Raw genomic sequence first — 72,089 nt, forward strand, 5'->3', positions numbered from 1 at the left:
GGCTAGCTGAAGCTTAGCTACACAGCGTGGCTATTGTCTTGAAAAGGACAATAAAGGATCATAGCAGCCCACCCCAAACATCAGGCAGCACTCATGTTGAGGTGAAAACAGGACTCACTTTATTTGGAAACACAGGGGTATTTAAATAGCACAAGGGGTTGAATTACATCCAATAGACAGTACAAGGGGCTGAATTACATCCAATAGACAGTACAAGGGGTTGATTTACATCCAATAGACACACACGGTTCTTCATACTGCCCTCCTTTGCACAAGACTCAGTATTCACACTCAGCCCACTTCAGTCCAGTAGGGGGTCTCTATAGTAGTCTGTGGGGGAGAGGATGATAATACGGGCAACTCTAGGAAACCTGCTGGATATCAGATCCAGGTGTAAATACTGGTCATAGAGGTCTTGTATGATTGAGATAATGTGGCACACCTTACCAGGGTCCATAGTTTGTAGGGAGAAGGCTGGCACTCGGGCCCCTCCAGCTGCCCATGGCACAGAGGCTTCCGTGACAGTCTGTTTATTTAACTCTTTTGTAACATGCTATCTGTGTATATTAGACAGAGATTTTCAACCTTTCTCCAACTGTGTAACTTCCGGTCGATACCGTGAGGACTGCTCCTCCGACATGTCGTCAGGGGAGACCTCTATCTGGTGTCCCTCATCATCTAGTGGTTCCTCCTGCAACTGCCTCCTACGATTCTCATTCCTCTTCTGCTCCTGAACCAGCTCCCTCCAACTACAGTGGCGGTCGTGGCTTCGCACACAGCTGTGTTACACACAAAAGGGCCGTAGTCTGTCACTCCTTTTGAATTTTTGGGGCCAAATATGAATTTGGTGCCACTTTTACTCACTACTCCCTGCCCTCTGATACTTGTCATAGTGTATCATGTCCTAGTGTGTTCTTTATCATTGCTCCTGTGTTTGAGCTGGCTTGACCCTGACTAATCTGTTCTCGTCATTTTCGGCCTAGGCTCTGTTACACTTCTACCCTGAATTCCGACTTCCTGACTACGTCTTGTTTCGACTTTCGTGTGTACCTTTGGTCTTGCGGATTATCAGAAGCTGCTCAAACTTAAAAGGCTCAACCTGAGAGAGAACTGGTTGGAGGGAGAATAACTCTTCTGAGACCTATGGGATTTCTCTTGTGGGGACAAAGTGTCCTATTCTGCACCAGCATTTTCTCTGATATGCTGAGTGTGACATTACCCCAATGTTTTACTTATTTTTAGAATGTTCTCTTTCTGTTCCTTATAAAACACCAGTAACCTTTAGAATGAAAAACATTTTGATGCTACCCCCTGAAAGTACAATGTATGTATCTTCTGCATTCATTGTGCTTTTGTTATGTACACAGATCTCAGTAGAATGTTAATCCATTCCTGTTATGTACATTGATTTCAGTGCATACATCTTAGCAAACCCACTGAATTTACTTGTTATGCACATCGATCTATGTATATGTAAGCCTGTTAAAGACATCTAATATTCATGTCCCCTGAGAGTGCCTTTTACTCCAAAACAGCTGGAGGGACAGAAATGAATTGATCTATGGGGACCTTGGAGCTGTGTCAACAGCAGCCTGGTGTGTGAGTAAGCTTCTGTGAGGTTTGTGTGACTGGCACAGAATGTCCTTGCAACAGAGCTGGGAGCTGTGTGTTCATGTGAATAGGGGGTGTGCAGATAATGGCACAAAATCTGCCCCTTCCTGATGCTGCATTACCCCCCATGGAGAAGTCCTCAAAAGATTTCACTGAGGTGAGTGACTCACAAAATACAAATTCATATAGAAGAAAAACATACACACACGATAAGTGACATACCGTAATTTAGTGTGACCCCTCAGTTGATTCCACAATAGCTAGCGATTACATTGTCATAGTTTCTTCAATGGCTTTTCCTTCATCACAAAAATAGTCTCCTTGTATATAGGTTGTCTGTTCTAAATACACCAAAATGCTAAAAAAAATATTATGATTCATATAATACATTATTAGTCACATAAATTAGATAATGATTTATAAGCAGAAAAAAACAGTGTGTTAAGTTAATGTTCATTTTCAGCAGTCTCCCTGTGATATACAACATTGGTGAACAAACATGTCTAGTGGTTGCTCAATATTTGTGCTGATCAATACCTCCCTGGTTAATATTTCTCTTAGACAAAGTAACAGCAGCTATTTAGTAACGCAACAATAACTTTCACATGAGCCATATATATATATATATATATATATATATATATATATATATATATAGTTTGCTATAAAATATATACATACAGTGTCTCTGTGCATAGTATATTAAAACAAAAACTTGTGTTTAAGTTTATTCCCCACTGTGGCTAAACACACAAGAGTAAAGGCTGTCTAACAAAATATAATATTTCCTCTAGTCATCTAGACGTGCGTATATATATTAATGATTCATCAACAAAACCAGTGTTTTTAATCAAGTCATTTTGCAATATCTTAACACAGAAGTATTTATAACAAAAATCTTCTTTTTGGCTATGAAATGCCATATGACAATAAAACACAGGGTTCAGATGTTAAAAATCTAGTAAAAATTATAGTCTGGTGAAAAAAGGAACATTCATTTTATTTATCCTACATATTGAAGACATCCTTCTGATTGATATATTCCTTCCTTTGGCTATGGCCTAGCATTTAGCCTTTGGAACCAGAAGGAAAAAAAAGCATGAAACCTTTAATTACATGTTTTTTGTAAAAAAATGTTCTAAAATATAGTTTTGAAGCATTGTCCCAGGCACCTCTGGTTGTCCAAATTTGAAGCAAATTTGTTTTACATTATGACAGCGGTTGATCTAGTCACATTTTGTCTAGCCTGTAAACGTGTGGCAGATACCAAGGGCAATGATAGACTGCAAGGGTTTGATTCCATGGCAGCAGAAAAATCTGCTTTAACATTTCATTCAGGTTGATTTGCATATATATATGGCATTTGTTATAGTGCATGCAATACTATGTCAGTTCCATAACCTAAACTGTATCTGTTATGGTCACCACTATTGTTTCAATGTGAAGTTAACTCGATATACTGACAGCATCTAACTACCTTAACATGGTGAAACTAAAAAAAAGGTCATCAGGTAGCACAATATTCTTGCCAACCTTTGTCTATCCTGTATATAAAGCCTGCTTAAATTTACATAATTTAGTATCTGAATATTCTGTCATCAGATGTGTCTATTTAATTTATGCAAGATTATTAATTTCAAGAAAAATAATAATTTAGGAACATACAACCGATTTTGATCTTGAAACAAGCCAACTTTTGCAAAGTGTCTCTTATCTACAGCTCTGACTGCAACTGATCAACAAACACAACTAAACAGGTAGCATATGTGGGTATTGGCAACTGTTGAAGAGGATTCTTCCTGCATTAACCCAAATGAGCATCTACTAAAAATTACATTTATAAAATTACAAGTATATAACACAACATTGAATTTATCAATTCAAAATGGTGCTCTGTTATTTGCAGAGTACATGTAAAAAAAAACCACAGAACCTGCCATTTTGAAAATACATGTTGATTTTATGTAATTGTTTCTTAACTCCCATAGCATCCATTATAAGTTCAGCTACTGATTATTACAAAAGAAATCCCAGGGTATATCTGTGTAAGGCTGTATATGAACAACTCCCTCCTGCCCAACACTTGGTAAATGTGACAACGCACACTGCTAGCAGCTGGTATAGTCCATGGAGAACAAAGATAAGTCAAGAAACAGATTCTGCCTAAGCAGTCATCGTGTCTATTGTGTTAGGAGGAGTGTTTGTCATTACTTACCATAGGTTTCAGGCACTGCTTCTTTATATGTTTGTTTACTAATGATTGGGGACATTGCTAAGAAATCCGATTTTCTTAGACTGGAAAGCTGACATGTCTAGTCAGAACTCTGAATGTAATTGTACTAAACATAAATATTTAAAGTCATGCACAAAATAACTCAATAATTAAAAAACAGTTCAACTCAATGTCACGGGTTCCAACAATGCATTACACCGCATGTCATTTGTCACATCAGCCTACTGGGGACCTTATTTACCTGTTCAAATCAGATTATTGCCATTGGTGTTCTATTGCACCGTGCCTAATGCTATCATTCATTACCTGTAATATGATTACACTTGAATCGATATTGTTACTCTGTGACCCAGTGAATGTGCAAAACATGACAAGTGTTTGGAAATATAGATAATGGATAAACAAAAACAAAAAAAATGATAGCAATCAGTGCAGGGACACAATATGTTTCTAGTTACTATGAATGTAATATTCACGAGAATTTGAATAATCAGAGATTCATTTTAGGTTAATTAAAATTTTTGCATGTAAAATATTTTGTATATATACGGTATATATATATATATATATATATATATATATAGTACTGTGCAATTGTTTTAGGCAGGTGTGAAAAATGCTGTAAAGTAATAATGTTTTCAAAAATAGACATGATCATAAGTTGTTTTTCTCATTTAACAGCATACAAAGTGACTGAACAAAAATAAAAATTTTAATGAAATTAATATTTAGTGTGACCACCCATTGCCTTTAAAATAGAATAAATTCTTCTGGGTAAACTTGTACACAGTTTTAAGTAGCATGGCAAGTAGGTTGTTCCAAGCATCTTAGTTTCCTCTGTGGATTTAGGCAGCCTCAGTTGCATCTCTCTCTTCGTGTAATTTCAGACAGACTCAATGATGCTGAAATCAGGGCTCTGTGTGAACCACGCCATCACTTCAATCACTCCTTGTTCTTTATGCTAAAGATAGTTATTACTTTAGTTGTATGTTTTGGGTTGTTGTCATGCTCCAGAATAAATTGGGGGAAAATCAGATGCCTCCCTTTTGATATTGCATAATGCAGTACATGCATTGATAAGTGGAAACAGGTAGCCCTTCACTACAAGCACGTTTACGTTTTATATACATGGTGTGAACCTATTGTGTGCGTTAAGGTGGGGTATGTCTGTATGTGTATATACATATATATTGTGGCAAAGTGAGGAAGGCTGTCTATATCAGTTGCAGATTGGAGCGCTCTCTATTCCCAGCATGAAAGGGTTAATGTTGGAATATACATATTTAATATTCCTAAGTAGTAATATTTTTTGCTGCTAAATTGTTTTTTTACGATTATCATGAATTCTGATTATTATGATTTATCTCATAGCAATGAGCTGAATTAATCTGACAGGATACAATGACAGGCTTGAGTAAGAAAACAAATAATGCAGGGGTCTCCAACCTTCCTCTTACCGGTAACCAGTTACACCAGTTTATAATTAACAAAAAATGAGCTACTTTGTAAAAATTTGCAAAATAGCAAGTTTAGGAAATATGAATTTTATTTGAAAATGTTATTTCTTTTTGACACATGACCATACCCAAATCACTTCCAGACTTCTAAGACTATATTCCTTTACGTGTTTTAAAAAGCATCACTGTTTTTTATCTCGTTTTTGTTATTACAGCCTAAGAAAGAAATGTAATTCTATTACCAGGGATACATTTTGCTGACAATAAAATTCAACCCCCTAGTGAACTGGTCTCTCTGATGCAGTGGCTGCTCAGCGGGAGCTACCTGTAGCTTGCAAACTAGCTGTCCAAGGCGCTACAGGATACAAGCGTTTTCCATGCTTTCACAAAATATCCTGTAGTTTTGTAATTTGCATAACACAGCTATAACCTAAAGAATATTTGAGTATAAGAACCTTGCATTCAAGGATTGAAGCTTTGTTTTTGTACAAAGGGCCTCATTTACACACAGAACAATTTATATAATTCCTGACACAAAACCTGGGTGGTAACCTGGGCCCTGCATCAGCAATGACATACATATCTTTACACATCATTAATACATCTTCTGGACATAAAGTTTAGTTTGTTAGTGACATAAGCCATTGATTAAGTAATGCTATTACAAAGATATGTATCTCCTAATTTATCACATTTCCTTAGCTCTTTTTTAAGGCAGGCAAAAACAATATGTTTTTGCTGTACAGCAGTGAATGGGGAGTATTGAAACTGTGCCATCGTTCTTACGATTGTCAAGGAAAATTCTGCGTACAGAGTTTGAGCTGGGTTAAATGTTGCTTAGTTGCCCATTGAAAGTCCTCGGATGAACTGGGTCAAGTTGCCATGAAGTTGTCAGGAGGTGCGTCTGTCATATTAAACTGGTGGCAGGTCAGACTGGCCGTCAGGTTGAGCAGCACTATTGAGTCCCATGGAGTTCTCGTCAACTCCTGTTTTTTTTTTTTTTAGTTGAAGCCCTTTTTCAAAATTGACTCAGACTCTGAGAATAAAAAAGTAAATATGGTTTTAAAGCAAATTGATGAGAGCAGTTGATAACTACACTTAAATGGACAGTTAAGCTGACTAGTGAATGCTGGCAATGCCACTCAAGTCGTACCTTTATGAACAGGCCTCTAAATATTACTGGTATAAATAGTTCAAATATTATGGTTAATCACATCCTGAAAACAAAGTAAAAAGAAAACTATGATCTTACAAATCGTTTTATTATACTACTGGTATTATGCATGAATGTAATGTTAGTATTTTTTTATCCTAAATCATCATATCAACACTTTCCTGAAAATACTGAAAATACTAACTGATGCAGTGTTTTAAAGACCTTAGCTGTGAATGTTACAATGAACATCAATTTGCAAAGCCATACCTAATCACTGGACAAGGTTATTATTATTGATTAAATAGGAAAAATTGAAAAAAGCTGTTTTTATTTGAAAAATATTTTAATCATCTAAAAAGGTAATGAAAAAAAATGCTAAATAGATTCTACTATTTGTCCTGAGTTTAGAAATACTCAATGTTATTTTTTTTTTGTTGCAAGTGATAGGGCAATACCTACAAGTAGCATTTTACTATTTCAATACAATTTTTTTCCAAATCTGGTCTAAACCGGCCATGTGCTATTTCGAACATCTTTGAAGCCGGCCAATACAATTTAACCCTTCAAACCACATACTTTTGAAAACTAGACACCCAAGGCATTTCAAATGTTGGTATTATAACCCTTTCTATGCAGTAATTCTATTACCACTCTTTATCAAACTTTGTGGTAGTAAATAATTTTGTGGGTCTTTTTTCACATAAATTGTACTTCAGGTATAAATTTATAACTTGGAACTTTAACATCTGGTCCTTCTGCCACCATGTCCTATTTGGGACATCTTTGAAGCCGGTCAGTTCAATTTAACTCACCAAACCATATATTTAAATAAAATAAAAAAATAGACACCCCAGGGTATTTCAAATGCTGGTATTTTAACCCTTCCCATGCACTAATTTTACCACCATCCATTGTCAAAATGTGTGGTGGTATTTTTTGTGTGGTTTTTTTTCACACACATTGTATTTCAGGTATGATTTTACAGCTCACTGTAAAACAACACCCCAATATGTGTTCAGCAATCTCTTGAGTACAGTGATACCACCCATGCACATGGGTTTGTCTGGTTGCTTGGGGCTAAAAGGCTACATTTGGGAAGTGTGCGTTATTTCCATTTTGGTCAGCCTTATGCTTGTGCCCTATTTGGGACATCTTTGAATGCGACCACTCCAATTTACCCCATCAAACCATTATTTTTTTTTATAACCATTGGGTGTTTGAAATGCTAGTATTTCAACTCTTTCCATGTCAGGATTTTTGGGAAGATGAGCACTTGCTCATAAAAAAATAAATAAAAAAATATTTTTGGACATTTTTTTTATATTTTGTTGGAACTGAATGGTTGCCCTGATGGTGACATCACTGCATAATTATTTTTAAATGTTACCATTTTTATTTCTGTTTTTTAGCTATTTTTATTTTTTAAATATTTTACTAATCACCCTTTTGGAAACTTGTTTATTTTTATTTATTTAGGACACCGCCATCTTGCGAGAGGCAAAATCACTCACAGTGGCGCTTCTGACCAATATCTGGTCAATTGATCAGCCAGCGTTGGCCGCCTCCTAAGCTCTTATAAAAACGGGCGTCCGCCGCTATACAGTGTATGATGGATGTTGACACCCAACGGAGGGGACACACAGGGCCCCTTATGCGGATCTCAATGTTGCTGAACACCTTGATATTGAGGCATTACAGCAACACCGTTTAAGTGAAGAAAGCACTTTTAAGAATTAGTTTTTATACCCCTTTACATTAATAGGTAGGGTTTAGGTTTTACTCTATGGTCAATATGTGAATTTTAGGAGTCCTATTGGACCATTCATATGATACACTGGCATTCCGAAGAAAACCCTCTAACATGTACGTCACATGATTAAAAACATATGTTCATAGCACTAAGGTTGCATTCAGGCCTAATGTGTGTATATGTATAGGAAAAAATAAAAGCATGGAAATTATTTCTTACACAAGGCAAGTCCTATGACTCTTCTGAAACTAAAGAAGCATTAAAAAGCAGGAGGAAATTAGCAGTTTCTGCCAACTGATATCACAATGCATGTTTCATTTTCTGTCAAGACAATACTGTGTACAAAAGGCAAAAAGGCCCAAGATATATTACAATACGTAATTAGAGTAGGACTCTATATATTGTGTACTGAGGTGCCCATCTTATATATTTAAACCTTAACTTTTAATAGATTTAAGGAATTCTCAGAAACAAAAAATACAGCAAAAGTTAATAATCAATATTATATAGCTTGCCTCAAATTAATAGCACTGCCATTACCTGTATAAAGGTATAAAAATTTAAATAGACAATAGCTACTAGCACAGAGAAGTGGTGTGGAGGCAGGAAGAAATCCCCCAGTGTAATTCATGAGTGATATGTGTATATGTTTTTGCCTCTAAGATGACAGATAACCTGGAGATAAACCAGGACATGCAACAAGTTCACTCAATTTTTGTTGCACAGCCAGCTTCCAGGGCCAACTAGGATTATACATTACAAGGCTGAGGGAAGCTGAGGTTATGAAAAGTTTCATTGAAAAGAACATACTGCTTGACTCAAACTGTCTTTTTTACATCAAATATGCATGTAAATATCTTGTTGTTTTTTTTATTTTTTCATGACAGGATGCTGAGTCTGTGGTGGTGGCTGAGAAGAGTATTTGGAGATCCAGGGATTGGCTTAGATTTGCTCCTCTTTGGATAATTCTGGTTCTGGTGGCTGCTGTGGGAATTACGTGGTACCTTCTTGGTGGGTTAGCTACATTAATAGGATTAAGAGGATTTAAATATAGAGAAGAAAAAAGAAAGAGAAGAAAGACGTTAAAGGGTCAAATGGAATAGAACGGCTTATGTGAATGCAGGGATATAGCACATTACCAATGGTACCAAGTGAACATACAGTATGTAACTTGTAAATGAGATGGAAATTGTTTAAATCTCTCTTATGTTTTTATAGTGGTTTAATACTTGTTCACTTTGGTGCAATCCACAACAGAATTTTCTCTAAAATTAAATGCTATGTTCTCTCCTGTGTGTCACCATATCCTTTCCTATGTGTTGCTGGGTGCCATGTGCAACAGAGGTGGGATCGCCGTCGGTGCTACAGACCAGCAAACTCTATGCCTGCAATTTACGAGTTGTTAGCCATGAACTCACATATGACCTTACTCGTCCTGAGAGCAGCACATTCAGAAGCGAAGCCGCTCACCTACAGAAACTGGTAAAGTGTTTATCACTTTGTCTTTTATTGCATGCAAAATTAACCTACTTTCTATTGGCCTTCAAGCAGAAGATATGCAGTGTTATATTCCTTAAGCTCAGCTCTTAAGGTTGGAGATTTGTCTATGCCAAAAAATCGACCTTACTGGTAGAAAGTGATGAAGCACTGTTTGTGAGTTATATTTAAAAAGGGAAAAGCCTCAAGATTAACTTTTTCATCTCAGGCTACTCGGCTGGCCTTTCTTTCAAACCTTTTGTTATTAATAAGATGTTGCTTAGCTTCAAATCTTGAGCTACAGCTGGGACCCAATTAGGACATGTTAAATATTTTCACGTGTCTGGCAGTTCAATATTGTCTGTCTTACAGCAATCACAAAGATTGACCTTAGCTGCCTCCTCTTGATTGGATGCTCTTCCACCTGGGGCTCTTTGATGTCCACCTTCACCATCTTCTTCTTGATGACTCTAGCCTGGGTACCCTATTAGTGTCTTCCTGTTCATCAACCTCCGCTCCTAGTAATCTCCACCTGCCACCCCAATCTGAATCTTTAACTATACAACCACCTGCCCCCACTGTCTCTCACCCCAGAAAATAACTCTGAACCTCACTCAGCCTCATCAGCATTCATTCTATCAATCTACACTACTTATATACTACTATATACACTACTTTATAAAACAAAATACATGTGGTGTAGATGTTATGCGTGTATAATGGTGTGTGTGGTAAAACATTTTGAAGTGTAAGGTTAATTGCCCAACTTACAAAAAATGCTTTACATGCACTCTTTTTTGTCTTTTCTCTCTCTCTCTTACTCTGTCTAACACTGTCATTCATTTCTGAAGCTTGTATTGCTGCTGGGAAATGTCCAGTCACATGCAAAAAATCCGTGGTGCAGGTTTTTATATAATTAAAAGAGATACTTTTGATAATTGTATGGCTCAAGATTTGTTGGGATGTGCTTTTCCCATGGAAACAAATTGCATGAGATCTAATTAGAGGAGCCATTTTTGAACCATTTTTTTGTCAGGACCAAGGTGCTCTGTTGGTTATGGTGGAGCCCATGAGCAGTTAAGTGCTTACCTGCTCAAGTGCACCACTGACTGAGAAGGCATTGTAGAGACCAGCCCACAGCACATGAACTGCTGGTGCAGGGTACAAAGGGTTAAGGCAAAAGAATGGTCATTCGGTCCATGTAGTGTGGCCGGCAGAGTAGAATCAGAATACAGGGTGGTAGCCATGAATTAGAAAGGGGTCAGATGGGTTAGATGGGAGACAAAGTAGGGGTCTGCAGCAGGAATAAAACGGTACAAAATAATCAGAACAATTAAGCACGGATCTGAGGAGGAGGCAGGTTTGCATAGCCAATTAACAGGCAGCAGGTGAAGGTGTTCCAGGCTTCCAGGTACAGCAGTATAGCAGGTAGAAATGTGCCTGCTGTACAGGTCTTTCTGGTGGCAGACAGACAGCAAATCTGCATGAACTGCACATAGTGGCCACTCTAGGAACAATATATAGGGGGCACATAAGATACCACAGTCAAAACTAGGGGGGCACTAATACATTCCACCACTAAATCATGCCACTAAAAAACTAAATAAATGTATTTATCAATATGATGCCAGAATATTGCAGTATGCAATGATACCTTTTTTATTGGCTTTTAATACTTAAAAGACAAGAAGTTTTTCTCTCTTCCTCAGGTATTGCTTCAGACCTGAGAAGAGAGGAAAACTATCAAACGCTTTTCCTTATAGTTTACAAAGCGACAGGCTCTCTCGCTGCCTGGTTGTTATGAGCAAAGCCGTAGCTGGCTCCTTTTGTGCCCGAGGCAAGAATGTAAAATTGTACCCTTTTAGCTATTTCTATACAGAGGTTATTTTATTTACACTGCCCTTAGACACTGTCTTTACGCACACCTGCCCATAAACACACATATATTGCCCTTACACATCACTGCCCATACATGCTGCCTTTACGCACACCTGCCCATCAACACACATAAACACATATACTGCCCTTACACATGACTGCCCATACACTCTGCCTTTAAACATACCTCCCAATAAACATGCATATCCACATACACTGCCCTTACACGATTGCCCACACACACACTGCCTTTACACACACCTATTCATAAATACACATATACATATACACTGCCCTTATACACATCTGTCCATACACACACACACATACACACCAGCTTACAAACACACAAATTACTACACTGCCCTTACACACACCATCTTACAAAAACACACACCTATATACACATACACTGCCCTTACACTCCTTTCTTCCCATATCTTATCTTTCTCATCTTCCATCCTGTCGGGGGAGCGCGAGGTCTGTCATTTCAGAACGCTTTAGTGCTCGCTAATCACTATGAATTGGCTATTGATGCAGAGTGCCGGGATAAAACGTCATCCTGGCGCTCGGCATCAGTTGTCAGTGCATAGTGATTAGGGAGCACAGAAGCACTCTCTAATGTTGGGCTGGTTAGAGGGGGATTGTGATCTTTATCCAAACTATGAAATTAAATAATGCCTTTCAAATGTGCACGTCTTTGTATTTAACATTTATTGTGTTACAACCTATGTGCGCATTCAATGCCATATTATTATTGTGCGCCATTACAAAGCGATGCTATTGTGAGCTCAGCAATTGCATTACAGCATTAAAAAAAAACCTTGGTAACTATGCTTATAGTATGTAAGGCCACAGAGTCCTTTTATTTACCTTTATATTATAAAGTTAGATCAAAATGATTTGGAGCTTAATTCTCCTTTAATGGATTCCTGGTTTGGGGGGTTATTAGAAGAATTTTTTGCTGAAAATATTATTACTCTAAAAGACAATTACATTGCAACACAAGAGGTTATGATTCTGATAAGACAAATAATTTTGATATACAGGTTTCATAATTGCCTTTTGTGATAATGTTTCTTACTTTATTGTAAACAGACTCTAGGTTAAAGTCACAATTACAAGAAAAAAAATGGCCTATTGATTAGTCATTTTTATGAACTTGCAACCGTTTTTTTGGCTCTGTTCTGGGATTTGCATAAAATAGTGTCTGGAAATTTCCATCATGCATGACTACTATTTTAGTTTAACCACTGGCAAATTTATCAGTTATATGAGGTCTCGAGGCATAGTTTAATCAACCGCTTCTTAAGTGTTTCTGCTATATTTGAGTAAGCTTGTTAAAGGTCGCATATTCTGTTAGCAATACCATATACCAGGTTTTATAGCTGCTGCTTTATGGAAAATTCTGGATAGCCATTTTAAGACACTACTTTTCTTTGAGATTTATAGCAACCAATCAAATGGTCCTCGGTGGTTACTATGGTTTCATTTTATTTTCCAAAAATACACCCAGACTCACTCTTTAAAAATAATCCCCTATGTATATTAATTTTGATTGTGCTAAACCGTGTAGCTAAAATGTACATATATTATGCAGGACCTGGTGACTGCCGATCTCTATTGCTCTAATTGCATTTTTTTGTCTAGTTATGTAACCTAATAGTTTCCAACTTTCCATATTTTAAGGTATCCAACTTTTTTTTTCATCACACACAAATGGATTAAATGTGAAACAGAACAATTTTTGTAAAATGTCATTTATATATTTTCTGTATTTTGGAAGATATGCTTTCTTTTGATTCTGTTCCACAAAGCACCACCATAAACACTATGCATTAAAATAATCTCTGGCCTTGCCTATGGTTGTCAATTTAGAGTTTCAAAAATGGGAATACTTCAGATTAGCCCATTAATCATAACTAGATAGATAGATGGATACATAGATAACCAAATGTTTGCATAACCATTATAGATTTTTAAGGTACATGAGTCCAACATGTGACCCACCAGACATCTAGGTGCAGCCCACATTATATCTACAGCCATAACCACACCTCCAACCAGACACACCCCCAGGTGGGTGCACAGCATCCGGGCACCGCTGCCCTTCACTGGTTGATGTCAGAGGAGGCCCCTGCCTGCAACCAATAGAGTCGCTCTTATGAACCTTGTAATGGGTTCACCAAGAGAGCTGTAGTAACTCCCAGAGATCACCCACATGTATACTCCTGTTGTCCCCGGAATCACTTCCAGCACCAGCCAGCATGCGCACCTTGGAACCCTGCTATGTGTACCCAATAAGTAGACACAACTACCTTGAACTGAGTACAGCAGGAATGAACCGTTTATTGTTGTAAAACATAGACTGATATAGCCAAAGAACTTAATTAACATAAATTAACAGATACATGTATTCAACCCAACCTTTAATCCCCAGGCAGCAATCCTATTGATGGGATTAATTAAACAATGGCGTTCCTGCCTGTGCTATCTTTGTTTGACAGCCAGGCTGGAGCCAGCTCTGACTTGGGGCCCTGTATGACAGGACATTCTGTCACAAACCCTTAACCTTTTCAGTCCCCTATAGACGTACCGGTACGTCCATAAAATGCATCTAAAGAAACACATATGGACGCACCGGTACATCCTGCCCTTCTTGCAGCGGCAGGGACACATACTTGCTACTACACAGGAGATCAGGCTTCGTTTGACAGCCTGGACTCCCCCTTGTCAGCAGAAGCCAGTATCGCTGGCTTTCTGCTGCCCGATCTCATGTAACAGCTTCAATTTTTTAATGCCCAATCACGCTGACGTCACCCGGAATCACTACTGACGTCACCCGGAAGGTCATCAGAGGACAGGATATCCCCTGCTGGGGATAGCAGAGAGATTGCAGGGGGATTGCAGAGAGGAGAGTGAGAAACCATGTTTCTCACTCTTCTCCCATGCTGAAACACGTATCAGTAAGAAAAAAAAGTGTTAGTGATTTTTTTTAACAATAAAAAAAATTGCTAAAATAATACAATAAATAATAATAATAAAAAAAAACAAAGTGAGCTAAGTAATATCATTGTGACATCACTGGCATTAATAGCATGTTTAAGAGGCCCCTAACCATACTGCACTGACATTTAAGTGCAAAATGTGAAAATTATAAAAAAAAAAGATAATAACATTCACAACCCCCAAACCAGTTAAGGATGTGGGGTATTTCTGTAATCAGGAGATGCAGCTAAACCATTTTGGCTGGGTTTCTCTCTGCCGTAACTCTACGGCTTTGTGAAGAATAATGTACACCTTATAGTATGTTCCCTATAAGTGCTGGGAAAGTATGGAAATTCTATGTGAATTAGGTATTTCTGAAATCAGGACACCTGAATTGATGAACTTGGAGGGGATTTTCCATCACTTTACCTAATTTTGTGAGGATTCAGAGGGAAAAATATATATAAAAAATAGGGTTTTTTTCAAAAATAAGCCCTCTCTCTCCTTGAAAAAGTAATATATAGTTTACATGGGTACACTATTCGCAGGAAAGGAGAATAATCGCTGAACCGACATACAGCAAAAATGGCAAAATTGCTCCGGGCTTTGAGGTACCAAAAACCCCTGGGAATGAAGGGGTTAAAATTTTCATTTAGTTTAAATCCTGGTACAGAAGCCATTGGTCTTCCCAGGCCAAGTTGCTCCGAGGTGTACCTTGCCCTGCCCTTTCCCAGTGACACTCAAATCCCCGTTCCTCCCAAGCCAAGTTTCTCAGAGCAGTTGTCAGAGTCTGAAACAACCACTCTGAGCAACCTGGCCTTGGAGGAACATGGATTTGAGTCAGGGTTGCTTGGTACTCTGAAGTCAACAATTTATAGCCGAAATGTTGCTTTCAAAAATGTTTTTACATGTAAGAATTATCATCTCATCTACTGTGTCTGCAGTAGAGCTGGCTTTATTATCTAATTTTCAATATGCATTATAGGTCAGAAATGTCTGATCCAAAAATTGCAACAAGTACTTCAACTTTGAACAAATTCATTCCAAAACTTAGTTTGCAATTTAAGGGTAAAAATTTGCAGTAGCCCTTTATAAAGTCTTCTTTCCTGGCATTATTTTTCTTCAAAGCCTTTGTTAAAAGTCCAAAGCTGTATATAGGGGCCCTTTATACTATCTTTTGTTTGTCGTGACTTCACTACCCCACCATGTAACTTAGTGTCTTCTTCCGCAGGTAAATGGACTTGTTTTGGCATCCGAATTGGCCGTTTATTATAACTCCAGCACAGTCTATGCCTTTGGGTGAGATCCTCTGTAAAATACAGATAGTTTACAGTGTTGTGCACATTATCTGGAATGTCTCAAAAATATGCCTAGCATTTAAAAAAATATATAGTGAATCCAGCACACCTTCTTTCAACTTCAATATACCATTTTATTAAGGTAATATAAATACATAAAATAGTCATGCAACATTATTCACCAACCACAGATACCCTCTTAACATGTTACCGCAGCAGACAAAAGAATGTCAACTCAGAAGTGGCATTACCTGGGATTATGTGGCCTTTATAAATAACAATATGTATTATATCATGTTACATTTTTATATATTAAACGTGTAAACTGAATTTAATTACATTGTTATGCCCTTGTGTAGTTTTGTATGACAAACACACAATGTTCTGCAAGATGGAATATAAATATCATGACACATCACAATGGTAGAGGTAGGAAAAATGTTATACCTTAAAGAATGCGTAAACTATGTAATTTGGGCTTTTCTGTGCAGAATCCCATATTATAATGCAGGGTATTATTGTATTTGTTGGATGTTGTACATAAATCAGAGTGTTTATCAGTGGCACCACAATGTTCCTATTTTAAAACATATAGTATTACCCATACTAGATAATGGATTATACATATAAGAATGGTATAAAAAATATTGTGGGTAAACTAAAAATAAAATAGGGAATGACCACTCATTCATTATCTCTCATTTTTTCATTCATTCATTCATTTTCTTTTTTTTCTCTCTCTCAATATGCTGTAAAAAAAAACTGTTATCTACTGTGGCATCCATTGTTCTTTTCTCTAGGGAAGGCAGTCTGATGGTTTACTTTTGGGTGAGCTTGGAGGTACCGGACACTCACAGCCCATATGTCACCGTGTCATCCGTTAAAACAGCACTTACCAGAGTCCTGAAATCCAAGATTAGCAAAAAAGGAACCTACATATTTGATCAGTACCATGTGGACCCTGACTCACTGGATATACAGGGTTAGTTTCTGTGAAAGACAAAATGGGGACAATGTAAGATACATTTCTCAAACATTTGTATTAAATTTAAAAAAGTTGATTTAAGAAACTATGAGGAAGCAGGGAGTATAGGACTAGGATAGAGACTTAATAATGAGATCTAGAAAAAAGACAAAAATAAGTAGAAAAGAGAGAACAAGAGGTAGGAAGAAGGAAGATTAAATAATATTTGCACACTTGTATACTGCACTTTTATTTATGTTTGTTTTGCCCATATTTTCACACGGCCAAAGACATTCAACAGTTATTCTTCCGATTGTGGAAGTTGTAGGTTCCACATTGGTTTGAGAGTTACACTATATTGCCAAAACTTTGTGGACACCTTGCGAATAGGTGTTTCAGTCACACCCATTGCTAGCAGGTGTATAAAATAGGCAGCCAACTCCATAGACAAACATTGTGACACATTGTGACACATAATATGTCAGTTCATTTAGATCTGGCCTGGTCCACTGTAAATGTTATTGTTGTCAAGTGGAAAGGTCTAGGAGTAATTACAGCTCAACCATGGTGCGGTAGACCATGTAAACTCACAGAGCGGGGCTGCTTAGTGCTGAAGCATGTTCTCTGTTGCATCTTTCACTACATACTTCCAAACTGCCTCTAGAAACAACACTGTGCATCAGGAGCTTTACAAAATGGGGGTTACATGGCTGCAACGGCAGGATTCTGGAGCAGTGGAAACATGTTCTTTGGAATGATGAATCTAGCTTCACTACCTAAAAGTCTGATTGATGAATCTAGGTTTGGCAGATGTCAGGAGCATGCTAGTTACTGGAATGCATAGTGCCTCCCATAAAGTTTGGTTGAAGAGGAATATAAGTATTCAGGGTTTGGGTCAGGCCCCTTAGTTGCAGTTAAGGGTAATGTTAATAGCATAGAAATACATTTTCAACAATTGTATGCTTCCAGCTTTGTGGTTCCATCAAAGCAAAATCCATAAAGACATGGTTTGGAGGACCTTGAGTGGTCCCCACAGAGCCCTGATCTAAATTCAATTGAACACCTATGGGATGAACAGGAATGCAGATTGTTCATCCAACATCAACCCCTGACCTCACAAATGTTCTTTTCTTTGAATGGGTTATCACTTTTTATACCCCATCTTTTCTGAGATGTACACTGGTACATATTAATTACTTATGTTTATTAAAAATCCACACATAGTTATCCTACAAAGATGAATGGTGTTTGTTCAAAACCAACTCACAGGACCAAAAGCAAGACTTCTAGAGTTGTAGATGTCCCCTGCATGCATTTTATTGCTAACATTCTAGTCTATAATAATCCTCATATACACCTGAGGCTGTTCAGACATCCAATATAATTTCTAGTGTGCTGCCACCTGTTGGATACATGTGGCCAAATGCCATAGTTGTTGATCCAGGCTGCACCTGGGATCTATGATGCTGGCCTGAAAGTGCCAGTAATAATGTTATGATCTAGTCTGTTATTAATGTTTGTATTCTGTGTAATCATGTCATATAGAAGGTATCCTTTTATTTTCAATCCATTGTGCTCCTTTTTATTTCATTTTAATTTATATTGAATTATATTTTCAGAGGCAAGTTGGCAGGACAAGCAGCTGCACTTTTCGGGTGTTGGTAGGGCAGTTTTTATTTCTGTTTCTTTTCAATTCAGTTACCTTTTTCATTTCCTTTCAGCTTTTCATTTTAAGAGATTTTATTAATGAGAATAAATAAATGTATACATGAGAAAAAAATACTGGATTCATCATAAAATAAAGGATGTATTCTATGTCAGTTATGTCAGCTGAATCTTTTGTTCAATATTAACTATATTTATCATGGTATCTGTGGTATATTGTACTGCGAAATCGAATGACCTTTAAAGTTTTATTATTATTATCATTACAGGGGAACTGTCAAATATGAAATAAAACATTAATTGAAATCTAAACTGGATTTTACAGTATGCCCCAAGCAAAAAGCTGGTTTCTTTACTGGTCTCTAGGGTTAAAGCTCTTGATGTTTTACATTATTGGATTCCAAACATCTTTCACTAAAAGATTGTTTCAGTTATATCTTTTTGATTTTAAATTAAAATCAAATGTATTCTGAAAAAAAAGGAGAAACTATTATAAAAAATATACTTTCTAGAAGACAACTAATATTTATGAGTCAGACAGACCTTGCTATTATACATCCTTATTTCTTAGGAGCCAGATAAGATACATGTCTGTAGCGCTTTCTATGAAAACATTAGTATTTTAGGAGTATTTTGTGAAGCCCATAAAGCTGTGTATGTTATGCTAACATTTCATTTTAGACTGTTTAGCATGTTTTTGAAATACATTATAAGTAGTCTGTCCTGAGCTTCACAATGCAATGAACATCCATATCTTATAAACTACTTAAACATCTACTATTTTTAAAACTATTGAAGCAAAATCTGGTATGTTTAGTTATCTTGACTTTTTCATACCTATGTTTTAGCTTTACTTCTCCCTTTCTCATTCCCTCTTTCCTGGATCTCAGATTAACCGCTATATTTGTGTTATACTATGTTTAACTCCCCCTTATATATTTTCCCTCTGACTCTCAGGTTGCTATAGGTACACCTATGTGAGGGCTGGCCAGGAAATTCGTTTGAAGGGCCCAGATTACCTCTCTCCAATATGCGTGTGGCATCTACAAGGTCCTCCTTCAAGTCTTCTGAAGCTTTGGCTCAAATGGACTCGTCCTGACTGCAGAGACAGACTGGCAATGTATGATTCTGCTGCCCCCTTGGAGACTCATCTCATCACTTCGTAAGTTTGGGCACCTTGTGTATTTTCTGGAACCACAAACCAAGAAATGGCTAAAGCAGTGCAGGTATTGTGACCTAGGAAAAAAAACCTTGACATTAAAAATAAAATATAATTGTCTTCCTTTACGAGGATACAGAATCATTCTTATTAACCAAAGAATTATGAAGACGCGAATAAAAAAGATGTGATAGAATGGAGCAATACATATTTGAACGTTTCATAATATATTAATATATGTCAGCTGGACATAAATGAACTTAAGCTTGTGTAACATTGAGGCCAGCTTTCTTAAATGCTGCCCCAAGACAAAAAAATAGTCTTATTGGTAATAGGTCCAGCCGGTAGTCAGTTCATTTCAAGTACATTAATTAGATATTCAATGGATTGTAGAGTATGTCCCCATTAGGTTTAAAAGACATCTGCCGCATTTTATTGTGGTGCACAGGACGAAAATGGTATGTCCTACCATTAGGCTTAAGAGGTCAATTCATGAAAGAATCATTTTGACATTCAGTTTCTCGGCATGTCACTGTGACATTCATATCTATTTTTGACACAATTCATTATGTTACAAACAGTCACACGGGAGTGATTTTTCCCGGATTACCCAATCTAAAATGTTATAATACTGAATGTCTGTGTTCACCAGAAAGGCATCCAACATTTTTTTTTAATTATGAACTGAATTTGCTAAAAAACCCTCACTTGCATTCCACATCTTACCAGCTCTGACTACAAAAATATATATTTCCTTTGCTTAAGATAAAATCTCTTTTGCACTAACCTTAGTGGATGCCCCATGTTTCCTGTAAGATACTATAAGTTATTTTAGGAACCTATTTTGTGAAGATTTGTGTGTTGTCCTTGAATATACTTGCATATGATAATCACAATCTCCATAAAAATAAGCCCTAACTCTGTCGTCTTAGCTGATATCCTTCATTCCATTAATTCATCCTAGGGAGAACTGGCACCTTCTGGCCCGGGAAGCAGGTAACGCCAAGTGACCCCATATGTACTTGCATACATACACACACTTTCAAATTAACAAACATACATACACAATCATACTAACACACATTTACACATACACATGCATGCTAATATATATATATATATACACACACACACACAAAATGGAATACAAGTACCCTTATTAGGAAAATGCTGCCACAATACCAGCTTTTTCAGCAGCAAAATGATATTATAAACAATAAAGTTACCCGAAACAAGCGAGTAACTTAAAGCCAGGAGCCATGAATAAGTGAATATTTCACAAAATAGCAGTGTGAAAAAAATATTTTAGAAGACGCTGAAATAAAGGACTGTCACCTCCATTAAATGTTAGTAACCATGTATCCATACAGTTGTCACAACTGGAGTCCAATGTTATAAACACCGTATCAACCGGCAGTATATGCAATATAATATAAACTCGCTGGGCGCAATGAGTAGTCTCTAATGATTCATGTGTACATGTTGGGACCAAAAGTGGATAGTGAAGTCCTGCATGCTACCACAGTAAAGCGCTCAAAGAACACATGTGAGTTGCAGGGAGGCAAAATAATTGCTTGTAGTGTGTCTCTTAAAAAATTGTTTATTAGGAAAATAGTAAAAGCGGTACTAGGTCAAAAAATCCCGACCATTCCCCGCGAAACTAGTGACATTCATAAAGTGCAATCATTGCGCGGATTAACGATAGCATGAGGAAGTTAAACTACTGGCAGCTAAGTACTTTATATTATATTGCATATACTGCCGGCTGATGCAGTGTTTATAACATTTTACAACATTGTGAGAACTGTATGGATACATGGTCACTAAAATTTAATGAAAGTAACAGTCCTTTGAAATTTCATGTAAATTTTAGCACACTGCTATTTTGTGAAATATTCAGTTATTCATGGCTACTGGCTTTTAGTTACTCGCATGTTTCGGGTAACTTAATTGTTTATAACAAACACATTCTCACGCATACATATTCATGCTAACACACATACACTTACACATACACACTCATACTGATACGGACTCCATCTAACACACTTACCCATACACATTGTTTGAGGGATTTGGCCTCCATGGTCCATAGCACAAGGACTGTAATCCACCCTGTAGTCATCTCTGAACCATTTCCAAGTAATGATGTATTTTATAATGATGTGGCTCAAAATATTTTGTCACATATTCAAAATTTGGTGTTACTGGTGATATATATCCTGTAGAGAGGCAATATTATATTATTATTCTGTAAATTAACCCCCCTTTCAATTCAGGAAGCTACTTGCTTGCCTTTTGTACCACTGCAGGAAAGCCTATTACTAACAAGCACTCCCAGATTCATCTCCTTAGAGGATTTCACTAATAAGCAGCCATTCTGTATATAAATAGGATGCTTACTTTTCTTCTCCAAATGTATAATATTAAATTTTCCTATGTAGAAACACGCCTGCCATTTAACTGACTTGTCTCCTCTGCTGCTTAATCACTTTTCAGGGACATACCATCCCGTTCTGATTTAATTACCTTACCTCATTTTGTGCTATCTGTGAATCTTGAGTTGATGGTTTCAGTGCTCTACTCAAGATCATTGATAAATCACATAATATATCGTTTGGTGCAATATCAAAAGCCTTTGCGATATTTACATAGTTCACATCCATCCTAGCCCACATTGTAACATACAATTTCATAAACGCAAGCAAGAAAGGACTAATGCTCATAAAACTTATGTTGACTTATAGTTATGATAATGTTGCACTGAGCGGTTTCTTGCTCTCTTAGCAATCTTTTAATACCTTTCACATTATGGATGTTAGGCTTATTGAGCTATAATTTTCATTTTTGCTGAACACAACCCCTGCAAGCCTAGGAGCTGGGGACAGTGAGGCAACGTTCATAGTGGGATTCTACAGAAACCATATATATGGTTTCCCAAGGTGCAGAAAATTATAATTTGCTATTATGTATTAAAGTCTGTATGATGGCTAGCATGCTCCTTAATTAATGAAAATCATTTTAAAGATCAGAATCCTCGGGCAATGAGAAATACCCGTATTTGCTCGATTATAAGACGAGGTTTTTTCCAGAGCAAATGCTCTGAAAAATACCCCTCGTCTTATAATCGGGGTCGTCTTCTAATCAGACCCCAAAAAAATGCTGGCGCCATGCTGCTTACCGGTCGCGAGCAGCGTCTCTTCTGTTAGAAGCAGGGCAGGAAGCTTGCAGCGTCCTCACAGAACTCTATCTCCCCCCTCCCTCCTCTGAGGGCGGGGCCAGAGAAGTTGCTACAGCCGGTCCCCTGCAGAAGTCTGCGAGTGGGAGATCTGCAGTTCAGGTGAGGGGGTGGGGGAGGGTTTTTGAGTATGTGTGAAGTGTGTGTGATTAAGGGAATGAATGAGTATTTAAATGTTTGTGACTGAGTGTGAGTGTGTGTGTGATAGCATGGATGTGTAAGGGGGGTGGGGGTTGTAGCATGGCATATGGAGGCTGTAATCCCACTGCTATCATCCCCAGGTTCCAGCATGTACTGGCTGCCTTGGCTTGATAGGAGTGTGATTGCTGTTAGCAGTTTGATATATATATATATATCAAACTGCTAACAGCAATCACACTCCTATCAAGCCAAGGCAGCCAGTACATGCTGGGTTAAAAGGCATATCATGGGGCTGAGTGGCATATAGGGGGTTAAAATGCATTTCTGGACCTCCAGAAATGCATTTTAACCCCCTATATGCCACTCAGCCCCATGATATGCCTATATACCTCCAGAAATGCTTTATACCCCCCTATATGCCACTCAGCCCCATGATATGCCTTTTAACCCCCTATATGCCAGAGTGGCATACAGGGGTATAAGGCATATCATGGGGCAGAGTGGCAAATAGGGGGGTATAAAGCATTTCTGGGGGCAGAGTGGCATAACTGGGGGGGCAGGTTGGCAAATAAAAGGAAATTTAAAAAATATATTTTTCTCAATCATAGCTTTTATTAAACATGAAAATAATTTACATTAATTAATATTTACTGGTAAAACTTTTTCCCTATAGGGTAGTCTTATATTCAGGCTTTTTGTTTTTTCCCTAAATTAATATTTTGATTTTGGGGGGTCGTCTTATAATCGGGGTCGTCTTATAATCGAGCAAATACGGTATGAACAATTCATATTGACTACAACACTCATTGACATAAGGTAGAACTATCATGAGTGCAACACTGATTGTCTTAAGGACTGTCCTTAAGAGGAAGAGTTTAAAAATGACTCTGGGTGTGGACCTTCTTGCTTGTGCTTAGATAGACACCTCATTGAGGAGTACCATGTAGGTCAAAACCTACATATAGGGATGTTCCCTTGCACAGAGGCAATCTGCTTTGTAATTTGGAACTTGACTGTCCATGTGGATGTAACTTGTTATTCTTCTACCTTATATGTAAAGAGTCAATATTTTTATAGTTAGGTGGTTATACATTAATGTGTCGTGTCTTACTTAACACTTTATGGATCCGCCATTGCTCCAAGATTACACATAAAAATCACATGTTTTCTATGAAAAGATAAATATCTCATATTGCAGACTTCAGCTTATGTAAAGTAAGTGGTATGTTCAAAGGAGGACCCAAGAAAAATCACAATTCACAAATAATGAATCGGCCAGCTACATAAGATGAGATTTATTAGTCTTATACACAGTATGTTTTAAAAAAAAAAAAAAAAAAAAATATGTTTACCTACCTTTTCACATCCGTATTTATATTTACAGAATATGTTATATAAGGGATAACAATCAAACGTATTTGGAAATATATAAAGAACAGCATATTTGAATTATTATTTTTCTTGAAAAGAGATAAGGGGATGAAATGCTTTACTTGCAGAATACCAATAGAACCAAAAATATTGTATACAACTAGCATTAGTTAATTTCATCTTAATAAAATTCTGATTCAGGGTTGCATGCCTGACTTTTAACATTTCTTGTGTGTATTGTGGGTGTACACAGATGCATGTATCGTCTAATCTTCAGCCATTCATTGTACCTAATATAGGTTTGCCAATGGTAGAAAGTTCGAAATATATAAAAAGTAAGCATTGCTGGCAAATGAACTAGTAATTTATAGGTAAAGTTTACTTCACCCTTTGTCATATTTTTAGCTTTCATAAGAATGAAGATATTCAAACACCAAGGCCGACCAATTCATTTATCCCATTACGAACATTTCATTGGCTTTGAAGGAATGATGCAGTTTGACAGATACTGAGAATATTTTTTTAGTGTTTGGATTTTCTTTATTCTTACTTTTTCAGACACTATGGATGCAGTCGTCAGGAACCAGTGGCTGAGGTGTTGTCTTCGGGTAGTGTGATGCTGGTTGTATGGAAGCAAGGAATGTACAGTTACTATGACCCATTCATACTCACAGTGCAACCATTGCCTGTTCAAAGTAAGCAAGACATAATTTAAGGAGGGGACATTGGTAGGTAGGGGCAGGCAAAGCAGGTAATGTAGACGCCAAAATGATAGACAGCGGATATTGGTGTACAGTAGATGGTGTAAATTGAGATGGGAAAGAAATATGATTGTGTAACTAGTAACCCTGCAATTATTGTTACCAGCCTGTGAACACAGCATCATGCTAAAAGAAGGACTGGAAATCCAAGGACAACTCCAGACCCCATACTACCCAAGCTACTACCCCCCAAAACCTCAGTGTACCTGGAACATGACTGTGAGTATTGCTCATGTTGAATAAATAGTAACGCCACTTGCGTAGCAGAATGCATATATCCCACTCTGGATATTTGTAGTGACAGAACAGTAGTAGCAGTGTCACATTCTCTGCAATGCTCATAATTGTATTAGAACAGATGGATCAGTACTGTCATCTGATTAGCTGCAGTCTCTACAGCTCACTTAAATAACAGCAAACAAAATCAAGCAAATATATCTATATATAAGACATGTATCAAAAAACTGAACAATATTTTTCAGGGCTTGATTTATACTAAAAGTCTCATGGTCTTTAACTGTAAAAAGCAGGGCATAGGCAGAAAGTTTAAGAGAAAACAGATCTTCATACTAAGACACATCCTTGCCCAGTCTCCTTAGACTCCTTAGACCCGGAACTGATGATCAGTGCAAAACACACTCTGTAACTGCCCCAGATATTATGGGAAGGTCTTGAAGTTATCTGGACTGCCAAATCTTAGACGTGTTCTTTTCTTAAAACAATCTACAGAATGTGTTAGTGTGATCATACCTTAGTTTTAATTATAGTTTGGTGTTTTTTTCAATGCAAATGAAGTCAAATATTAAAAGTAAAAGGCATACATATTGTTCCTGCCATCAGCTAAAAATATTAACATAGCATATCAGGCTATATAAAATAGAAAGATTCAATAACAGCAGTACACATATTATTACAGCTACAGCAAACAAAGAAAAGGAAGAATATAAAACACTTGTTAGCCTTGATTCTGAAAAGACCTTTGCGACACCATCAGAATAGTGATGATTCATATACGTTAGGGAACATTTTGTAGCTATTGTATAGTGCACATGAATCACGAATACATGTTGAACTTTAGATGGATAATTCACAAAGGGAGCCCCTTCTACTCTTATATATAGCACTTGGTACAACCTTGAGTAGATAATTTCAACTGACTTGAATATGTTGCAGCAGACCCTGAACTTGAACCCAAAACCCACTTGTGGCTGTCTTGGACCTAGTCCACAAAAGCCATGGGTTACATCACATTGCATCATAATTTTATGATATGATAGATAGTATTTATTTGGGACCCAAATCCCCGCTTCCTTCCCTGGTGTTCCTTTTACTTAGGATGAAAGCATGTTTCATATGAGTGTATCAGTTACATTACACTTATTTATAAAGCGCCGGCAGATTCCGCACAGCTGTTACAATCAGTAGAACAATCTAGAAACACATACAATAACAAACTGGTGCAAAGGAGAAGGGGCCCTGCTTTTGCAAGCTTTCAATCTAGTTGGTGGTTGAGGGGGAAGTTAGACAATAGTAGAGCACTGCTTGGATGGGGATGAGTTGATCTGGTTCCGATGATGTGTTGAAAATGTTGATTGTTCAGATGGCTTGATTATGATGATGGTTGGGAGTACTGGGAAGGAATGTTGTACGTTTTCAGAGAGGTTTTGAAAGTTGCGTATGTGGCAGAAAGTCTGATGGAATTGGGAAGGGAATTCCTCAGGAGGAGTGCGGCACGGATGAAATCCTGAATACAGGAGTGGGAAGAGGTAACAACAGTAGAAGATAGCATATCAATGTGTTCTACTCCTTTAACGAACAATAACATGTACATAAACAGCTTAAATGTATGTATTTTATTTACTGTCTCCTCTTAGAAGTGCTGTGCTATATAACAACATGTAAGCTGATATTCTAATATTTGTTCCTGAAATTGAGCCCTAAAAAGAAATGTTGAATTACACTCTATGCTCTGTTTTCAAATCCCCAAAAATCAACATTTTCTTAGAAAGATATTTTGTCAATGTCTCTGAATAACCAATAACCAGCTCAGATTCATTATGTTATAAGACGTACAGAACTTTTTTTTTTGCAATTATTGAACTAAACATTTAAGGTTGAAAATAACATGAAAGCATGTATAACGTAAATGTATATTAATAACTTTATTTCATTTTAAAGTTTAACAAAATCTTTCCACAGAGCTAATACTGTTTTCCTAATTGCTAAACTATATATAATATATGGTGAAACTACATCTCCCATGATCGATTAATGACTTATATCATGTGAGCTGTAGTTCAGCAACAGCTACACCATATGGACAAATGTATTGCGACACCTGACTATTACACCAACAGGGACCTTGATGACTGTGACAGAATGTCCTGTCATACAGGGCCCTAAGGTACTCAGAGATGGCTCCAGCCTGGCTTTCAAACAAAGATAGCACAAGTAGGAACTCCATTGTTTAATTAATCCCATCAATAGGATTGCTGCCAGGGGATTAATTTATGTTAATGAAGCTCTGTGGATATATTAGTCTATGTTTTACAACAATAAACTGTTAATTCCTGCTGTACTCAATTCAAGTTGTGTCTACTTATTGGGTACACATAGCAGGGTTCCAAGGTATGCATGCTGACTGGTGCTGGAAGTGATTCTGGGGACAACAGGAGGATACATCTGGGTGATCTCTGGGAGTTACTACAGCTCTCTTGGTGAACCCGTTACAATGACATTGCATTCTTAATACATAGATTAGGCATAATTCTGTAGTTGGTCCCCTCTTTGCAGGTATAACAGCTTCCACTCTTCTGGGAAGCATACCAAAACATTTTGGACAATGATATGCTTTCAGCATGACTGTGCCCCAGTGCACAAACCAAGGTCCATAAAAACATGGTTGGATGAGTTTGGTGTGAAAGAACTTGACTGGCCTGCACAGAGCCCTGACCTCAACCCCATCGAACACCTTTGGGATGAACTGGAAGGGAGATTGAGAGCCAGGCCTTCTCATCCAACATCACTGCCTGACCTCACAAATTCTCTACTTGATGAATGGGCAAAATACTTGTGAAAATCTTGTGAGAAGCCTTCCCAGAAGAATAAAAAGTGTTATATCAACAACATATTAATGTCTATGTATTTAGAATGCAAGTGTATATCAGGTGTGGCCAAACCATGGCTTGCAACCCACGTGCGGCTCTTTCACATGTAATGTGTGGTTCGTGGAAATATGTTGGTCATACCAACATATTTTCATGCCAGCTCACTCAGACCTCAGACAGACCTCCTACAAATGCGTTCGTCGACTCTTTCTCAATGTCTCTCTACCAGGGCCGGACTGGCCCACCGGGATACCAGGAGAGGCTGCAAATGGCATTGAACGCCTCCCTCGGTGCCAGGGGCGGGCTGGGCAGGGGGGCAATTGCCCCCGAGGTTGCCCGAAATCTAATCAAAGCGGGCGCTGGGTGCTGATGTGGCCGGCTGGCATCAGCACCCAGCAGCTGTGTGCGATGGCCGTCTAGTGATGGGAGCAGTGTGAGGGGTGAAAGCTCCACCCCCACGCACTGACCTTTCACCCCTCACGCTGCTCCCATCAGATTGCTGGGAATGTAATCTGAACGGCCGATGCGTGTTGATGCCGCCGGCCGGCTCTGCTTTAATACTTTTTTTTTTACTTTATATGGCAAGCCGATCCAGCTTACCATATAAATAAAAAAAAAGTGTTAAAGTAGCTCCGGCCGGCGGCATCAGCACGCATCGGCCGTTTAGATTACATTCCCAGCGGTCTGATGGCTGCATAGTGATGGGAGCAGCGTGAGGTGGAAGCTCCGCCCCCTCGCACTCAGACTGCTGCAGCACCGGATGTCAGGTCAGTGGCATCCTGTCAGCATAGAGGAGAACAGTATGCCGCTACCAGGAAGTCAAGAGAAGTAGAAGGTGAGTAAAAATTTTTTGTACTGTATAATGTTTTTTGTATTTGTTAAAAACAAAAAAATCGGCATGTGTGTGTATGTAAGTGTGTCCCCCTATATGCCACTCTGCCTCCAGAATGCCTTATACCCCCCTATATGCCACTCTGTCCCATGATATGCCTTTTAACCCCCTATATGCCAGAGTTGCATATAGGGGTATAAGGCATTTCTGGATGCAGAATGACATATAGGGGGTCAAAAGGCATATCTGGAGGTGGAGTGGCAAAAAGGGGGTTAAAAGGCATATCACGGGGCAGAGGGGCATATAGGAGGGTTGAGGCATATCTGCAGGAATTGCCTCCAGGAATGCCTTATACCCACTATATGCTACTCTGTCCCATGATCTGCCTTTTAACCCCCTATATGGCATATAGGGGGTTAGAAGGCATATCATGGGACAGAGTGGCATATAGGGGTTAGAAGGCATATCATGGGACAGAGTGGCATATAGGGGGTATAAGGCATTTCTGGAGGAAGAGTGGCATATAGGGGGTTAGAAGGCATATCAGGGGGGCAGAGTGACAAGCCTGGGGGCAGAGGCGCATAACTCGGGGGTAGGTTGTCAAATGAAAGGAAATAAAAACCAAACATGTCTCAATCATAGCTTTTAATAAATATGGAAAAAAATAGTGTACATGAATTAATAAAGAAATAAAAGTTTCTTACCAGAATATCGTGTAGAATAATGTGATCAGTGTTTTGTTCCACTGAATAAAATGGAACTCTTTCATCTAAAAATGTTCGCAGTAGTAAATGTTTTGATCCCATTATGTGTAATGTATTTCATTTATTAGGGCCTTTTAACACTTTTGCTTTCTGGCATTTTAATACACATAGTGTGACTCGGGTGTGTATAAGGGGTGCGTGTGGGTATAAGAGCTTCACCGTGAGATAAACTATATGGGACTGGTCTCCAAATTTTTCCAGGGCTGCTTTTCGGTCCCAGTCCGGCCCTGCTCCCTACCTTCTCCGATGACCCCCTTCTTGTCCTAGTCTCCTTTCTGTTTCTCTTCTTGTCTTCTTTCTTCGTCTGCTTCTCCACAGCATCAGCTCTGACCAGGCCTTCTGGAACAGTTCCTCAGAAGGGCGAAGCCCCTGCCCAAGCCTTTCTTCCTATTGTTGGAACGGTGGAGAGGTTGTCCACATGGTGTGTGCCTCCAAGAAGTTAGAATATTGCAGATAGATACATAGAGAAAGAGAAGTGTTAATGCACCTCTCTTTCTCTGCAAATCCGTCTGTATTATTCTGGTTTCTTAGATTACTTCGCAAAAGAGTGGAGCCACGGAGCACACTAGTTGGACATCCTCTCGCCCATTCCCTCAGTTTTTAATTTTTGCAATAGGCTATTCCCATGGTTTTATATTGGAGTAAGTTACATAGTTACATAGTTATATATGCTGAAAAAAGACATGCGTCCATCAAGTTCAGCCTTTCCTATATCTGTTAATTTGTTGCTGTTGATCCAAAAGAAGGCAAAAAACCCCGGTTTCGCTCTTTCCAATTTTGCACTAACCAGGAAAAAAATTCCTTCTTGACCCCAAAACGGCAGTCAGATTTCTCCTTGGATCAATAAGCTGTTTCCCCATAATTAAAGATTATATCCCCGAATATTATGTTTTTCCAGGTATCCATCCAGTTGCAGTTTAAACGTCTGTACAGATTCTGATAAAACTACCTCTGCAGGCAGAGAATTCCACATCCTTATTGTCCTTACTGTAAAAAACCCTTTCAATAGCAATATGTTCAGATTAATAATTTGCACAAAAAGCAACCAAATAAGCATAATGCGTAGAAAATTAGGAAATACCTAAATGGAAATGTAAGGTCACACAATCATTACTAATACAATAAAACTAGGAAAACAATTAAAAACACATTGAACACACTGAAACTCCTGGGAGAGAAAGAAATACAAATCGGATATGTGGACTATACACCAATAATAGTGTATTATTATGAACAAATCATTTTTCAAGAATGAAAAGATTACAACCTTGACATTCTAATACTGCAAAGAAAAACTTGGGAAAATTACAGTGCTAGTATTCATTTGAAACTGAGTGTAAATTTCCCATTTTACTAAATTAAGAAAATTGTCTGGATGAACATCAACTTTACACAGACAATGGAATTGTTCAGAAGCCAATTCATAAAACATTATGAAATTGACAGAGCAGATGCTATACCTTTTTTAAGCATAAATAGACAGCACAAAATAATGTTACATAATCAGGTATTTACCAGGAAATGTTTTGCAATACCTTCTATAAAACATACTTGTTCATTCTAGTGCGTCTATCCATATAAATATATTTATCACTGTCTCAGACAGCCAACTGGCATATGAATCAGACCAAAGTGGTCCTCCTGGGATTATTTGAAAGACCAAACATGTAGCAGGACTAACAGCCTTCAGTAAGACATTAACACTGCGGAAAGGCATTTAACATTTTACTGTGCATGTTGATTTAACTCCAGCAAGCCTCTCCTTTTAAAAGCGGCAAATTGGCCTTATGTAATGTATAATTCAATTGATAAACTAGTCATCTCACCTTGTCTGTTTCATCTCACCTGCAACTATATGTACTATGCATTGTTTAAATTTATGTGAGGGGGTGGAAGTATGTTTAAACCCTTCTAATCCAGCCCTCCAAAGACATTACGTCTTTCAGCCAGAACACAACACACTAATCTTTCTTCAATATATGAACATTAAATATCAAATGAACATTGTGTATTACATCTTTTTTTCCCTATGTACATTTGTGGGGAGGTACTATTCAGGGAGCCTTCTACTGCCTACCTACACAACTAGTAACAGTCAGAGCCGGCCCGACAATGGAGCCAAGTGGGGCAACCGCTCCAGGTGGCACTTTTGAAGGGGCGGCACTTTGCCGCCCCAAGCCCTTTTTTTTAAATTTTTTTAAAGCGAAAGAGAGAGAAAGGGGCGCCGAGTGGTCAGTACCCGCTTGGCGCCCCTCTCTCTGTCTCTCCTCCGCGGCGAGTCTCCCTGTTCGGTCTTGGTGCCGGCTTGTAATGCTGAGTGCCGGAAGATTTCCGGCGCTCAGCATTACAAGCCGGCACCGAGACCGAACAGGGAGACTCGCCGCAGGACTGCTGAAAGGTAAGTACAAGGGAAGGGAAGGGGGGGGTGTGGAGGAACGGAGGGAGAGGAAGGGTAGATAAGGGGGGGGCGGCATTTTAAAATTCGCCCCAGGCGGCATTTTGCCTTGGGCCGGCCCTGGTAACAGTACTGAGTATGAAGGAGAGTTTGTATCGTATTTGCTAGATTATAAGACGACCCCCCCCAAAAAAGTCTGAATATTAATTTAGGAAAAAAGAAAAAGCCTGAATATAAGACAACCCTATAGGAAAAAAGTTTTACTAGTAAATATTAATTCATGTAAACTATTTTTTCATATTTAATAAAAGCTATGATTGACAAAAATATGCACATCTGCCCCCCCAGGCTTGGCACTCTGCCTCTCTGATATGCCTTATACCCCCTATAAGCCACTCTTGCCTCTCTGATATGCCTTATACCCTCCTATATGCCTCTCTGCCTCCCTGATATGCCTTATACCCTCCTATATGCCTCTCTGCCTCCCTGATATGCCTTATACCCTCCTATATGCCTCTCTGCCTCCCTGATATGCCTTTAACCCCTATTTGCCACTCTGCCTCCAGAAATGCCTTTTAACCCCCTATATACCACTCTGCCTCCAGAAATGCCTTATACCCCTACATGTCACTCAGGCATATAGGGGGTTAAAAGGCATATCATGGGACAGAGTGGCATATAGGGGGTATAAGGCATTTCTGGAGGCAGAAAAGCCTTATGCCACCCATACAACATCCCCCCAGTGCTTCTGACTCCCTGGAGTCTGGTGGGGGCAGTGGGTGTTCCGCCGGAAATTCTATGAGCACAGGAAGGTGATGTGACGCCGGTGCTGCGTCATAGAAGCTACGGCAGAAGTACAAGCAGTAGCGGGGGTTGTCTGCTTTCATCAAGCGGACATTCGCCGGCTGGCAGAGAAGAGAATTCCCCCCCAGCGCTGCAGGGAATTCTCCTCTCTGGCAGCCAGGGAAGGTATGCGCGATGCACATACACTACCTCCGCTGCTGCCGGCACTTTCGCCGCTGGTGCCGGCAGCAGCTGAGGTTACCAGACAGGAGGATCCAGGTCCCCTGCAGCGCTGTGGGGGATATGGATCTTAGTCTCATAGTCAGACCTCATTTGAGGTCTGATTAGAAGACAACGTCGATTATAAGACGAGGGGTATTTTTCTGAAAAAAAACCTTGTCTTATAATCGAGCAAATACGGTATTTCAAATAAACACAGTACATAAGTTTCTTTTTTTTTTATATTTAAGAACTAGTAAGTTTGCCAACATTCTGTTATTTTATTTTTGTAACTATCATTTAATTTGTTGCTTATACGAATAGACCTGTGATATAGAAAATTAGGTCAATATGATGCTAAGTTGGTGTATATACTTTACAGTAACTATTTACCTTTTTCTGACAAATATATGGATATACATATGTAATTTATTTTTCCCCTTTTTGCATGACATTACTTTATAAAGATGGCACAATAATGATCTCAAAATAATGAAGCATCCTCTGTTAAAAGCAGATATTTCCTCAGGTGCAGTATTTCTAGTTGTATCCAGAAAGTGTTGCATGCTAAGATTACTTAGCAGAAGTACATTTGGTTCTAGAGTATTAATGGATTAGACATCTAGTGGCTGAATTGAAGTACTGCTTGGTAAAAATTAGTCAATGGGATTGATCTGTCCTGCATAAATAACAACAAAAATGCTATGTTATTCAGTTTCAAGATAGTGGTATCCCCATATAAGATATTACCTTTAGTGGAAGAATTATAGTTATGGTTTATGTGATCATACTATACTATACAATTAAGAGCTTGGTTTGAGGGTTTATTTGTTAGAAAGTCTAACACTAGTGGCTGAGCAGCTTATATGTAATGTAAGGAAGTTTAACTTTACAGAGAGAGTGGTGGATAAATTGAACAACCTCCCAGTAGACGTGGTAGAGTGGTACAGCAAATTAATTTAAACATGCATAGGATAGGTATATGGCTGTCATGAATCTAAGACTAGACCAAGGACTGATTAAGGATTGAGTCTTTACATCATAAAAATAGGTAGGCTAGATGGGCCAAATGATTCTTATCTTCCATTCTGTGTTTATCATCTTAATCATATTATTTATAGTGATATTTTTTCTTTCTGTGACACTCATCTCAGGTTCCCTCTCCAGAGTATGGGGTTGTTCTGCGCTATGAAGGATACATGCTGACACGACGGTACACATATGCTCCATGCATGCAGGGACAGTGGCAAATCCAGAATCGAAGGTACCGATTAAACACTATGAGAGAAGTCCAACTCCCAAGTTAAAGGTTGGCACCTTACATACTTTTAGTTATCAGCCATAACATTACGACCACCTGCCTATTATTGTGTTGGTCCCCATTTTGCTGCCAAAACAGCTCTGACCCATCAAGGCATGGACTCCACTAGACGTCTGAAGGTGTGCTGTTGTATCTGTCGCCAAGACGTTACCAGCAGATCCTTTAAGTCCTGGTGGACGCATGGATGCATCCTGGTTCCATATGCACACGCACACAGCTATCCATGATGTAGAAGAAAACGTGATGCATTAGACCAGGCCACTTTCTTTCATTGGTCGGTGGTCCTGTTCTTATGGTCATGTGCCCAATTATAGGTGCTTTCGGCAGTAGACAGGGGTCAGCATGGGCACCCTGACTGGTCTGTGGTACGCAGCCCCATACGCAACAAACTGAGATGCACTGTGTGTTCTGACACCTTTCTATCAGAATCAGCATTAACTTTTTCACTAAATTGAGCTACAGTAGCACATCTGTTGGATTTGACCACACCGGTCAGCCTTCACCCCCACATGCTTCAAAGAACTTTAGCCACCCATGACCCTGTCGCCGGTTCACCGCTTTTCCTTCCTTGGACAATGTTTGATAGGTTACTGACCACTGCAGACAGGGAACACCCCACAAAAGCTACAGTTTTGAAGATGCTCTGACCCAGTTGGCTAGATATCACAATTAGGCCCTTGTCAAAGTCACTCAGATTCTTACACCTGTCCATTTTTCCTGCTTCTAACACATCAACTTTGAGGACAAAATGTCTGCTTGTTGCCTAATATATCCCACCCACTGACAGGTGCCATGATAAGAAGATTATCATTGTTATTTATGTCAGTGGTCATAATCAGGGGCGGGCTGGCAGCCTAAGGCCTGGGGGGGTAAGTCTAGTCAAGTGGCCCATTGCGCCACCAAAGCGGCTGCGAAGGACATTGAAAGTGGCCGTCGTGCTGCAGTCACTCCACCGGCGCCTTATGAAATTAAAGAGGCCTGACTGCCGCACGACGCAGGGGCGTACCTAGAGTATTTGGCACCTGTGGCAGATCCTGTATGTTGCACCCCCACACACACACTTTAAAACTGCATAGTTTTTATGGTTAGGCAAACATTGGCAGGGGTACAGCATAATTGTTATCATTATATACTGAGGCACACATTGACGGTGGTACAGCATAACTGCTATCATTATATACTTAGGGATTACGCTGTACCACCATCAATGTGTGCCTATACATTGAGCCAGACACTGACAATACTGCAGTACAACCCCTATGACTATATACTAAGCCAAACATTGATGTGGTGTAGGCCTACCACTTCAGTGACTGGCTTAGAATACAGTAGGGATGCACCGAAATGAAAATATTGGACCCAAACTGAAAATTCAGCATTCACTTGGCCAAAACCAAAAAAAAGGTAAAATACTTTATTAAAAGCAACACACCAAAATTAGACAAAAAAATCAATAACAATGTTAATATATATATATTTATATATATATATATATATATATATATATATATATATATATATATATTTATATATATATATATATTTATTTATATATATATATATATATATATATATATATATATTTATATATATATATATATATATATATATATATTTATATATATATATATATATATATATATATATATATATATATATATAATTAACAGCAATCACAATCCTATCATGCCCAGGTTCTAGCATGTGCTGGCTGACTTAGCATGATCGGAGTGTGACTGCTGTTTACAATTATATATATATATATATATATATATATATATATATATATATATATAAATAGTTATTTAATTTTTCTGTGTAATGGGTGTGTAATTTACTTTTAATAAAAGTGTTGTTAACACACCAAAGTTGGACCAAAAAAAAATTATTGATAACAGCAATCACACTCCTATCATGCCTAGGCAGGCAGTACATGCTGGAATCTGGGCATGATAGGAATGTGATTACAGCCCCCCTATGCCATGCTATCCCCCCACACTTACACATCCATGCTATCTGAAACCCTCACAAACATTCAACACCCATCACTCTTACTAATCCACTCTCCCTGAATATTTTCCTACCTTTGCTCTGTCACTTTTCCTCCTCCTCTTCGTTCTTCCTCTTCTTCTTCTGTCTCCTGTCCTTCCGGTGCAGTGAGCGCGGAAGACGGTGGGCGTGGCTTCAGTGTTGTGCGCCGGGATTTGACGTCAAGTCCCGACACACAGCCACAGTTGCAGTGCGCATCATTTCTGGAGGCGTGCCGACACCCCTCAGATGAGCGGCACCCGGGGCGGACCGCCCCCGCCAGGTAAGCTACTGGCACGATGGCCACATTAAATCCCGCTCGCGGTTGCTTCATTTTGAACTTTGTGGCTGCCTTCAGTTGACCCCCGCCCGGCCCGCCTCTGGTCATAATGTTATGGCTGGTCAGTGTGCGTCTACTAATGTCTAAATACCTATTGCATCTCCTGATTATATTACGCACATTAAAGTACATCCCCTCTGCTGCAATATCAAGTGTAAAACTCGTAACAAATTGTTCGTGCCAAATGGGTTCCAAGATACTCAGCCCCACATTCTCCCTTATGACTCACTTACATCATCCATAATAAAGCCTTAAGCTCACCTGACAGTGGTTATCTCTCTATCCACATTCCCTCAAATAGTGTTTATTTTTTTCCTTTCATATTATATATAAACCGTACTGTACAAACATTTTAAACAGGAGTGAAACAACGCTGTGAAGTAAGAATGCTTTCAAAATTAGTCTATTTTTATAATTTAACAAAATGTAAAGAGACTGAGTGAGCAGAATAAAGATCTAAATCAAATCAATATTCGGTGTGACCACCCTTTGCCTCCAAAACAATATCAATTCTTATAGGTACACTTGCACAAAGTCAGAGATTTTATAGTCATACAGTTAGACTCACAAGATGGGGTTGCTAAGGTTTAGTGTTAAAAGTCATAAATCATGGCAAAACTTGTTCCATATGCTTGAAATCCAAAGTTATTATGCTACCATACTACCATATATGGCACACTACCATATATGGCTAATATATCTTCGGGCAGAATGGTGCCATCTATTGGTTAGATACATTGAGTAGCATAATAACTAAATAATTTCAAGCATATGGAACAATCCAAAGTTATGCTACTCAATGTATCTTACCAATAGATGGCAGCAGTCTGCCCGAAGATATATTAGCCATATATGGCAGTGTGCTCATTGGTCGGCAGCAGGGGGCCCCCTGCTGGCGACCAATAGAGTTCCTCATACAGACATTTAAACTCCTGGCGCATTAACCCCTTAACCGGAAAAAACAAAGAAAAAATGAACACGAAGAATGTCCACGAATATTCACCCAAAGAGAAGACAGGAACGGGCGAATATTGGTGGAATACAAAGATTTTTGTTTTGCCGAAGATGAGCACGAAGACTAAGAGAGCCCTGGTGCCCAAGTCTAGTAGAAACTCAAATTAAGGAATCAAGTTGATCTTTGTTCTGAAGTCTTGAACGCTTGTGTGACTCCCATCCCTAACAATAAACAGAACTTGTTAAAGTGGATTTTGGAAATCCCTTTGGATTCAGTATGGATTTTTTTAATTGTCTGCAGGATGTGTGGACTACGCGTGCTCATGCCCTATGCTGAAAGAATTGTCCCAATCTCTGGCAATGTCACTATATCTTTTAGCTGCCCTACCACACTGACTGGGCCAGGAGTGCAGGCCTCCTACAGCCTTTTCAATCAATCAGATCGTAAGTTACCCTAATAGTTTCTGAGTATTTTAAGCAAATGATTCATGTTATTTCTAGTTATATTGTTTCATCTTCTGTATAATATGTATCTTCGAAACTGCACTGATGTGTCAGGAATTACCAGGCAGCAGATTAATTACTCTCATAAAAATCATTTGACTCTTGTTATGGTATTGCCATTGTATGTTTAATTATATTGCCTATGGGAAATTATAATGGTTGCTAATATTAATTACTTTGCCTAACTACATTTATTTCTGCAGCTTGCCCAGGGGAGTTTTTGTGTGTAATAAATGGGATGTGTGTGCCTCTCTGTGATGGTGTTAAGGATTGTCCAAATGAACTAGATGAGAGAAACTGTGGTAAGTAACAAACATCCTCCTATACAAGTATTCACTCTAATGTCAAACTGCCCAAAATAAAGTTAGAGGTACACATTCACACATTCCACCTCAATAACAATGTCCAACTCTAATGTATCCCTCTAATTCACTTTCAACACCATCATAAATGAAAACTTTCTCTTTGATGGTTCTCACAGTGTGCCCGGCTCAATACCAATGCTCAGAAGCTGGCTCATGCATCAGTGTGTTCCAGGTCTGTGATGGCAAAACAGACTGTCAAAATGGCACTGACGAGGAGCACTGCCACCAAGGTGTCCATTTAATTATTTTCTCACTCCTTCCACCATGTACATCATCATGATTTTCTTTTTGTCCTCTCTTCTGTCAGTTTTAACACTTTATACTTAGTACTCATCCAGCTGCATTATGTTCACTCTCGTTCCATGGGATCTTCTATTTAATTTAATTTTCACTCATCTCCTTTCCTCTGTTTTCATTACACAAGATTGCAAATGCTTCTACCTTTACAAGTTGGTCAATAGTATTTGGATTCTCACTCCAACAGCTGTTCCTTGTGGCCCCTTTACATATAAATGTGAGGATGGAAACTGTGTTAAGAAGCCAAATGCCGAATGTGACTCCATAAATGACTGTGTTGACGGATCTGATGAAAGGAAATGCGGTGAGATGCATAGAGATGACGTAACTAGCATAACTTCCTTGGCATATTACAGGAAAATAGTGTAAGGAGGTTTCACACAAGCTACATAATTACAAGAAATGGTTGGTGATATAGTCTGGGTGACATGGTTCACAACTTAACACCACAACCAGACATTGTATTAGCACTCGGCTGTATTTTTGTGGAACTGAAATAGTTACACTATAGTGTTGTTTTGTCACATGTTGTGATCTTGGCACTGTGATGTTAAAGTGTTAATAAAATGATACCACAGACATTGAATGTATCGTTAGCAGAAGATATTGATGAAACAAAAGCTCCTGCATTAAGAGCGTAGTGCTAACAAACATCAACTGTACAGAACAAAGTTTTATATAAAATATTTAACACAAATTTTCCTCACACAGACTGTGGAGTCCAGGCCATTGGGAGCCGTGTAGCGAGTCGCCTAGTTGGGGGAACAATCTCACAAGAGGGAGAGTGGCCATGGCAAGCAAGCCTCCAAGTCCGTGGGGCACACATGTGTGGTGGTTCCTTGGTGTCTGATAGGTGGATCCTGTCTGCAGCTCATTGTTTCCATCAAGAAAGGTGTGGTGACATAAGTATTGTTGTCAATGTTTTTGCCAGTTGAACTCTTCCTGTATCACATGTCTTTTGATATGTTAACGAGGGCACACATACAGTGATTCAATATGCCTGTTGAATGCAAAATCTTAGTTCAGTCTCTCTCTGCCCACCATCCTGCGTGGATGGGGTAATCGGTAGTGTGCTGGGTTAGACCTTTATGTTGCAGGTTAGTCTTGGAAAGTGTTGCACTGTATGTTGGGCTGTCACTCATTTATTGTTATGTTTCTGTGTTTTTGTCTCTTATTAAATATCTGTTAAAGTAGACAAACCTTTTTGTGTTATATTTTTATATTTGGTTTTAACACCACAAAAGATAATACTAGTTATAGTTATTTACTAGTTTTATGTTGTGGAATATATAAACTCACACTGGTCAGCAATATATGAACAATCTGATGTTGTTTAAAAGATGGTCAATACAACAACCCTTCACACCATACAGGTGTATATAAAAATTAGTTCTGGTGATTAATCCACTTTTTCTAATTTTGTACTAGAATCACTTTTATGCCTTACCACTTTCATCTTTTTAAAAGTTAAAAATACAGTTTATATTGCGGGTCATATTAATAGCTTTGATGCCATCTTGCTCTAATGAAGGTCCTGATGCGAAAGTGTTGAAACGTTGGTGGATTTTGAAATGGGCTATTTATTATTTGCATTTTCTCGTGCACCTTCACTAATACATGCAGTCATTTGTTGTGATTTTATAGTTAGTTGTGGGATGCACACTGATAGTTCTAATTAATTACAGGGCTGATCCTAGGATTTGAGAGGCAAGTGTGAAAATTACTTATTGGGGCATCTCCCAAAATACTTTTTACAATTTTAAAATACTTTACTTGTTATTAACCTTTTTTAAAGGCACCTAGATTCCAGTGGAAAACCAGGGAACTTGTTGATGTTGGCATAGTGACATCACTATGATTCTCCCTTTAATTATTTTTAATATATTTTTGAAAATATTACTGTATTTGCTCAATTATAAGACGACTCCCCAAAATTTGAATATTAATTTAGGAAAAAAATAAAAAGCCTGAATATAAGACTACCCTATAAGAAAAAAAGTTTTACTACTAAATATTAATTTACTTGTAAACTTAAACTTAAATCTATATTACATTAAACAGACTGTAGAGCAATTTTAGGGAGATTTTGTCTTGAGAAGTGGCTGGTGAGGGGTAAACATGTATATTTACTTTATTTGCTAAAGAGGAAGTGAAACTACAGTAACGAGTACAATTTGAATTTGCTAAAAAATTGAAATCTGCTGTGTTTTAAATGCATTCAATTTTATCTCTTATCTGATGCTGATGTTGCCATTCACACATTTATCTTATTTACTACTATGTGTATCACTACAGGACTTAATTTCTCCTTAACTTCTGATTTATCTGGATTTATAATATTATACATATAATGCTATTATCTGATTTCCTTTTTTTTGCCCTATCTCTTATTTTTCACCCTTCTTGAAGTTACTCTTCGCCTGATGTATGGACAGTGTCCTTGGGTAAGGTCAGACTGAGCCGTAACAGCCCAAAGGAAATGTCTTTCAAGGTCACACGGTTGGTTATCCACCCTTTCTATGACGATGAGTCCCATGACTATGACGTGGCACTTGTACTCTTGGACCATGCTGTCCCTCTCACATCCCCACACGTTCAGCCCGTCTGTCTCCCTGCTAGCAACCACCACTTTCCTACTGGAAATATCTGTTGGGTGACTGGCTGGGGCGCTGTCACAGAGGATGGTGAGTGCTTCAGCCTTCCCTTGAAACGTTTGGGTTATTATTGCTTCTTTTAGTTATTTTCTTTAGAATCTACCAATTTTCCACATACAGCATTGGGTTTTTTTTGGCATGCTTTCTACCACCATAAGGTCTTCGTGGAATTTAACTGAGAATGCATATTGGCAGTAACATTACCAGATAAATACGTAAGCACTGCTACAAGATACCAGCACCAGAAATGTCCACATCACCCCAGCTGGTGATAGGCATCACAGAGTTTTAGGATTTCACAAATGAATCTGTAATTGGATTAAGAATCACTAAGTAAAGACAGTGTTAAGCGTAACCAAGGAAACATAGTTCCTCTGCAGCCACTAGAATTTGTCAAAAATGCATTTTTCTCCAAAAACTGAAGACAGCAACAAGTGAAAATAAATTCTACCAGCCGCAGGAATTGTCCTCTTTGGGTAACTAGAGTTAATGTACCAGCGCATGTGGTAAACAGAAGTACAATTTTCGTGGATTATTGTAAGATATAGTTACATGTAGATAAATAGGTAGGGGTTTCTTTTGTATTCACTTATACAGGCTATTGATTAGTTATAATCACTCAGCACAATGGTTGGACATTGCTACTTTTTTACCAAGCATTTGGTTCTGTAAGATATTATATTATTTAATACTTTACTGAATAACCTTAGGGCCTACCAGTGATACGCTCCAAAAGGTGGATTTACAGCTGATTTCTCAAGATATCTGTTCAGAACTTTACCGCTATCAGATTTCTCCAAGGATGTTCTGTGCTGGGTACAGAGATGGAAGTAAAGATGCATGCCTGGTGAGTATACTAACATTGAGGTTGTTTATACTGCAGGATAGAGTATATATATATATATATATATATATATATATATATATATATATATAAAGCACTCTCAAAGGTTGGTCAGCACTCCAGGTCTTTAAGTTAACAACTTCTCTTATATATATATATACTGTATAAACCAATACTAAATTGTTTTAGACCAAGATCAGAATTTGGAGGCATTAGAATTCTTGTTGGAGTCTGTGTGGACAGTTTTGAGATGAAAATGTTTATGTGTTTCAGGGTGACTCTGGCAGCCCACTAGTTTGTAAAGAACCAGGGGGGCGCTGGTTTCAAGCTGGATTGGTGAGTTGGGGTGCTGGCTGCGGTATCCCCAAATATTTCGGAGTTTACAGCCGCATAACCAGACTTGTTGGATGGATCAAAAACGTCACATCACCAAGTAATCCATAGTGAACACGTAAAGAGTAAAAATTAGAATATAATATACCTACATACATTGCAAATAGCTTCAAGGCATTTACTCGTTAATTTCCCCCGAAAAGGAGCACAAGCTACATCAATGGAAAGATGGAGTCAATAATCTCTACACAGTCCATATATCCCATCAAGGAAAAAAAAACTTTGCAGCGGTGCCATTCAGACCCTATAAAGAGGCATCAAGAACCTCTATTAAGCCCGACAAGGAGCATAAGTTACATAAATGGAAAGATGGAGTCAATAATCTCTACACAGCTCACATATCAAGAAGAAAAAAATCACCAGTGTCATTTAGACACAATAAGAAGGCATTAAGAACCTTGGAATACCTTAATGATTAACCAAGTTAGTGATGAAGAGATGTTAAGTAGCCATCACCTAAATGTCACAAACTAGGAAATAGTTGGATGATCACATGTAAAATATAGAAATGTATAAGTACAGTATGATATTCACCCTGGGAGTTATGAGTATACATGATAACTTTAAAGGTGAATCAATAAATTTTCCTTGGCACATACTTTGTTGTGTTGAGTATTGTGTGGTAGGATTTAATAAAACTGGTGGGATTTGATGAAAGTGTGTTTTATTTGTTATATTACACCAGGTGATTACCACTGTACCCTAGGTAGTAATGCAATATTTGAGTGACATTCCCCACATATTAATCTTTCTCTCCTTAGCAAAAACTAATAAAGCCTTTATTATTAATTATAAAGCCCACATGAAGGAGTATAATAATAGTTTTAGTGTTTGTCTAGTAGGTAAAAAAATAACAGAGATAAAACACACACGGGATACAGCAGTCAAAACATTATTTAATGAAAAATACGTTATTTTTGAAACAGACACTATGAACTACCATTAAAACTGTTTATAACTACCGGTTTGAAAAGATCCAGTGGAACTTCACCTTTAGTACCTCCACAAAGATAACCAGTGTTCACAAGGACTTGTGTCATCAAAACGAATACTTTAAATTTATTATAATTTCTAAATTAAATATTTCCATTTTCTTTGGGGGGTTTTTGCTGTTCTTATCTACAAGAATATTTATACATCACAAAATTGAAAGGGTGTGATGCATTTAACCAAGAAAAACAGTATGCAATATGCAGCGTAAAAGACACTGTACACGTTAAACCTGAATTTCAAAACACAAGCTAAAAACCGCCTTTAATACATTTCATTACATAATAACTATATGATTATATGCATTATTACCGTATTTGCTCGATTATAAGACGAGGTTTTTTCCAGAGCAAATGCTCTGAAAAATACCCCTCGTCTTATAATCGGGGTCGTCTTATAATCAGACCCCAAAAAAATGGCTGGGGCCATGCTGCTTACCGGTCGCGAGCAGCGTCTCTTCCGTTAGAAGTAGTGATGTCCGGATCATGAACGAATCGTTCATTTGATCCGGTTCTTTTTAGTGATCCGGATGAGTCGGTTCACTAGACTGAACGATTCGTTTGTAGCGGTTCAGTCTGTGAATCATCATGCAGCTGTAACCTGATCCTAGAGCTGTGAGTCATCTGCAGAGCACTCTGGGGTCAGGTTACAGCTCATTAATTCTCACAGGAACGATGACTCATAGAGTCAGAGATTCGTTCAAAGAGTCGAATGAACCGAAGAGTCGAATGAACCGAAGAGTCGAATGAACCGAAGAGTCGAATGAACCGAAGAGTCGAATGAACCGAAGAGTCGAATGATTCGAGTCTTACAGGGATCCGGATCTTACAAGGATCCGAATCTTACAGAGATTCGAATCATTCAGAGAAAATCACTGATACCATACTTTTATAAATAAATACATTAATAATGTTCACACTGCCCCCAGGATTTAGATTCCCCTGAGTTTGCCCCCCTTTACCTATAACTGCACCTACAGTTAACTTTATTAAATTAATTAAATTAACCCTCAATCATCAGCATAAAATTAACCCTTATACCCCATCAACCATAACTGCCCCTGAAATTAACCGTAAAGATCCCATTAACCATAACGGCCCCTGAAATTAACCCTAAAGACCCCATTAACCACAACGGCCCCTGAAATTAACCCTAAATACTCCATTAACCATAACTGCCCCTAAATTAATTGCATGTACTCCAGATAAATTACCTAATAAATTGGTATGGTTGATGGGGTCTTTAGTGTTAATTTGGGGGCACTTATGCTTAACGGGGTGTTTAAGGATAATTTAGGGGCAGTTATGCTTAATGGGGTCTTTAGTGTTAATTTAGGGGCAGTTATGCTTAATGAGGTGTTTAGGGTTAATTTGGGGGCAGTTATGCTTAATGGGTCTTTAGTGTTAATTTAGGGGCAGTTATGCTTAATGAGGTGTTTAGGGTTAATTTGGGGGCAGTTATGCTTAATGGGGTTTTTAGTGTTAATTTAGGGGCATTTATGCTTAATGAGGTGTTTAGGGTTAATTTGGGGGCAGTTATGCTTAATGGGGTGTTTAGGGTTAATTTGGGGGCAGTTATGGTTAATAGGGTGTTAAGGGTTAATTTTAGGGGCAGTCATGGTTGATGGGGTGTTAAGGGTTAATTTTAGGGCAGTCATGGTTGATGGGGTGTTTAGGGTTAATTTAATGGTGAGGGTTAATTTAATTAATTTAATAAAGTTAGCTTAAGGTGCAGTTGCAGGTAAAGGGGAATGTAAATCCTTGGGGCAGTGATTATTAATGTATTATTTATAACAGTATGGTGACATTCTCTGAATGATTACAATGCCAATGAAGGCAGAGAGTCGTTCAAAGATCCGGATCTTACAATGATCCGGATCTTACAATGATCCGGATCTTACAATGATCCGGATCTTACAGTGATCCGGATCACTGTAAGATTCGGATCCCTGTAAGATCCGAATCTTTGAACGACTCTCTGCCTTCATTGACATCACTGGAGGCAGGGGGGAGGATTCATAATGAAAGGGGCGGGGCCAATCGTTAGTGTGCCTGCACGGAGTTACTGGAAAACAGTAACTCCGTGCAGACACACTGAGTGATCCGAAGATCCGGATCATGAATCGGATCATTTCAGTGAACGAATCGAAATGATCCGATTCACTTTAATGATCCGAACTTCCCATCACTAGTTAGAAGCAGGAGGACAGGAAGCTTGTAGCTTCCTCACAGAACTCTATCTCCCCCTCCCTCCTCTGGGGGCGGGGCCAGAGAAGTTGCTGGTACAGCCGGTCCCCTGCAGAAGTCTTCGAGTGAGAGATCTGCAGTTCAGGTAAGGGGGTGGGGGAGGGTTTTTGGGTAAGTATGTGTGATTAATGTGTGAAGTATGTGTGATTAATGGAATGAATGAGTATTTAAATGTTTGTGAATGTGTGTTTGTGTGTGATAGCATGGATGTGTAAGGGGGGTGGGGGTTGTAGCATGGCATAGGGAGGCTGTAATCCCACTACTATCATCCCCAGGTTCCAGCATGTACTGGCTGCCTTGGCTTGATAGGAGTGTGATTGCTGTTAGCAGAAATGCATTTTAACCCCCTATATGCCACTCAGCCCCATGAGATGCATATATACCTCCAGAAATGCATTTTAACCCCCTATATGCCACTCAGCCCCATGATATGCCTTTTAACCCCCTATATGCCAGAGTGGCATATAGGGGTATAAGGCATATCATGGGGCAGAGTGGCAAATAGGGGGGGTATAAAGCATTTCTGGGGGCAGAGTGGCATAACTGGGGGGGGCAGGTTGGCAAATAAAAGGAAATTTAAAAAATATATTTACATGAATTAATATTTACTGGTAAAACTTTTTTTCCTATAGGGTCGTCTTATATTCAGGCTTTTTGTTTTTTTCCTAAATTAATATTTTGATTTTGGGGGGTCGTCTTATAATCGAGGTCGTCTTATAATCGAGCAAATACGGTACTTTATAATATAATGAACACCAGAATAATAAAACCTTAGTGGAGGATGGAGAGTACTATGTATAAGAAATCGAAAGCTAAACCTAGTATTTGCTAGGATGTAGAATTTGTATTTTATTCTATTATTATTATTAATTTTATTTTTTGGGGGGGAGTGTAAGTGCCCAGAAAATGTTTTTCATATTAGAAACACAACCAAGCTGGTATTTTCTTTCCCTGAATGTTTGCTTAAGTATGGTATATGTATAAATTTGCATGTTGACAAGATGCATTTTAACTTAAGTGTAGCCTTAATTCCAACATGCTGAGAAACTGGTTTATTACAGTTGAATTATACAAATAAAAGGCCTCATGCCCTCATGTATAATACTGGCATGACAATTCTATTAGCAATTGGGTGTACATTCTGAACAAACGGCTGCAGATCTTATTAGAGGATTCATTGTATAAATCCCATATTTTTATATAAAGTGTGTATTTACCAGGTTCGTATATTCATGTTTAAAATATGGAGATAATGCTTTCCTCTTGTTATGGAAAAAAAGCGTAGACAAGTCAGTATTGTGAAAGTTGTTCCTTTTAATGTAATTGGATATTTGCACATTTATTAATTTATTTACAATGTGCATATATATAATTAAGTGCTGCTATTACTATACACTGATCAGTCATAACATTATGATCACCTGCCTAATATTGTGTAGGTCCCCCTTTTGCTGCCAAAGAGCCCTGGCCTGTCAAGGCATGGACTCCACTAGACCTGTGGTATCTGACACTAAGACATTAGCAGATCCTTTAAGTCCTGCAAGTTGCTAGGTGGGGCCTCCATGGATGCATCCTGATGCGATGAGTTCTCCAGGTATGCAACGCACACGCACCTGGCCATCCATGTGATGTTCACTTGGTGCCTAATATATCCCACCCACTGACATGATAACAAGATTATCAGTGTTATTCGCTTCACCTGTCAGTGGTCATAATTTTATGGCTGATCGGTGTATATGTATGTATGTACAGTAAACAGTAGCACCCAGGAACTAAACACTATTCCATACTCACAATATAAATCCGTATATAATGAATTTACTGCAGAGCTTTAAATATGGCTATATTAAAAATTAACTTTAAATGTAGACAATGTCAGGATATTGTCAAGAAAACAAAATTAATAGAACAGGGTAATAATCAGATGAAATTGTGGTATTATATGCTGTGACATGATGGTGGTAGAGATGTATATTTTCTTACATATTCAGTACTGCATAGAAATAAACAATGGTAACATGGGTTTCTGTTAAAATATTGCTTTATTTGTAGGAGTGTATCACAAAATGGAGTGTGCATGGAAGATCATTTATAACATGTATCAGTGGACACAATACCTTTGGGAAAAAGAAAGGGTTAACTATAGAGGTGTGATGCCCAAATGCCCTGATAAGATTTAAGGAAATATGACCTCAGAAAGTAGTATATTCTGTTAGTTTCACAACTCGAGATAAGATGCTGTGTTTCTTTGCAACTGCTAGATAATGTATTTCATCACCTACAGGTATTTGGTCCAACCCCTTGTTTACAAATTATGAAGGACTGATCACTGATGAGGTTCTCTTATCCATCATGTTAGGCTGTGCCTTGTTTAGTATAACAGATGCCAGTGGACCCTGGATTAGATTCAGTGGAAAATATATTTAGAGAAGTAAGGAATAAAGGAAAGGCTATAAGACAATAAAGGACAAAATGGATAAAAATAGAGAAGAACATAAAGAGCTGTGCAGATCATCATACCACAGTGTTTATCATACTTCCTTGGGACACATATCAAGCCATGTTTTAATTATATGCCAGCATGGCCAGACAGGCTGAATAAAGATGTATCTATGTGTATCCTAGAAACCTGCCTTGCAATGGGTATTTCAGGATGAGTCAGAGAAACACTGCAAGGTTGAAGAGTGAGATGATTTTGAGTAAAAAGACCTCTGAGGTACACTCACAAGAGTTACTCTCTGCTGTCCCTTTCTGTCTCCTCCTGGAGCAAAATACACTCGGGGTTCAGCACATTTTCTTCATCCTGTTCAATGTTGCAGCTCTGCCAGGCAATTAAAAAAGGAGAATCAGCACAGCTAATAATAGTACAGGCCGAGGTGCAGAATAATAACTGGGGTCAGTAGACAGAAATGTGAGGGAGACTTTTATTTAGTGCTGAAGGAATCTGTGTATTATTCTAGCAGACTGTATGTGGAGAAAGAGAGCACAGAGGTTACAATACTACATACACAGGCTAGCACAGAATACTGTTGCTATGCATTGAGAGGGAGTTATTGATTACGGAAGGATTCTGTGTTAGTACAGGATATCTGTCTGGTTATGTACAAAGGCATAATTATGTGCAGGATGATGTGCAAGCAAAATAAGCAGAAATGATGGCAGGATCAAGAAGAAATTAAGGAGAGGATTATCTGTGTGGTTCTGTATATGATGGCAAGACAGGTAAAACACTTCTGCATACCTCTGCTGCTGAGCAGGACTGGGAACCGCTGGATTTGTACTTATGCTGGAGCTCTCTGGATACCACACAGAGAAATTCAGCCTGCCCTTCACTGCTGTAACTGTACGGAGAGCCCACATTCACCAACTGCAATGAAAACAGTATATTATATCTCCTCAAACTGGAGAATATCCCTAAATGAATAATTCTTTGAAGGCATTCTTACAGGATCCCATGCTAACTCTGTGTTATATAAAATAAGGTATGAAATGCCATTAATCCTAATTCATATTAGGCAACTGTTATCATATTGTTAACTGTTCATAAAACACAGGTAAAACACGGAAAGCTTCTCAGTGTTCGTACTGAGTATAATAATAATGTCAGATATTAACAATTGTAAGCATCAGGGCCCTCCTTGCCTAGAGTATCAGTTGCTCTTAGTCAGTTCTAGTTTAGTCATACCCTTTAAATGCATGTATTGTAAGAACTGTTGGCGGTATATAAATAAAAGTTTATAATAATAATTAAAAATAGACATCACTGATAATGACTGGGTTTGTACTCCTTTTAAAGAACTCCAGGGTTTTATCCCAATAACTAGCTAGTATTTAGAGCTGAAACAACGAATCGATAAAATCGATAATAATCGATAACGGAAATCATCGATAACGATTTCCGTTATCGATTAATCGAGTGATCAATTCGTTGTTGGAGCACTCGGCTCCTTTTACTTACCTCCGCGAGCGTTCCCCGCTTCTGCTACACGCTCTGCAGTCTCCGCCTTCTAGCTACGTGACGGATGTGACGCGTTCCGGAGGTAAGTATTCTTCATGTCTATGTGCACGGATCGCACAGAGCCACTCGCACAGAGCGAATCGCTCTGTGCGAATGGAGCCACTCGCACAGAGCGGTTCGCTCTGTGCGAGTGGCTCCACTCGCACAGAGCGGTTCGCTCTGTGCGAGTGGCTCCATTCGCACAGAGCGGTTCGCTCTGTGCGAGTGGCTCCATTCGCACAGAGCGGTTCGCTCTGTGCGAGTGGCTCCATTCGCACAGAGCGGTTCGCTCTGTGCGAGTGGCTCCATTCGCACAGAGCGGTTCGCTCTGTGCGAGTGGCTCCATTCGCACAGAGCGGTTCGCTCTGTGCGAGTGGCTCCATTCGCACAGAGCGGTTCGCTCTGTGCGAGTGGCTCCATTCGCACAGAGCGGTTCGCTCTGTGCGAGTGGCTCCATTCGCACAGAGCGGTTCGTGAGTGTGGGTGCAGGGCAGAGTGGGGGTGGGGGTGCAGGGCAGAGTGGGGGTGGGGGTGCAGGGCAGAGTGGGGGTGGGGGTGCAGGGCAGAGTGGGGGTGGGGGGTGCAGGGCAGGAGACTGGGTGCAGGGCAGAGTGGGGGTGGGGATGCAGGGTGTGAGTGTGGGTGCAGAGCAGAGTGGGAGACTGGGTGCAGGGCAGAGTGGGGGTGGGGATGCAGGGCAGGGTGTGAGTGTGGGTGCAGGGCAGAGTGGGTGCAGGGCAGAGTGTGAGTGTGGGGGCAGGGCAGAATGTGGGGGCAGGGCTGGGTGCAGGGCAGAGTTAGAGACTGGGTGCAGGGGCACAGTGCAAAGTGCTGGGTGCAAAGTGCCAGTGCTGGGTGCAAAGTGCCAGGGCTGGGTGCAAAGTGCTGGGTGCAAAGTGCCAGGGCTGGGTGCAAAGTGCAAAGTGCTGGTGCAAAGTGCTGAATGCTGGGTGCAAAGTGCTGGATGCAAAGTGCCAGGGCTGGGGCAAAGTGCTGGGTGCAAAGTGCTGGGTGCAAAGTGCCAGGGCTGGGTGCAAAGTGCTGGGTGCAAAGTGCTGGGTGCAAAGTGCTGGGTGCAAAGTGCTGGGTGCAAAGTGCAAAGTGCTGGGGCAAAGTTTCTTGAACAGTAATAGTCCACCTCTTTTCAGAATGTTTGGGGTTATTTTGTTTCATAAATATTGTGTTTGGGTTCTTGTACTTTGAAAATATTGTTTTTTATTACATCATAACAAAATAAGAATGTTAATGTAAATTTTAAGTTGTTTTTTAACATCCAGTTCATTAAATTCTTTTAAATAAACGAAAAATTTGCATATTGTTTTTTTTATCCGATTAATCGATTAATCGAAAAAATAATCGGCCGATTAATCGATTATTAAAATAATCGTTAGTTGCAGCCCTACTAGTATTTACTATAGTCTCTTCTAATAACTGGCAAATTGCAGTAATTAGCTTTAAAGAAGTAGTTACCTGTTCAAATTTCCAGTTGTCGGACATGGTGGAGACCATCTGAGCCAATTCTGCCTCCTGACACTGTAGCACCCGATACACATGCTTCTGCTGGATCTGAAAAACACACTATGATATATGGGGTGATTTTGAACAATTAAAGAGACATAAATAAAATAAAGGATACCCGGAGGGGACAGTGGGTTATGTGTGGGTTAGAAGGACGGATCATTGGATGGAAACAGCACAATATGCATGTTGAAGATTCGAAGGTATGTGTGAGTAGGTGGATAAACATTAAGCATTCATTGGGTCATATCAAACGAAACTGATGATCGATAAACAGAAAAACGGTGATGAAAGAGATGCAGACACGTGTATGACATATACCATATTGGCTCGGATATAGGCCGCCCCCGTATATAGGCCGCACCCTAAAAGTTTGGTGCTTTTTTAAAGCACCAAAAAAAACATGCTGCCACTCTGTCCCCCCCCCCGAGATACGCTGCCACTGTCCTCCCTCCCCGAGATATGCTACCACTGTCCTCCCTCCCCGAGATATGCTGCCACTGTCCTCCCTCCCCGAGATATGCTGCCACTGTCCCCTCCCCCGAGATATGCTGCCACTGTCCTCCCTCCCCGAGATATGCTACCACTGTCCTCCCTCCCCGACATATGCTACCACTGTCCTCCTCTGCCCCCCCCCGACATACCGGAGCAGACTCCCGGGTGTCTTGCGGGGCCGGCGGGGGACATCTACGCAATACGCGTATACAACTTCCGGTGCCGGCACAACTTCTGGTGCCGGCACATCCCCCTGTGGGAAGTGCTGGCAGGGGAGGCTGTCTGAGCGTATCGGGGAGTAGGATGCAGGTCCCCTGCTCCGCTGCGGGGGATCTGTATCCTAACCCCGCTGCCTGCCCGGCGCCCGGGACTGCATGTCCCGGGCGTCGGGCGCTAGACCCCGAATGTAGGCTTATAGGAATATAAGTCTTTAAAGTGGGGGGGAAAAGTGCGGCCTATATTCGAGCCAATACGGTATATATATATATTTTTTCCATATCTATGCATTTAGTTTCAATATGTTATTATCCTCCTATTGTTACTCTGACTGTATGTAACCAAATAATACTGATTATTTTAACAAACTGCTTCCATGGTGGATAACTGGTATATGAAGTCCATACTTGAGAATTAAACATGTAAGCATTGACTGGTAAAGTCTGCATGAAATTGCAATGTAGTATCTCCATTTCTCATTGATCATTTGATCGCATCCACTAAATGTTATAGGGGCTTCAGTGACTATTTATATTCTGTGCTACCAGCCGAGATGTGCACCAGTATTCCAGAAAAGCTCAGTGTGCCTTAAGCAAAAGAGCAATAAAGTCACGTAACACCTGTTTTTCTAGCTGAGCGCCATTGCTGTATTTATAACATTCCCAATTTCCCAGTTACTACTTAGCCCTCATAATTAACAGCAGAGACTTTTGTGCATGACTATTTCATTGGGATGGATGCAAATCAAAGGACTGCTGATTAAATCTCTTCTTCAGTTCGCCTTAATAAAGTAAAGCTTATAATATATTTTATACTATTATTTAAGCTTTTTCATACTGTGAAAGCCTGTGAAAGTATTAATTTTATATGATGACCCCACCGGCTGACTGGCGGATTACTGGTATTTTAAGCACAGTATGAAATAAGTATTTTTTTAAAAGTTTTGAACTGACACCAAATAACAACCACTACTGTTTGTGTACCAAGCGAAGGAGTGGAGGAATGGAGCACAGACATGATGCAATATAGATTCCCCATTAGAAAGGAAAGCATATCGCTAGATGTACTGGGTTAATAACAGCTGCTTGCATACTTTGACATCCTACCACCCACTTTCACACCCTAATAATGTAGATACAAATAACAGTGTAAGCGTTCCTTTAAATTGAAAGTTAAACATTCCATTGAACTTTGGTTAATTGGCTTTGATGCAGGGATGCAAAAATTATGAAACAGGACCCATAGGCCCCAAGGCCCCATTTTATACACACTTGCTCCTATGCATTAGGACATTTGATCTGGTCCTTAATAGCTTTTTAATTGAATGTAGAACTGTATTAGCTCAATCATCAGACAAGGTTTTTTCAGAGAAAATGGTCTGAAAAATAACTGTCGTCTTATATTCGAGGTTGTCTTCTAATCAGACCGCAAATAGGGGTCTGACTACAAGATTAAGATCCAGATACCCTGCAGCGCTGCAGGGGACCTGGATCCTCCTCCCTGACAGCCGGTGGACGTCTGTGCAATGGGGGTTAAAAGGAATATCAGGGAGGCAGAGTGGCATATAGGGGGTTAAAAGGAATATAAGGAAGGCAGAGTGGCAAATAGGGGGTATACGGCATATCTGGGGGCAGAGTGGCTAATAGGGGGTCAAGAGGCATATCCGAGAGGCAGAGTGGCATATAGGGGGTATAAGGCATTTATGAGGGGCAGAGTGGCATATCTGGGGAGGGAAATGTGCATAAATGGGGGCAGGTTGCCAAATTAAAGGAAATAAAACAAAAAAATGCATTTTCTCAATCATAGTTTTTGTTAAACATGAAAAAATTGTTTACATGTGAATAAATATTTACTAGTAAAACTTTTTTTGTTATAGGGTAGTCTTATATTCAGGCTTTTTCTTTTTTTCCTAAATTAATATTCAAATTTTGGGGAGGGGTCATCTTATAATCAAGCAAATGCGGTAATTCTGCCACCGTCTCTATTCTGGATAAAGTAATTATTTTTATGCAATGAAAATTTCATTTTAGATTCCCTACAATAGACATAATTTGGTTCTTGGAAATAAAAGGCATCCAGTGAACATCTGTGTGCAAGAAATTAAAATGTGCAGCATGCACAAACCAGATGAGATTTAAGAGGAAACAATAGAAACATATTCATTGGAAATATGTAAAGATTTGGCACTGGATTCCATCAATATTGTGCTGACCACAATTAAGCACACCCTTTGCTATCAATTCTTATGATCCACCTAGAATGTGCTCTTATATCTGTACATTTGCCCAGACTCAAAAAACTTTTTTAGCTACGGTTATTTTTTTGCTAATTAAGGAAAGGAGGTGTCCTAGCAAAATTAGTGGAGAACGTAGAAGACATCTCATTTCACAAATGGCCACAGTCCGTATTAATAATTGCATTGCATCACAATGGTTAATAAAAAATTACTCACTGAGACTCTGGAAAAGAACAGCCACTATTGGTACCATTGGAAACTATTGTGCCCGTCAACAACTTTACTCTGACTGCTCCTTTCTGACTAAAGACAGCTCAGGGCCGTCTTTAACGTGGGGCAAAAGGGGTGGCTGCCCCAGGCCCAGTCAGTCCTGGGGGCTTTTAGCAGTTGCTCCTTGTCTAAATGTAACGCCAGTGTTTGAAATATTAGAAAAAAAAAACAAATGAAAGACGAAAACTATAAACGGAAAGGCTCCTGAGAACCTTGGTGGTCTCACCTGGCTGACTTCAACCTCCTCCATTTTTTCCTGGATGATTTTTACCAAAGAAGCAATGTTATAAAATTCAGCCTCTTCTAGGACACCTGGCAGAAACAACATAAGGAGACAATGATCAAAATAAATTCAAAGAGACGAGTAGTGGAGAAACAACAGAATTAAACCATTAATAATGGTAACCGGTATATAATTTGAAAAGGAAGGACATTGGGCCTGATTCAATGATCGATCAAATTACTGGATTTTTAAAGTAAAAAAAGAGGATACTCATTGGTCAATGATTCAACCTTACATATCTGTCCCACAAAACAGCTTGTCAGTGCCATCTTTGCCACTGAACAGCATATCAGTGTCTCAAATGGTTTGCCTGTGCCACCTTTTGTCCTCAAAGAGCTTGTCTTTGCCACGGTTGTCCCCAAACAGCTTGTTACTGTCCCAACTTGTCTCTGCAATCGTTGTCCGCAAACAGCTTGTCAGCACCCCCACACAGTCTGTCTGTGCCATCTTTGCCACAAAACAACTTGTCAGTGCCCCATGCTGTCTGTGCCATCTTTGCCACCAGCCAGCTTGTCTGTGTCCCCAAGTAGTGGAAAAACAGTATAATTAAACAAGTATATAATCTTAAAAGGAAAGATGTCAGGCCTGATTCAATAATCAAATTATTGGATTAAAAAAACCGATACATTTTAGCTCACTGGTTAGCGATTCAACTCACAGACAGCTTGTCAGTTCCCCTAAACAGCTTGTCTGTGCTTTCTTTGTCCCAAACAGCTTGCCTGTGCCCCTGCTTACACCAATTACTCTTCCTCCTTGCTGTGTGCAGACTGATTCAGCATGCAGGGAGTGGATGTGATGTCACTTCCTGCCAGCTGGATCAGTTAGACAAAGCATTCAAGAGAGACACATCCCACTGATGACTGGCACCCAGGTCTGACCAACCCTCAAGTATGCCACTGCCTGGATTTGATTAATATTAAACATTAAAAAAGCAACAACATTGCAAAGAGTATTGCTGTTTTTTTAAACTTTACACCTTTTTCTTACTTTTTAAGATAAACTAAGTTGAGGAAATTACTAACCTATTAAAATGAGTGTAAAAGTTATTGTTATTATCATTGTAATAATCAGTACTTATTATATATATATATATATATATATATATATATATATATATATATATATATATACACACTACATAAACTACACAGTATGCTGGCATCTATTAAATTTAATCTCACAATGAAAGGATTAATAAATAAAATTGCACACGTAGGACTTGCCCCATCACCCAGATTGCATTCACAGCACCTGCCCAGCACCCAGATGGATGCATAGGACTTGCCATTTTTGTCCCCAAACAGCATGTCTATGCAATCTTTGCCAGGGCCGGACTGGCCCACCGGGAAATTTCCCGGTGGGCCGGAAGGTCCGTGGGCTGGGCGGCCATGAAGACAGCCGCTGAGCTGCCCCCCAGGCTGCCCGAAAACTAATCAAAGCAGCCGCTGGGTGCTAATGCGGCCGGCCGCCCGGCCGGCATCAGCACCCAGCAGCCGTGTGCGATGGCCGTCTAGTGATGGGAGCAGTGTGAGGGGTGAAAGCTCCGCCCCCTCGCACTGACCTTTCACACCTCACGCTGCTTCCATCACTAAGCGGCCATCAGATTGCTGGGAATGTAATCTGAACGGCCGATGCGTGCTGATGCCGCCGGCCGGCTCTGCTTTAATACTTTTTTTTTTTTACTTTATATGGCAAGCCGATCCAGCTTACCATATAAATAAAAAAAAAGTGTTAAAGTAGCTCCGGCCGGCGGCATCAGCACGCACCGGCCGTTTAGATTACATTCTCGGCAGTCTGATGGCTGCATAGTGATGGGAGCCGCGTGAGGTGGAAGCTCCGCCCCCTCGCACTGCTGCAGCACCGGATGTCAGGTCAGTGGCATCCTGTCAGCATAGAGGAGGACAGTGTGCAGCTACCAGGAAGTCAAGAGAAGTAGAAGGTGAGTAAAATAATGTATTTTTTGTACCGTATAATGTTTTTTGTATTTGTTAAAAACAAAAAAAATCGGCATGTGTGTGTATGTAAGTGTGTCCCCCTATATGCCACTCTGCCTCCAGAAATGCCTTATATCCCCCTATATGCCACTCTGTCCCATGATATGCCTTTTAACCCCCTATATTCCAGAGTTGCATATAGGGGTATAAGGCATTTCTGGATGCAGAGTGACATATAGGGGGTCAAAAGGCATATCTGGAGGCAGAGTGGCATAAAGAGGGTTAAAAGGTATATCATGGGGCAGAGGAGCATATAGGAGGGTATAAAGCATATCGGGGAGGCAGAGTGGCATATAGGGGGCATAAGGCTTTTCTGGAGGCAGAGTGCCCCATGATATGCCTTTTAACCCCCTTCATGCCACTCTGCCTCCAGAAATGCCTTATACCCCCTATATGCCACTCTGTCCCATGATATGCCTTTTAACCCCTATATTCCAGAGTGGCATATAGGGGTATAAGGCATTTCTGGATGCAGAGTGACATATAGGGGGTCAACAGCATATCTGGAGGCAGAGTGGCATAACGGGAGTTAAAAGGGATGTCATGGGGCAGAGGGGCATATAGGAGGGTATAAATCATATTGGGGAGGCAGAGTGGCATATAGGGGACATAAGGCTTTTCTGTAGGCAGAGTGCCCCATGATATGCCTTTTAACCCCCTTTATGCCACTCTGCCTCCAGAAATGCCTTATACCCCCCTATATGCCACTCTGTCCCATGATATGCCTTTTAACCCCCTATATGGCAGAGTGGCATATAGGGGGTTAGAAGGCATATCATGGGACAGAGTGGCATATAGGGGTATAAGGCATTTCTGGATGCAGAGTGACATATAGGGGGTCAAAAGGCATATCTGGAGGTGGAGTGGCAAAAAGGGGGTTAAAAGGCATATCACGGGGCAGAGGGGCATATAGGAGGGTTGGGGCATGTCAGGGAGGCAGAGTGGCATATGGGGGGTATAAGGGATTTCTGGAGGCAGAGTGACATAGGGAGTAAAAGGCATTTCTGGAGGCAGAGTGGCATATAGGGGATTAAAAGGCATATTATGGGGCAGAGTGGCATATAGGAGGGTATAAAGCATATCAGGGAGGCAGAGTGGCATATAGGGGGGCATAAGGCTTTTCTGGAGGCAGAGTGCCCCATGATATGCCTTTTAACCCCCTTCATGCCACTCTGCCTCCAGGAATGCCTTATACCCACTATATGCCACTCTGTCCCATGATATGCCTTCTAATCCCCTATATGGCAGAGTGGCATATGGGGGTTAGAAGGCATATCATGGGACAGAGTGGCATATAGGGGGTATAAGGCATTTCTGGAGGCAGAGTGGCATATAGGGGGTTAGAAGGCATATCAGGGGGCAGAGTGGCAAGCCTGGGGGCAGAGGTGCATAACTCGGGGGTAGGTTGTCAAATGAAAGGAAATAAAAACCAAACATGTCTCAATCGTAGCTTTTATTAAATATGGAAAAAAATAGTCTACATGAATTAATAAAGAAATAAAAGTTTCTTACCAGAATATCGTGAAGAATAATGTGATCAGTGTTTTGTTCCACTGAATAAAATGGAACTCTTTCATCTAAAAATGTTCGCCGTAGTAAATGTTTTGATCCCATTCTGTGTAATGTATTTCATTTATTAGGGCCTTTTAACACTTTTGCTTTCTGGCATTTTAATACAAATAATGAGATAAAAAGAATGGCACATAGTGTGACTCGGGTGTGTATAAGGGGTGCGTGTGGGTATAAGAGCTTCACCGTGAGATAAACTATATGGGGCTGGTCTCCAAATTTTTCCAGGGCTGCTTTTCAGTCCCAGTCCGGCCCTGATCTTTGCCCCAAACACCGTTTCAATGCCCCCAAAACAGCCTCCCTGTCCCACATTAGCACCAAGCAGCTTGTCAATGCTGCCAAACAGCCTCCCTGTGCCATCCTTGCCCCAAACAGCCCCTGTGTCACCACATATAAAGAACCTGTAATAAGAATAACAATAATAGTATTAATAATAATATAAAATGTAATGACAGCTAAACTATTTCTATGAAAGGTAGACTTAATAATAAAGTTAATAAAGTTACAGCATTGATGCAATTTATCCCAAGCAGACTAAAAGTCTCATCATGCTTAGGTGGCTCTCATAACACAAAGCACGGGGGGGGGTGAGTGTACGAGAAGTAGTAGCGGGTTTTACCTTCTATACAGACATTTTTGTCTATTACGAGTTTTCCATGCCTTAAATAACGTAATATCGCGCCAAAGTAAGCCGGGTCCCTGTCGATGAGAAATGCTCCTGTCTCGTCCTAGAAAGAAGGGAAGATAGGCTCATGGGGTGGAGTGAATGATGATGAGCGGGAGAAAGGAGGAACAGAGAGATTTCCAGAGGGTACAAGTGATGACTGAACAAGGTGGAAGGAGGCGAGAAAAGAGCTCTAGCAAACTAAGCAGGAGCGAAGTAAATCAACCCGGTTTACTAAGCAGTGTGTGGGACAGTGTAAACACGCGGGACATTACACGGCAAGAGGGATGGCGGCATCAGTAGGAGCCGGGGTCTCACCATCTCAGACAGCAGCTTGGACTCCTGGCACAGCCGGCACAAGAAGGTGTTGGGCTCCCGACACAGAGTCTGTCTGGTGGTGAGGAACACGGTGCCCCCCACATTCAGCCGCACCCACTGCCCCACCTCGCTCACATTCCGGTGCGTGGGGTTGGCCCCTGCGCCATCGGCCTGGACACACTGCATCATTTATGAAGTCCTGGATCACCCCTTTGGCTGTGGTCCTCTCACCGCTGTCACGGTCACCGCCTTTAGAGTGTCGCCGAGATGTGCCCTGATTGCTGCACTCGTGCTTCTAACTCCAGTTCTGGTATTCCACTCGTTATCCCTCACTTTTCTTTGTTTGTTGTTTGCCCCACTCCGTGTCCTGTGTCTCCGCGCCCTCCCACTGCGTGCTCCTCACCGCACCCTCTCTCCTGGGACAGGTTGCCAGCCAGGTGTGCTGTGTATAGATACCTATCTCATTGCAATCCCATCTGTCACTGGATCACTTTCCTCTCTTCCATGGCAATACCTCATACACAAGGCTAACTTAATTCCCTAAGCTGCCTAGTCACATCCATCCATATTTAACATATAAATGCGATTGAAGTATTCAGAACATAGAACAACTTGTACCAAACCCAAAAACTCATGTGGACTATATATATATATATATATATATATATATATATATATACACACACATATATATATATACACACATATATATATACATATATATATATATATATATATATAACTTCATTTTCAGAAAGATCTGGTAAATGGGTTATTATCTAAACCATTATCTAAACTAAAATTAGTTTTGTATTTAGTAGTTGCAAATATTATTGGTTATGGATGGGTTAAAGGTTTCCCACAGTATATATATATATATAAACTATATATAAACACACACTACATGGACAAAAGCATTTGGATGCCTGACCATTATACCAACAGGGACTTTTATGACATCGCATTCTACATACAGACACGTTAATATGTCATTGGTCCCCCCTTTGCAGCTATTGCAGCTAAAGCCTTCCACTTCTCTGGGAAGGCTTTCCACAAGATTTTGGAGTGAATTCTGTGGGAATCTGCACATTCATCCAGTAGGGCATTTGTGAGGTCAGGCACTGATGTTGGATGAGAAGCCCTGGCTCTCTATCTCCATTCTAGTTCATCCCAAAGGTGTTCGATGGGGTTGAGGTCAGGGCTCTGTGTGGGCTAGTCAAGTTCTTCTACCATGACTTTATGGACCTTGTTTTCTGTACTGGGACACAGTCATGCTGGAATAGAAAGAGGCTTTCCCCAAACTGTCCCCACAAAGTTGGAAGCATAGCATTGTCCAAAATGTCTTGAACTGCTAAAACATTAAGATTTGCTTTTACTGGAAGTCAAGGGCCCAGCCCAACCCCTGAAAAATAGCACAATACCATTATACCTCATCCACCAAAACCTTACAGTTGGCACAATGTAGTCTGGCAGGTAACTGTCACCAGTGGCGGAACTACAGGGGGGCCCAAGGGGTGTCTCCTCTGCTCCCTGCCGCCGCCTGCCTCAGCGCTGCCCCAGCGCTGCCCCGGCTGCAGTTGTGTGAGCGTGAGGCATCTGTCTTGGGTGCCGGCGCTTCACGCTGAGCGCCGGCATATGACATCATATGCCGGCGCTCAGCAGTGAAGCCGCGCGCACCGTGGCAGAGCTGCGAGACACAGGCTTCGCGCCCCCACCACAGGCCTGCACAGTAAGTGACCTACAAAGAGGTAGGGAGAGGGGAGATAGTGAGAAGGGGGTTAGGGAGAGGAGAGATAGTGAGAAGGGGGGGTAGGGAGAGGGTGGATTGTGAGAAGGGTGGTAGGGAGAGGGTAGATAGAGAGAAGGGGGGTAAGGAGAGGGTAGATACAGGCAAAGGTACAAAATCGGTAGGCAAAGAGTCATCAGGCAGGCAAAGGGTCAAAAACTTGGAAACGAACTTCAGCGACACACTTCAGCAATGAAGACCACAACAGGGTACTGAACAGAGCATTTCCGGTGTTTTAAAATCTCATTACAAGCTCCGCCCCGTGGACCACATCACAGCAGTCCTGGGCAGTCTCCCAGGATCCCAACCACGCCCCCTTCATCACAGACAGGAGGAACGCCGCTGGACTGGGAGCGGGTAAGTACAGAATACTTGGGCTCAATGCTCCGTCGGGCATTATGATGCTGGACGGCAGCAAGGTCCCCGGATACTGTTTAATGACTTTGACGCCGGCGGTCGGACACCCGACTGCCCTGATTGAAGGGGTCACCTCCGGTAACCGCGGCTCAACATTTCAAAATGTGAAAGATGGACACTTAAAGAAAATAAAAATTGCAGTACTCACCAATACAAGCAATTGCACTTGAAAATGTTGCGCTTGCATCACCACTTAAAACACGCTTTATTTTTGTCAGCACAGTCATGCATATTAAAAATAACCAACACATTGAAGTGAATTCCCATAAGGCTCAGCTGGACATACATACTACTTCCATGATGCTGGCTGAGTGTCATTGGAAGTGCAGCAACAGTAAAGCTGCAGATTCTAGCTGTGAACTAAAATTCCTATGATTCTCAGCCAGCCAAGTGTCCACCATAATGCTGGCTGAGCATCATTGGAAGAGTAGTCCACAGCAGCAGAGATTTTTTTTTATGAAAAAAGGCTAGTGTTAGCCTCCCTCCTTTGATTTTGGAATCAAAACATTTGCTACTGCAAACATTTTTAGATGAAAAAGTTCCATTTTATTCAGTGGAACATTATTCTTCACGATATTCTTGTAAGAAACTTTTATTTCTTTATTAATTCACGTAAACTATTTTTTCATAGTTAATAAAAGCTATGATTGAGAATTTTTTGTTTTTATTTCCTTTTATTTGCCAACCTGCCCCCCAGTTATGCACATCTGCCCCAGGCTTGCCACTCTGCCCTCAAAGATGCCTTATACCCCCCTATATGCCACTCTGCCTCCCAGAAATGCCTTATACCCCCCTATATGCCACTCTGCTTCCAGAAATGCCTTATACCCCTTAAATGGCACTCTGCCTCCAGAAATGCCTTATACCCCTATATGCCACTCAGGCATATAGGGGTTAAAACTTAAATAACACAAAAGGGGGATGGCTGGGTTTTGAAATTACAAAATCAATATAAACAGGGGTGTGTGTGGCTGGGGGTAATACACATGGCAGTGGGAGCATCAATAGACAAGAGGGTGGTTGGGCATCACATTAACCACTATAAAAAGGGTGGGGGCATCAATACACAAGGGAGGAGGGTTGGTTGGGGGCAGCACATAAATCAATACACATGGGTGTGGTGGCATAAATGCACAAAGGGCGGCAATACACAAGGTTGTGGGGTAGAACACATTAATCGATACTAAAGGGGGCCTGGCTGGGGCATTAATACACAAGTGGCAAAAATATAAAAGTGGGGGTTAATGATGAAGCAGTGTGGAAAATACATTTTTTATGCTTCGTAGTGGCTTACCCTGTCCTGGTGTGTGTGTGTCGGTGTGTCAGAGCCTGTCCTGGTGTGTGTGTGTTTGGGTGTCATGTGTCAGAGCCTGTCCTGGTGTGTGTGTGTGTTTGGGTGTCGTGTGTCAGAGCCTGTCCCAGTGTGTGTTTGGGTGTTGGTTTGGCAGAGCCTTCCCTGGTGTGTGTGTTTGGGTGTTGGTGTAGCAGAGCCTCTCCTGGTGTGTGTGTTTGGGTGTTGGTGTGGTAGAGCCTGTCCTAGTGTTTAGGTAGTGGTGTGGTAGAGCCTGTCCTGGTGTGTGTTTGGGTGTCGGTGTGGCAGAGCCTGTCCTGGCGTGTGTGTTTGGGTGTCGGTGTGGCAGAGCCTGTCCTGGTATGTGTGTTTTCGGTCATCTGTTTCCTGGCACTTTACTTTCTGTATGAATAAATTGAACTATTTTATTTTACTTATCCAGAGATAAAATGCCCTCCTGAATTTGTAGCCACTTCAGAGGACAAAACTTTCTAGGTCCAGAAATCAGTGAGAGGAAAAGTAAAGGTTTTGTATTATTTACTCTGTTTCAATTTGCATATTTTATTAAAAAGGATTACTGGTACTAAATTGTGGCTTCAGGCGTCCCTTGTATGATGAATTTATTAGTGTATTGATTACTCCCAATCCCATCACATAATCTTGTATTATCTGCAATATAGCACTGATGTCATCTTTATCCAGTACACATGGATGCAGAAGAGTTAAGATTCTGTCTATTTTATTTATTTCCATAAAATGGCCACTAAAATCCTTAGCACCAGGCCCGTGATGCTCTTAATCCGGCCCTGCCTCCATTGTGCGTCAGCCATCTTAAATCCAGCTTGTACCCACAGTGTGCTCCAGCCTTGTGCAGTTTAATTTGGCTAAACTTCTTTTAAGTGGTTTGGGGACTGACTTTGTTTTACTGTTTAAGTCATTCAGTATTGATAGAATTACATAAAAATTTATCAAAAAAACGTTTCCACTGCTTTTTTCATTATCGCCAAATTAACCCTGTATTAATATACATTATAAAGCTAAAAGGCCATATTTTCTCTCTGATGAAGTGGCCCACTGCAGAAAAAACTTCGACACCCCTGAAATATAACATCCTGTGCTTCCACAGTAAAAGCGTGATCTTCAACATGTACCATCATATATACAGGCATACTCCACATTAATGTACACAATGGGTCCAGAGCAGTGGTTCTTAACCTTGTTGGAGGTACTGACCCCCACCAGTTTCATATACGCATTCACTGAACCCTTCTTAATTTGAAAAATAAAATATGATTTATTCAAATTATAGGTATATATTTAGGTATATATTTATACATAGGTATATTTTTATACATAGGTGCACAAAATGAACAAAACCATTAAAGAACAAAACCATTAAGAACAAAACCATTAAAATATTGAAACATGATTTTCACACAAAAACAAAACCATAATAATGAATATTTACTGCAAATCAGTGCGACTTCTGCTGTTGCCTTTCAGAGACCAGTTCAGAAATGCGCGGCTTTACCTTGGCAAGTGCCACTCTCATGTCATTGTCGGGTGTGTGTCTTGACCTCCGCCGAACCCACAAGACTGACTCACCGAACCCCTGGTGTTCGATCGAACCCAGGTTAAGAACCACTGGTCCAGAGCATGTATGCTAAACAAAAATTAACTTTAAATGATTTTTTTTTTACTTGTCATTGCATGTATTGCAATCATCAGGTCATTTCCACCATAAAACTCGAAACACGCAAAGGATGCTCAAAAGATGGAGAGCAAACGTGCATAAACAGGGGAATGATTGTGAGTGTCTTTAACCCCTTTTTGACAATGGCTTTTATTTTTTTGTACCCTTTGTTTTAACATTTCTACGGTGCTCGTGTTTAGCTGTAATTTTCTTCTTTCTCATTTACTGAACCCACACAAGTTATATATTGTTTTTTCAGGACAAGAAGGGCTTTCTTTTGATGTCATTATTTTGATTGTAGCATATAATTTAGTATTACTTTTTCTGACATTTACTTAAACAATCTTTTGCTCATCTATAAAAGCTAACAATAAAATATGCTTAGTAGATTCTACTATTTGACCTAAGTTTAGACATACCCAAATGTCAGGAACTGGGCCATACAGATGACTGTAATGACCCAGAGTGCCCAAAGATGGAGTTCAGGAGTTATTGTGCAGTAGCAGAGTTGGACAGGCCCTGGTGCAGGGCGACTGCACTCACCCTGGTGTTGAGCACCTAGGGTTGTGCAGCCACATACCAGCGCCCTGACATAGCAGCCAATGATGACCAGTTCACCCAGCAGGCACCCTGGAGCAGGCATGAAACATAGCACTAGAATCATGTGCAGGATGCTGCAGGCTGGGAGTAGGGAAGCTAAGCAGAGTACAGGAGAAACATAGCAAGCAAGGGGGACAGAGCAAGGAGCATAACAGACAAGGCATACATAAATACAGGACTAGCCTAGGACTATGTGATAATAATTGGAGATTCCATCACATCATATGGCCATAGTATGCTTAGCCCACCACTACGCCAAAGTTCTCCAATATACGGTGGGTCCTAACACTAAACCCTGCCTACAGAGGTACTAAACAAACTAAACATGGAATCTAAACACATATCAGAGAGACATACCTGAAGACTGCAGACTGAAACAAACATAACTGGTGGGGCACACCTTATAAAGGAAGCAGAGCAGAAGCAAAGAGAAGAACTAGGATCCAGGTTCAGGACAGAACATACAGAAATCCAGAAACGGACCACAGCAAGACAGAGAAACAAAAGACATGCATCTCTGCAGCCTGGATGGGGCATGACACCAATGTTTTTTGTATTTTTTTTGCTATAGGGCAATAATTACATGTAGCGTTTTGCTATCTCAAAACCATTTCTTCCAAAAAATTCTGCCCCCGTTTGGTATCAAACCATATATTGTTGAAAACTAAATACCTCAGGGTTTTTTAAATGCTAATATTTTAACTCTTTCCATGCAGTAATTCTAGCACCAGTCTTTGTCAAACTTTGTGGTAGTAATATTTTTGCACCCCCCACACACACACATTTTACTTCAGGTATGTGTTTACAGCTCCTGGTATATGTCACTGTGTAAGAAATGAAGGGTGCCTTTAAAATATGATATTACATTTATTGCATAATGTTTTGGGGACCATTTGGGTTTCTATAAGGTGAGATATCTGGTTTTACAATGTAAGGTAATTTGCATAGTAATGCATTACAAAGGGTTTGGAACAAAGGCTCCAGCAGAGGTGGGATACCCCACAGGGGGTCAGACAACTGAAGCCGATGTATATTAACATAACTGTGTGCATGTTTGCATTGACTACCTGTCTCCTCCATAATTGGGTCATACAGGAAATCTCTGGAAAGAGGGGTTGGGTGAACCACTTTCTGGGAGGTACAAGGAATTCTGGGATGACTAGTTAGGGGTTGCAATAGTCAGGAGTCTGAGTAAGAGAGAAAGGAGAGTCGGAGAAAGAAGAGTAAGAGAGAAAGAAGGGAGAAAGAGGAGTCTGAGAAAGGAGAGCGCAGCGAACAGAAGTGTCCTGGGTCAGGAGACTCAGAACGAAGCTGCGCAAGATGACGTTCGGGAGAAGCCTGTGAGCTGAGAGAGGTTTCCCAAGAATGTGCTTAAGTATCCCTTTTGTTTTGTGTTATTGGTAAATGTTTTCTGTATGTTATATGTTTTATAACCTGTAACAGTAGCCTAGTTCAATATCAATATACATTTTTCTATACGCTTGTATTTGTGCTTTATTCGTCACACATTCCCTAAGAGAATATCCCTGTAAGAGGGTCATAATTTCTTACACTGTCAAAAACCATCCTAATATGTGTTCGGCAACATCTTCTGAGTACAGTGATACCACCCATGCATAGGTTTGTCAGGTTGTTTGGGGGTTAATAGGCCACATTATGGGCATGCTCATTTCAGTTCTTCAACTTGGAATTTTGACATGTTGAAAATTCTGCCCCATGTCCTATTTTGGACATTTTTGAAGTTGGCCATTTACCCAATCAAACCATATATTTTTTTGAAAAATGACACCCCAGGGTATTTCAAATACTGGTATTTTAACCCCTTCCAGCCATAGTTGAAATTTGTGGTTCCCACACACTTACTTTTTTAATTAATTTTCCGCTCCTGGAATATGTCACTGTGTTCAGCGAGATCTCCTGAGTACAGTGATACTCCTTTCCATGAGTTTGACGTTTTTATGGCAGACTAAAGTGCCACATGTAGGAAGTGTGCATTTTTCAAATTGCAATTTTGACATGTGGAAAATTCTGCCTACATATCTTCTTTGGGTTATTTTTGGAGCGTTCAATTTACCCAATCAAATCATATATATTTTGAAAACTAGACACCCCAGGGTATTTCAAATACTGTTTTTTTTCAAACACACTTCAGGTGTACTTCGGGTATGAATTTACTGCTCCTAATATATTTTACTGTCAAACAACACCCCAATATGTGTTAAGCAAAATCCCTCCTGCTGCCAATCTCGGTGTTGCTGAATCCCTCGACATGGAGGCATTACAGCCATTTGGGTGAAGAAAGAGATCATAGATCAGTTGCTATACAAGTTTTAAGACACGTCAATTGTCGCCAACTGGATGTTTTTCCGTGACGTGCCCGTGTCGTGAAGGGGTTGAAGTGAATGTCCTTAAAGCAGGGTATGCCTTTAGTTCGTAAATTCAACTGGGTGATTAAGACTAACCATTCTACTGTTTACCACAAAGCAGCATGATAAGGAGTTGGGGGGTTTGTCAAGTGCATTGGGCTAAGGTAATAGAGCTAGAACATGTACAGTTTGAAAAAAAAAATTTTTTGACTAGTAATAGAAAATGAATACTAGTCATATAAAAATACCTACGAGCATGTAGGGTTTTAAATCTCATCAAATGTGCCAACCCGATATTACTTGCAGTTAAGTCTATGCTTCTAAGGAAGATGAACTATTACCGGTATGTTTAAGTTTATTTCGACATATATTTTGATTACAGCCTATTCTTTGGAATATATTTACGTTCTTCTCATTCAAAGATTCACAGGGAATGGTTAAATATTCAAACCAGCCTTTTCTCTCCAAATGAATGGTTATTCACCACCTGAAGACACTTTGTGGAGGTGGATAATGAACATGCATGTCTTTGCAACATGGATTGAATTTCAGCATTAAATCCCAGTCAGGAAATTACTTTGTTATGTCCTTGAACACCTTAAATGAGACAGGAACAAAAATATAACTAGAGCAATCTGGGTGCTTCAATAACCTTTTGGCCCACAATTAATGGGTAAGGACAGGATTCTGCAGGTTTTAGTGTTTTCACAGGTTTTATTTGTTTATATTTGTTTCAGGTGAGGTTGGCGCGTCTGTTTTGGGTCATTCATATGTTTTTGGGCTGCACGACAGTGGATAGGTTTAAGAGGTATTCTGCAGCAGAATGTTTTGCCTGCATTGTCTCAGCGCACAAGGTATGATAGGCGGCGTATTTTGTTAATGCACGCAGGTGGAAATGATCTGGTCATGATTTTCAGGATAGTATTGCAAAAGCTTTGAGTTTGTGGAAGGGTTGGGAAGTGTGAGGTCTCCTCCTTGCCTCCTGTGGCAGTCTACCTTAGTATATAGACTATAGATAGACTGCAGCTTCACTTTATTTTATTATATTCGAATTGTATACCATTTGTATTTTTCGCCTGAAGAAGCCAACGTGTTTGGTGAAACGCGTTGAGATCGATTCCATTTCTATACGGACATTTCCTATTTCGTTGGATGCTTATTCTGACACTGTGCTTTTAGCATAACAGTTTTGTTGTGCCAACTTACTTAATTTATGAAGAACAGTCTGTATCTGATGAGCCTCTTTTACCAGTTATTCTTGTGAGTGCAATATTTATTCACCACACAGATATATCTTTGAACTTATTACACTATTGTATTGTTATTTTTCTCCACATGTCCATGCGCCCCTTTTGTTGAGTATACCATTGTGATACACTTGCGAGGAGTGTTGTTTTGGGAGCTGCGGAACCTGTGGGGAGTATACATATAATTATTATATATATTTTTTTCACTTCAAGACAGGTGAGGGTGCTTTTTTGTATTATTATCACTCCTATCATGCTCAGGTTCTAGCATGTACTGGTTGCCTGGGCATGATAAGAGTGGGATTGCTGTTTATATATATATAATTATATGATTGCTATATTACTATTGTTATTGAATTTTTCGGTCCAATTTTGGTGTTAACCACACTTTTATTAAAAGTAAGTAACACACCAAAATTGGACAAAAAAAAAAAATCAACGAAAATATTATATATGTAATTGCTAACAGCAATCACACTCCTATCATGCCCAGGCAGCCAGTACATGCTGGAACCAGGGCATGATAGGAATGTGATTACAGCCTCCCTATGCCATGCTACCCCCCCCACTTACACATCCATGCTATCACACACACACTCATTCTACATGTTTTCTAGCATAAAATATCTGACAACATTCAGCATAAACTACAACATAACACCCATCACTCCAACACACTTACTAATCCACTCTCACTGAATGTTTTCCTACCTCTTCTCTGTCACTTTTCCTCCTCTTCATTCTTCCTCTTGGCTCTTCTTCTTCTGCTGTGTCCTGTCCTTCTGGTGCAGTGAGCGTGGCTTCTGTGTTGTGCACCGCGATATGACATCAAATCCCATTAACAGACCTCCCGCTCCCTTGATTGTTTTTAAGCCGGTTAGAGGGAGATCCTTGATCTCCCCAACCGAGCCTGCTCCTCTAGCAGCGGACATTACTGTCCATCTCTGGAGGGGTGCCGTGCACACAACGCCCCCCACTAGGTGCGCTGCTGGTTATGCGCACAATTTGAAAGCTATGTGCGCGCTCTCAAGCGCACAGATTAGAGGGAACACTGACAGGTATTGTTTATAATAAACTAAAATGTAGCCACTACCCAATACTATGCATATATTACTATAAAATTGAACATATCCTCAGAGGGACATAGACCGGATATAACAAGGGTTACGTATAAAGGTGACTTTATCACTAGAGAAACCAACAGAATGGTCCAATTAGTAGCAATATTCCATTGGTTGCTATGGCAATAAGATAACTTTTAAACTTTGCAAAACAATCATGTTTTACACATACAATGTCTTCAAATTAGAGCTTTTCATCATCATGTGAAATACAGATCGATGCTGCTGCAACCCCTGATTGGCTTCCGTTATGTGAAAGTGGGTACGATGAATCATGAAAGTTTCTCAGATGCTAGTAAAAGAACATGAGAGGTCTATGACAAGGGCAGATGTGAGAATTCCCATGCATTGCAACATAAGGTACAATATAAAAACAGTGGTTGTGGTAGATAAACATGACACTACCAATTTATTTGCTAATGTCTCTTTAATCTGTTTACATAAAAACAAGAGGAAAGTCAAGATAACGTAGCAAAAGACTGAATCAAAATCCCAAGTAGAGTTTACCAAATGCAGCTTTCTACTTAGTATTAAACACTTTAGATTTGTAAACACTACAAAAAGGTGGTACAATTGCATATTTGGATCTTGCAAGTTTTTTTGCAATAGAAGGTATAACATTTATTTTTCTCATCTCATTACTATTTAGTAAAGTGCAATTGTATGCCCCACTTTAAAGAAGGCTCCCATCACCATATTCTGCTGCATCAGTTTATGAAAGCCATTAAAGATCACTCATTGATCAGCAAAATAAAAAAAACAAAAGGTACCAAATGCAAATTTAATGCCGGTTATTCAATCCACTCTAGATTCAAATCAAATTGTTTATTATTGCGTGGCTCTTGCTCTCATAAAATTGCATAGACACGCAGCTAATTAACAGCACATATTAGCCTTAGGAACTATATCCTTGTCAGGCATTTTTTAGTCCCTAGAGTAGACAGTGTGAAGTGGGATAAAATAGAGATTTTTATTTAATCTATGAAATATAATTCTGCTCCTAAATTACAACGTTTCAATGAACTCCACATACACTGGTGCCGTAGAACAAAATAGAAAGTGGAGATAGTTATCCTGGATTTTTATTATCTCTTGTGTTAGGCAAAGGAAATAAGGCACTTCAGGAGGAAAGTTTTCACAACATGAACAAACTGATGTGAGGCCAGTAAAGTTTAATGTGGTACATGATAATCTGGCCTACAGGTAAAACGTGAAACCTATTGGCAAAATGACTTTTTAAGTAAAACCTTTACGGTAAGTAGTACCAGCCACCTCTACACTCAAAGGGTCTTCCCTCTTCCTTCTGACACTACATCCTCCGGCTTTGCACGCATGTACCACTCAACCCAGGAACCATCATAAATTGCAGTATCTTCTTTGCCACAAAGGAAGGAAGCTAGAGCTACATGACAAGCAGTAACGCCTGACCCACATGTGGCCACTAGAGGACGGGACAGGTCAATGCCCTTTTCTTGGAACAGACGCCTGATCTCATCGGGGGATTTTTCATAACCATCTTCTGTCATAAGGCTGGGAAATGGAAGGTTCAAAGCACCAGGAATGTGCCCAGGTTCAATTCCTATTAAAAAAAGAAAGAGAGGGGTGAAAATTGTAAAACATAAGAGAACTAAATTCACATCTAAGCCACTAATTTTCTATGCACATGAATTTGGTTCTCCCGACAAGCTATAAAGCAAATAATAATTACCTTCTCTTGGCTCAGGCTCCACGCCTCTGAATCTTCCATTCACTCTAGCATCCACTAACTGAAATGTTTTCTTTTCTATGTTCTCTGCCACCTCCTCATATCCCACAACTTGAGCAGT

General features: G+C 39.8%; 3 protein-coding genes across 4 annotated transcripts in view; 1 reads left to right on the plus strand and 2 right to left on the minus strand.

Annotated features, from left to right (window-relative positions):
* Positions 1-1,617: 1,617 nt before the first annotated feature.
* On the plus strand, positions 1,618-43,603 carry TMPRSS6 (transmembrane serine protease 6). Of its 2 annotated transcripts, XM_053468666.1 has the most exons (18): positions 1,618-1,768; positions 9,095-9,218; positions 9,550-9,689; positions 15,781-15,848; positions 16,648-16,829; positions 18,431-18,472; positions 19,434-19,638; positions 24,944-25,080; positions 25,253-25,365; positions 34,401-34,510; positions 38,191-38,333; positions 38,597-38,695; positions 38,875-38,988; positions 39,243-39,359; positions 39,767-39,947; positions 41,465-41,739; positions 42,420-42,556; positions 42,827-43,603. In XM_053468666.1, exons 1-18 carry the CDS (start codon positions 1,697-1,699, stop codon positions 42,995-42,997), a joined length of 2,430 nt encoding a protein of 809 aa, XP_053324641.1. In that variant the 5' UTR covers positions 1,618-1,696; the 3' UTR covers positions 42,998-43,603. The 2 variants fall into 2 exon arrangements, with proteins under 2 accessions (XP_053324641.1, XP_053324640.1); XM_053468665.1 differs by lacking the exons at positions 1,618-1,768; positions 9,095-9,218; positions 18,431-18,472 and having other exon boundaries at positions 9,406-9,689.
* Positions 43,604-48,205: 4,602 nt separating this feature from the next.
* Positions 48,206-59,928, minus strand: KCTD17 (potassium channel tetramerization domain containing 17). Its single transcript, XM_053470286.1, has 6 exons — positions 59,743-59,928; positions 59,380-59,488; positions 55,141-55,226; positions 51,650-51,745; positions 49,424-49,549; positions 48,206-49,003 (listed from the first exon to the last, which is right to left on the minus strand). The coding sequence occupies exons 1-6, from the start codon at positions 59,926-59,928 to the stop codon at positions 48,914-48,916; spliced, it is 693 nt and encodes a 230-aa protein (XP_053326261.1). The 3' UTR covers positions 48,206-48,913.
* Positions 59,929-70,671: 10,743 nt separating this feature from the next.
* MPST (mercaptopyruvate sulfurtransferase) overlaps positions 70,672-72,089 on the minus strand; it is a 3,855-nt gene continuing 2,437 nt past the window's right edge. The window contains exons 2-3 of the mRNA XM_053468678.1: positions 71,972-72,089; positions 70,672-71,842 (exon numbers count right to left, since the gene is read on the minus strand). The exon at positions 71,972-72,089 is cut by the window's right edge and continues 491 nt beyond it. Coding sequence (XP_053324653.1) covers positions 71,544-71,842; positions 71,972-72,089 — 417 coding nt within the window. The 3' untranslated portion in view covers positions 70,672-71,543. The remainder of the gene's footprint in view (positions 71,843-71,971) is intronic.

This window comes from Spea bombifrons, chromosome 6 (genome assembly GCF_027358695.1).
Source record: "Spea bombifrons isolate aSpeBom1 chromosome 6, aSpeBom1.2.pri, whole genome shotgun sequence".
Taxonomy (NCBI): domain Eukaryota; kingdom Metazoa; phylum Chordata; class Amphibia; order Anura; family Pelobatidae; genus Spea; species Spea bombifrons.

What these genes read in the sequence shown, in the direction of transcription:
- TMPRSS6 (XM_053468666.1), top strand. Translation starts at nt 1,697, where the DNA reads ATGGCACAAAATCTGCCCCTTCCTGATGCTGCATTACCCCCCATGGAG. An exon ending in GAGACTCATCTCATCACTTC is followed by an intron (nt 19,639 to 24,943) that starts GTAAGTTTGGGC and finishes TTACTTTTTCAG; the next exon opens with ACACTATGGATGCAGTCGTC. An exon ending in CCTTTTCAATCAATCAGATC is followed by an intron (nt 38,334 to 38,596) that starts GTAAGTTACCCT and finishes TTATTTCTGCAG; the next exon opens with CTTGCCCAGGGGAGTTTTTG.
- KCTD17 (XM_053470286.1), bottom strand. Translation starts at nt 59,928, where the DNA reads ATGCAGTGTGTCCAGGCCGATGGCGCAGGGGCCAACCCCACGCACCGG. An exon ending in CAAAAATGTCTGTATAGAAG is followed by an intron (nt 55,227 to 59,379) that starts GTAAAACCCGCT and finishes TGTTTCTGCCAG; the next exon opens with GTGTCCTAGAAGAGGCTGAA. An exon ending in AGGAGGTTGAAGTCAGCCAG is followed by an intron (nt 51,746 to 55,140) that starts GTGAGACCACCA and finishes TGTGTTTTTCAG; the next exon opens with ATCCAGCAGAAGCATGTGTA.